General features: G+C 37.6%; 1 protein-coding gene and 1 long non-coding RNA gene across 3 annotated transcripts in view; both read left to right on the forward strand.

Moving 5' to 3' along the window:
* Nucleotides 1-4,326: 4,326 nt before the first annotated feature.
* On the forward strand, nucleotides 4,327-38,045 carry RIPK2 (receptor interacting serine/threonine kinase 2). Of its 2 annotated transcripts, XM_019032820.4 has the most exons (11): nucleotides 4,327-5,242; nucleotides 9,839-9,992; nucleotides 12,341-12,496; nucleotides 16,798-16,955; nucleotides 18,767-18,816; nucleotides 19,694-19,855; nucleotides 27,069-27,154; nucleotides 31,049-31,138; nucleotides 33,641-33,734; nucleotides 36,376-36,537; nucleotides 37,138-38,045. In XM_019032820.4, the coding sequence occupies exons 1-11, from the start codon at nucleotides 5,070-5,072 to the stop codon at nucleotides 37,473-37,475; spliced, it is 1,623 nt and encodes a 540-aa protein (XP_018888365.1). In that variant the 5' UTR covers nucleotides 4,327-5,069; the 3' UTR covers nucleotides 37,476-38,045. The 2 variants fall into 2 exon arrangements, with proteins under 2 accessions (XP_018888365.1, XP_055204657.1); XM_055348682.2 differs by lacking the exon at nucleotides 9,839-9,992 and having other exon boundaries at nucleotides 5,121-5,242.
* Nucleotides 38,046-57,064: 19,019 nt separating this feature from the next.
* Nucleotides 57,065-72,089, forward strand: part of LOC129524143 (uncharacterized) — a 16,482-nt gene continuing 1,457 nt past the window's right edge. The window contains exons 1-2 of the long non-coding RNA XR_008667835.2: nucleotides 57,065-57,142; nucleotides 62,494-62,642. This is a non-coding gene — a long non-coding RNA (uncharacterized lncRNA). The remainder of the gene's footprint in view (nucleotides 57,143-62,493; nucleotides 62,643-72,089) is intronic.

The following is a 72,089-nucleotide window of genomic DNA, read 5'->3' on the forward strand; positions in this document are numbered from 1 at the left end:
TACAGGTATAAATAACCCTTATCACATGGAAAAACAAATCTTGATGTAATTTTATAGAATTTTGAACAGATGAAATCAACATATAGATGTGATTCTTGTTTTTTAAGCCTACTTTGCATAAATATTCTAATATTTTCTTCCTTGTTTAGTTGATGTATTTCAGCATCGATATCCCTTAAACTTTCTATCGTTAGCCAATTAATTGTGGGAATTGAACTATATGTATATGAAGAAATATATAATTTAATTAATTCCCATATATGACTAATAATATATGTTTTTAAAACTGTATACTGGTAAAACCTATCATGAAAGCTAAAGGTTTAAGGTTGTGATTAAAAAATATTTAGAAAGCTTGGATAAAAAGAATCTTAGCATTTACGTGAATTTAGAAGCACTGAACACTTCAGGAATCAGCAGACCAACAACGTACTATCCATCTTTAAAAGGAAGGAAAGTAAGTGTGTGGAGAAATAGCTATTTTCATCATCTACAGGAAAAGAAAATTAGTATAACTTCAATGAAGAACAATTCAATGACATCAACCAAAGTTACAAACCAATATACTCTGATCCTGCAATTTGGCTTCTGGAATACGTAGATATATATGTATGAAATAACATAAGCAAAAATTAACTATTGCAGCATTATCTGTAATAGCATATGTGTGAAAATAAAGTAAATGCCCATCAATGGGGGATAAATTATGGTATATCCATCAGCGTTTAGAAAATAAAAAAGATAAGGGAGCTTTTTATGCATTCATATGGAAAGATATCCAAGATATATTAAGTGAAAAGTAAGCAAAGTAGACGAGTATATAGTGTCATAATAATTACATAAAAGTGACAGATATTTTATATATATATTTTATATATAATTAAATGTAAACATGCACACATAATATATATTTATATATATTTAAATATATATAAATATATAAATATAAAGATAAAATAAATAATATATATAAATCTATATATATGCATATACAATATATGCCTATATATGTGCATGTTTATTTTATATTTAAACCAATTAACTTTTTATTGAAGTACTATATTCAGAAAAGTGAATGTGAGTGTAATCTCCAAGAATGTTCATAAACTGAACACACCCATGCAACTGGCACCTACATCCTAGGTCCCGAATCAAAAAATAGAACATTACCATCATCCTAAATACCTCATGATTCCCTTCTAATCAATGCCTCTCCCCTGCTAGAGAGAAGATTTCTATAAGCGTAAGTTAGTTTTATTTATTTTTGTACTTTATACAAATGGACTCATGCAATATGTACTCTTCTGTATCTGGCTTTTTTCATCCAACATTATATTTGTACACTGTTTAATTTCATTCCCATTTAGTATTATACTGTATAAATGTGCCAAAATGTATTTATCTATTCTACTATTTATGGATATCTGGGTAATTTCCAGTTTGAGGCTATTATAAACACCACTGCTATGAACATTGTAGTAGATGCATACACATGTCCACATACCGAAGCAAGGAATTACTGGGTCATAGGGTCTGCATATCTACAATTTTAATAGATACTGACACACAATTTACAAAATTGATTGTACCAATCAACACTCCCACGAGCAGTGTACAAGAGCTCCTGTTGCTCCAAATCCTCACTCACACTTGGTATATTCTGTCTTTTTAATTTTATTCATTCTACTGTTTGGATAGTAGTGTTGCAATGTGAATAAAATTTGTGATTCCCTGATAATTAATGATGTTGAGAACCTTTTCACCTCTTTTTCAAGGTATCTAAGTCCTCTTCTCAATTTTTCTATTGCATTATGAGTCCTTATTGTTTTAAATTTTAAACCATGCGATATGGTTTTAAAAAGTAAGTTTAAAAGTAATGTAATTAACAATACAAATAAATTCCATGAAGTTCTATGCTTCATGCTCTCTCCTTCTTAGAGATGCATATTAGGATTTCAAAAGCTCCGAAAAGTTCTACATTTTTCACCACCACAAAACAGTTTAGAGAAATGTTGTCTCCCTTCTGATATAATTTTCATGGAATTAACAATTGTCTCCTTTTTTTACTTGTATTTTTTTTACAATTCATTCTGCAATTTTATCCCATAGTTCATTAGATCTGTCAAACATCTATCAATATAATTTCTCAAATACTCAAAATTAGATAATCTATCATTTCAATTACTGTAACTACTGTTTTCTCTTGAAGTCTGCCATCTCCCTGTTCAGTGAAAATGGGTTGCTCTCTAATTCTGCCATATTTCTCTCATCCTGGAGTTTCCCTTCTTAATTTCCTGGTCGGGTTTTCTGGATCTCATGTCTTTCTTTTTCTTGGCCTACTCCCATGTTTTGCTGAACACATTCTCTAGGAGCTTTCTTTAAAAAAAAAAAAAATGACATGGAAAGAAAGTATTTCATCCTTCTATATGTGAAAATGTTTTTTATTCTGCCCTTATATTTGATGGAAAGTTTGACTATAGAATTCTAAGTTGGAAGTTACTGTCCTTCAGAATATTGGAAAAATTTCACTTCATTATATTTCAGGATAACAATGACTTAGTAACATTGTTAAGAAATTCAATGCCATTCTAATTCCCATCCCTTTAATTTTTGTTTCTGCCCTCTGAAAACGTTTAGAATCTTCCCTTTAGTGTTAGTGTTCTCACCTTTTTAATGATGTGCCTTAATGTAGGTCTTTTTACTTGGTGGGCCCTTTAAATATGAAGACTCCTGCCCTAGCAAAATTTTTAAAATTATTATTTTGATCATTTCTTCCCTGTTTATTTTTTGTTCTCTTTTTCTAGGACTCAGGTTTTTAATTAATTGACTGGATAAACATGTCAGGCCTCTGAGCCCAAGCTAAGCCATCATATACCCTGTGACCTGCACATATACATCCAGATGGCCTGAAGCCACTGAAGAACCACAAAAGTGAAAATAGCCAGTTCCTGCCTTAACTGATGACATTCCACGATTGTGATTTGTTCCTGCCCTTCCCTAACTGATCAATGGACCTTGTGACACTCCTTCTCCTGGACAATGAGTCTCAGGAGCTCCCCACTGAGCACCTTGTGACCCCCACCCCTGCCCGCAAGAGAAAAACCCCCTTTAACTGTAATTTTCCACTACCTACCCAAATCCTATAAAGACTGCCTCACCCCATCTCCCTTTGCTGACTCCTTTTTCGAACTAAGTCGGCCTGCACCCACGTGATTAAAAGCTTTATTGCTCACCCAAAGCCTGTTTGGTGGTCGCTTCACACTGACGCGCGTTAACAGAATGAATGGATAGAAAAGTCTTCTGAGTACTTTTTAAGAAAAAAGCTTATTGGCCGGGCGCGGTGGCTCACGCCTGTAATCCCAGCACTTTGGGAGGACAAGGTGGGCGGATCATGAGGTCAGAAGTTCGAGACCAGCTTGGCCAACACGGTGAAACCCCGTCTCTACTAAAAATACAAAAATTAGCTAGGTGTGGTGGCGGGCGCCTGTAATCCAAGCTACTTGGGAGGCTGAGGCAGGAGAATTGCTTGAACCAGGGAGGCAGAGGTTGCAATGAGCAGAGCAGAGATCGCACCACTACACTCCAGCCTGGGTGACAGAGCACGACTCCCTCTCGAAAAGAAAAAAAAAAAGCTTATTAAGCAATAAAGCACAGAGTATCAGACCATATGTTTAGTGCTGAACATTTTATTATAAATGATCAAAAATGTTTAACACACTATTGTTTACAACCTCCCACTACTGTAAAATCTTAACATTGCTACTTTCATTTCAGGTAATGCAAAAATACAAGAAGCATTAGCTGTCTGTAGGCAGAAATCTGTTCGAGTCATTCCTTATTACTGAATCCCTAGAATTAATTAAACATCTAGTATGGACTTGGTATTGTATATAACATTTGCACTCATGTCTCACAAAATAGTCATCTAAGTAGAAAGGTATTCAAGGCAGAAGGATGGAAAAACGTTTGCAGTCTTTTTTGGTTGGCATGAAACACTGACTGCATTCCTCCCAGATTTATAAGAAAGAAATATTTGCAGTCTTACCTGGAGTTAGATGGATGGACTCTCTCAAGGTTATTTTTCAATCTCTGCACATACATACTTATGGAAGTAAGAAAGAAGAGGGAGAAAAGGCAGATCCCCCATAACAGCGGTTAAACACCTGAACTTGCTCCACTATGACAGGGTTTATCATCCACCTCTCAGTCCTCAAGTGGCTGGAAATACGGAAATTGGAGTCCAGGTAGACAGGTGAGTGTACAACCTCTTAAGTGTGGAGCCCTCGGAATTCACAATACTCCCCCAAATCGCTTCCTGCGCAGGCGCGGAGTCGGAAGGGAGTCGGAAAACAGACCCCGGTGCCCCCTAATAAAGCCCCCAGCCGGACGCTGCCACTACCGGGGTTTGGCAACTTCCGGAAGACCTGTGGCCCAAAGGAGAATCCTGTTGAGGGCGGCGGGGGCCGGTGGCCGCTAACCAATCCGACACCCGCCAGCAGGCTGAAGAGAGGGGCTTTCCCAAAAGGAAAACTTTCCCAAACCTGGGGGATGGGAAGAGAAGACAAAAGGAGCGCCTCTGGCTCCCTTTCCCACTTCCCAGCCGCCCGCCCCAGCCCTCGGCCTCGGCTGCGCGACCCAGGCGGAGGATCCCGGCCGCAGGCCGAGGCGAGAGCCAGGCAGGAGGGCCGCGAGCGGGCTGCCCCTCTCCCCGCCTTGCTGTCCGCCGCTGACGTAACCTGCGAAGTTTGGGGAGGGAGGAGCTCGGGCGGCCCGAGCTGGTCGCTGCGCGCGCCGGGGAGGGCCGGGGCTGCGAGAGAGGAAGCTCTTTCGCGGCGCTACGGCGTTGGCACCAGTCTCTAGAAAAGAAGTCAGCTCTGGTTCGGAGAAGCAACGGCTGGCGTGGGCCATCCGGGGAATGGGCGCCCTCGTGACCTAGTGTTGCGGGGCAAAAAGGGTCTTGCCGGCCTCGCTCGTGCAGGGGCGTATCTGGGCGCCTGAGCGCGGCAGGGGAGCCTTGGGAGCCGCCGCAGCAGGGGGCACACCCGGAACCGGCCTGAGCGCCCGGGACCATGAACGGGGAGGCCATCTGCAGCGCCCTGCCCACCATTCCCTACCACAAACTCGCCGACCTGCGCTACCTGAGCCGCGGCGCCTCTGGCACTGTGTCGTCCGCCCGCCACGCAGACTGGCGCGTCCAGGTGGCCGTGAAGCACCTGCACATCCACACTCCGCTGCTCGACAGGTAGGCAGCCACTGGGGTTCCCTGGAAGAGCCCTCAACTCCTGCATCCCCTCAAGCTCCCTGACAAGCGGGCTCTAGAGCCCAAATGGCAGTGACCGCTTGGGGCCGGCCTCACCTCGTCACCTCTAGGCAGCCCTTCAAGCTTGGGAGGTAGGGAGCACCGACCCTTCAAGCTCTGGCACCGTAGGGAGCACAGGCTTCTCTGGAGATGCAGCAGTTGCATTCCTCCACACATCTCTCCATTACCCTTTCTCTCCTTCCCTCTTACTCCTAGGCGTTCTGGCTCCGTACTCCAAAAATCAGCAATCACTGCCTAACTCTAAACGCTGGGTTTATTGAAATTGATGTGTGTTTATATATAGTGGGTGTGGGTTTTGTTTGCTTTGTTTTTTCCTTATTTTTGAAATTGGGCTGTAGGGCTGCACTGTCCAGTAGGTAGCTCTTAGCCACAGGTGGCTATTGAGCACTTGAAATGTGCCCGTCCGAATTGAAGTGTGACCTAAGTGTAAAATACCAGAGTTCGAATGCTTAGTATTTATTAAAAAAAGAACTTATATTTTATTATTTGTTTATTGATTATATGCTGAAATAACATTTTTGATATCTTGGGTTAAATATAAGATTAAAATTCATTTTATGTGTTTCTTTTTACTTTATGTGGCCACGAGAAAATTTTAAATTGTATGTGGTGGTGTTCACATTATATGTTTATTGGACCGCACTGCTTTAGAATCAAGGATGTTTTGCTTCTTATTGTTTTTATTTTGGTTTTGGTTTATTATGTGTTGTCAGGAACGTTTTATATCAAACTCAATACTAGCAGTTCAGTTTCTCCCAGTCTCAGTTTCTCTCACAGGGAAGATTAAGTAGAGGAAATGTGTGCTATTTTTGCCACAATAAATTGAACCAAAAGACTGTTAAATGGCCAGAAATTGTAAATGGCTTTCACTTATTGGTTTGTACAGGTTTTAAGGGAAGGTTAGCATTAGTTTCTGTTTTCAGAAGAACATTACAACCGCGTGCCATAGACCTGTGACTGTGTATTAGTCAATGGGTCTGGTCACCAGTCTTGTGTATTTTACTTCCTACAGGGATTTAACTAGGCCCAGCATTCAGTTCTTAGTGAGTTAACATCCATGATTACAACATTCTCTTCTCCTCCTCCTATATCTAATGTGAAAATACGTCATCCCCGATGCCTGATTGGCCAGAAGCTGTGAGTATCCAGCATCAGATAAATTCCTCAGCTTCCGCCCTGCCAAAGTTACTGGATTTTCACCTGCCTGTGCCTTTTCTTCATTGTCTCTCACTGTCAGGCTTCGATGGCCTAAATGGCACAGGAGATTTGGGACACCTCTAGAGCTTGTTTCCATTTCTTGTCTATCATAATCCAGATTCAGTGATATACAAGGTGTGGTGTCTGTTTACTCCAGGCCTTATATTCTGTGGAGCAAGTGCTGGACAAGTGTGTATATGTGTCTGTAGTCAACTTTTAAGGGTGGTGGTTGGTTAGAGAGGGTGGATATATGTTAGAACCAGTTATGCAAACACTATATGGAAATGTAGCACTGATGGACCCATTAGGTATTGAAAAGCCAATTGATCCTCCCATTTTGGGTGCTGCTTCTCAGGATTTTGATTTATCTAAGCTTTGTGCAGTTTGGGGACCAAGAAGTGAAGAGGGAGTTTCCTTCCCATACTCGTGAACAATTTTCATAGTCTAAAATTCTTCACTGAATTGGGTAGGAAATTAATTCTGTCTTCGAGGAAGCCATAAGACCAGCGAAACACTCTGGCATTACTGCATCACATTCTTTTCTCCAATTTGTTACTTAAGATCTTATCATTGCAGTATTTATGTAGTCTGAGCATTAGATGAGGCTATGCAGTTGACTCACTGGTGTCTCTTTCCTCACTTATAAAATACGAATAATAAATACATGTGTTTCTCGGACTATGGAGAACAATGTTTGCATTGTTCTTTGGGATGACCTGAAAGAAAAATAAGTTTATGCAATGTTACATGCTCTTATTTTAATGATTGGTGAATCAGTCTCCATAACCTGACTTCTATCCGATGAGTGGACCTTCCCCAACAATCTTCCCACCCCTTATGAGTAATGAGTCCAATTGGTTGTTCAAATACCCTATAGATGACATAACTTTTCTGATTAAATTTTTGAGTTAATTTTGGTGATGTGACTATAGAAGCTGTACTTTACACCTTTATTTTCAAAATGTAAAAATCAATTTTTAAAATCTTTTGGCTTTAAAAAAAATTTCCCACTCACTCAATCTTGCCAAAAATCTACCTTCAAGAACTTTCCTACTATATTCTTTGATCAAGCAATAGGGTAGAAAGAATGCAGAAAGAATGTCCCATGATTGCAATTCAAATCTGACGCCAACCCTGCCACTTATTAGTGTGACCATTAGAAAAGTATTAATTTTTCTGAGCCTCAGTGCCCTCATTTATAAAGTGGAGATAATGAAACTATGTTTAGAGGGTGATCTTAGGATGCTAGTGCATATAAAGTGACTGACGTGTAATAGGGTCACAGTGGAAAGAAGAATGCCTCTTAATGGGAGGAGGAAAGAGTGTGTGAAGTGTCACTGAGACTTCTGCAGCATGCACTCTCTATTGTTCTTAGTATCCAGGAATCTTCAGGGTCATCCTCTGTTGTTGGCCTAAATCTCTTGGGGCAGATACGGAACTATTTCCATCTAGGGAATAAACGTTTAATTAAAATGGGTCTCACAAACTGATACTGGTTTCCTAGCAGTTGGAGTATTAAGTGATTGAAGGACAGAGAATGAGAGAAGCTTTTCACTTTATGCCTTCTTGTTACTCTTGAATTTTAAGACATATAAATATATGACCAATTCAAAAAATAAATGACGAAGATTCTTTTGCTTTGTTTTTTTGTTTGTTTTTAAAAGTAGTCCTCTTAGTCTGGTCTAGAATGTCTGTTGCTATTCATATTTCAACAGCCATTCATTCAGAGCTTGGGAGGTGTAAGAACTAACTTATCATCATTACTTACCTAATAGGCTTCTCCTGGAAACATTTCTATTTCTGTCATTGCTGCAGCCAACATCCAGTCACTCAGGGTAAAAAAATAATGACATCTCCAATTCCTTTTCATTGTTTTTTAACCCCCTACAGTCGGTCACTACAACGCGGGCATTCTATTCACTTAGTGTTTTTCTTTCCATTTCCACTGCTACCTTTGTAGTTTTAGGTTCATGTATTAACTGGTATTAAAATCTCCTAACACCTGACTTTCAAACTCTACCACTTTCTACTAATCCTACATCTTGTTGCCAAATTAATCATCTTAAAATTGTATTCTACTGTCATTCCCCAACTCAAAAACTTTCAGTCACACCAGGTACATTGGCACACCCCTGTAGTCCCAGCTACTCAAGAGGCAGAGTAGGGAGGGCCAGTCTGGGCGACATAGCAAGATCTGGTCTGTTAAAAAAAAAAAAAAAGTTTCCAGTGTGTATTCTGTATGTTAAAAAAAGCAAACAAATCGTCAATCACTTAGTGACTGCTAAGTGAAGTTTCACCACCCTAACCAGGCTTTAAGACTGAGATATGTCCCTAACCTGTCTTATTCACCTTCACTCCTTTTATATTACATAAAAGGAGTGCATTAAACAATTCACAATTTCCCAAATTTAGCATTCCCTTTAATTTCCTTGAAATCATTTGATACCTACCTATTGGACATCTGATACAATTGAGCCCAGGAGTTTGAGGCCACCCTGAATAACATAGTGAGACCTTGTCTCTACAAAAAAAAAATAGGCACGGTTGCATGCCTGTGGAGCTAGCTGGCTGCTGGGGAGGCTAAGGTGGGAGGATGGCTTGAATCCAGGAGTTTGAGGCTATAGTGAGCTGTGATCACACCACTGCACTCTAGCCAGGGTGACAAAGAAAAATAGAAAAAAAAATAGTTAAATATGTATTTGTTTTACATATGAATAAACAAATGAACCTGGGAGCCAGTTACCCCAGCAATCTATTAATATTATTGAGCATTTACCTGTTCTCAGTGTTCTTTTCCTGAGTTCTGGTATATAATTTATAAATATTACTGACTTTTATGCAGCTATTGAATCTATAACATTTAAAGGTTTTAACATTCAGGATATTTGGAAAATGTTTATATGGTATGCAACCATAAAATTTAATATAATATTCTAATAAAACATGCTCATTCGAATACAATGTAAACTTAATCATGTAATTAGTTCAAGCACCAATTGTTCTAACATAGATAGACTTTATAAATTTAATACTATATTCTTTCCCATTCCTAGGATAAGTACAATAATAATAAACCTGTGTTTAGCACTTTTACCTGTCAGTGGCTTATAGAAGTTATTTTGGTCTCTAAACAGACCTGTGGAATATATAGGGTAGGTATTATTTCTATTTTAAATATGATGAAACTAAGGTGCAGAGAAGTTGCATAATTTACATGAGGTCACATAGCTAATTAATGAAAAAAAATCCAGGCTTAGTCTTATAGGCATGATAATTGTATATTTTTTATTACTTGAAGTAATTATGCATTTTTTTTCTTAGTGAAAGAAAGGATGTCTTAAGAGAAGCTGAAATTTTACACAAAGCTAGATTTAGTTACATTCTTCCAATTTTGGGAATTTGCAATGAGCCTGAATTTTTGGGAATAGTTACTGAATACATGCCAAATGGATCATTAAATGAACTCCTACATAGGGTAAGTATTACACATTTTTAGTGGCCATAATTGCCATTTTTACTATTCAAACTATATTTTACTTTGATTTTATATTTGATCAGATTATTTAGGGGTATATAGATGAATCAAAGAATAATGAAAAACTATCACAGGGATAAAATTTTACCTTTTGTGACATTTTTGTGTTGATTAAAACACTGTGGATTCAGGCCCTGTACTCTAGATTATTTTGCCTGGGTTACCATTCCTAACATTTATACCAAATTATAGTATTTACATGCATATTACATGGGTAGAAATGGAAGAGATAAACTCTGCACACTGTAAAATCCACTGTTAAGTGATATTTTATTTTATATTAATAGCAATTTCAAATTCAAATTTAATGTTATTAATACCAGTTCATAAAGTTCTGAATTAGCAGGCCAAATATTAACAAATTATCTCTGAATACCAGATACATTAGCTTTTCTAATAATAGACAGTGGTATGAGCCATTTACCCTTTTTCCCAAGGTACCAGTCACTCTCTCTTTGATTATGAATCCCTTGAGTAAACAAATTCAGGGGTCCTCATTCTCAAAATACATGTATTCATTATTAATATTATCATGAGTCTGTAGTTTCAATAGATCTTTTTAAACTACTTGGTCCATTTTTTGAGGGTTGGCTTAATTAAAACTGTATTAATCTACAAAATCCAATCAATAGATACTCATAAATGATAGTGTAACACAATGTCCTGTAAGTGGCCAAGGGAAAGTGGGTGCCACTGTCAGTCAGTCATAGAGTAACTTCCTCTCAGTTTCAGAATGCATCACATTCTATTCATGACTTGTGACCATTTGAAACAAGGATGGAATAAGTAACTGGTGTCAGTCTGTAAGATTTGTATAACTACCACAGAGCCAAGATACAAATATTAATAAATCACAATTTCTCTTTTATTTTTGTTGAGAAATGAGTATAAGTAGAAATCTAACATTTTCTTCCCACACCCCAGCAGATACTCTGGCACCCAAATTTGCAGCTCGCTGGAAATTCTACAGCCTCCTCAAGGGGGATTGCTAACTCCTGGAAAAAAATCATAAAATATAGAGTGAGCACTTCTCTCCCTTGTCTCCATGATCACAAGCCCCCATATTATATTATGCTGCAGAGAGGCCTGGTAACTGCTTTAAACTGCATAATTTTCAGAAAAAGTTACCTTTTTTACAGATTAAAAGATTAAGTTTCTCTAGGGGACAGGCCTCTGTGTATGCCAGAGAAAGTAATGTTCCACGTCAGCCTTTTGTGTTTCTTTTGGTTTCCTGTATTGCATTATTTAGGGTGGGATTTATCTTGAAGTGCCCTCCCCCAACCTCACAAAATTCATTGAGAAAACTCAAGATGTATCATAAACAGTCTAAAATATTTTGAACCACTCCCCCTGCCAGATTGATCACTGAGAACACATTTGCAGAAAAACTTCTCAAGAACAGTTTTGTACTTTCAGTAGAAGCAGTCTTTTTCATAGCATTTAGAAAAATGTGGTATGGTGCCTGGCGATTCATCATGGATCTTCCCAAATTGCCTGATCTTCCAAAGTATGTTCATTCTCCTGGGAAGCCACATTAACTTTTATGTTCAGAAAACATTTATTTTAAGAAAACTCAGATGGATATTATTTGAGTACTATGAAAAATAAAATGTTATGTTTTAAATGTGTCTGTTCTATATAGTTTTAGAAACAATAATGACTGTCCCTTCCACAAAAACAAAACAAAAGGCTAATTTTATAAGCTGGAATGCAGATAAATTAATTATATGATTAAATGTATGATAAATTAATGCTTAGTCAATAAATACAATATGATCATAATTTGTAACTGATGCAGTGATTATAATGTATGATTTTATATTAATAGAAAAATTAAAATACAAATTTTGAATGAATGCCTTGGTATTTACTAGAAACAAACTGTCTGTAATTTTGTGTGTATTTGTGTGTACTCAAATTACCTGATTAAGACATAGAATGAGGAGGTGGATGTGGGTGTAAGTATATGACTCTGGCTATATACAGATACAAAATAATTGAGATTTGTGTCAGTTGAAGAAAGACCCAAAACCATGTAGTTGTATGACCAATATAAACTAAAAGGAAGTATTGGTGCCATAAAGTTATCATAATTTTCTCTATAAAGTGAGGAAAGTAAGACACAAAAATGTTAAACCCTATCAAATTGGTGCTATTTTATAAAAATGAGCATATGTTTTAACCTTAGTTTATACTGTATTTCCTCATGGAATATTTAACTTTCTAAGTGTGAAACATAGTGAAATTTGGACTAATTTCATTTTCTTTCTTTTCACATATATATGAAGAAAACTGAATATCCTGATGTTGCTTGGCCATTGAGATTTCGCATCCTGCATGAAATTGCCCTTGGTGTAAATTACCTGCACAATATGACTCCTCCTTTACTTCATCATGACTTGAAGACTCAGAATATCTTATTGGACAATGAATTTCATGTTAAGGTAATTACTTTTTTAAAAAGTTTATGTTTCCTTGTCCTTATAGTTTTAAAAATACTTTTTAGTTATTTCTTCAACCTAGCCAATTTCATGTCTCTCCTTAGAGATAGGGACTAATGAATAGTAATTTCCATAGCCCCTAATTTCTATCTTCTATTCTCCTTCTTCCTACTGCAGTTAGGAAGTTATTCCTAGACAGAGATAGAATTATGGTACAAAATACAAAGCCATTATGTTTCTTAATTGAATTGTCAAGATCACCTTTTTTTTTACTTTTTATTTTAAAATTATTATATGTTTATAGGAAGTTGCAAAGGTAATAAAGAGGTTTCATGTATCCTTCACCTGGTTTCCCACATTGTTATATCACACATAATTATAGTATAATTTCAAGACCAGGAATTTGACATTAGTACAATGTGTGTTCCTAGTACTGTTACTTTATCACATGTATAGATTTGTGTAACCACAACAATCAAGGTACAGCACTACTCATAACATCACCACAAAGATACCACTCATCCTACCTCACCCACTTCCTCCCTACCACAATCTGTACCCCTAACAACCACTAATCTGCTTTCCATCTCTTTAATTTTGTCATTTTGAAAATGCTATATAAGTGGAATCATATAGTATGTGATATTTTGAGATTGGCTTTGTTCACGTCACATAATGCTCTTGTGATCCGTCTAAGTTGTGCTTGTAACAATAGTTGTTTTTTATTGATAAATAGTATTCCACAGTATAAATGTACCAAAGTTAACCATTCAGGAACATTTTGGTTCTTTCCATTTTGGGGTAATTATTTACAAAGCTGCTGTGAACAAAGCTGTACAGGTTTATGAGTGAACATAAGTCTTCATTACTCTGTGATAAATGCCCAAGAATGCAAATGCTGGGTCATATGGTAAGGGTGTGTTTAGTTTTTAAAGAAAGTATCTAACTATTTTCCAGAGTGGCTGTACCATTTTACATTCCACCAGCAATGTGTGAGAGATCCAGCTATTCCACATCATTTTCTAAAGGGATTCCTTGGTTTTCTTACTGTTGAGTTTTGAGAATTCTGTATATGTTAATAGTAGTAGTTCTTCATCGGATATGTAGTTTGCAAATATTTCCTCCCAGTTATAGTTTATCTTTTCATCCTTTTAACAGGGACTTTCACAAAGCAAAATGATAATACCAAATGCCCACCAGCATTTGGTATTATCACTGTTTTCTGTTTAGCTGTTCTAATAGATGCGTAGTGATATCTCATCTTGGTATTAATTTGCATTTTCCTAACTACTAATGATATCGAACACCTTTTTATATGCTAATTTGCCACCCATACGTGGTTTTCAGTGAAATGTCTCTCATGTCTTAAGCTCATTTTCTAAAGGGATTCTTTGGTTTTCTTACTGTTGAGTTTTGAGAGTTCTGTATTTGTTACAGTAGTAGTTCTTCATCAGATATGTAGTTTGCAAATATTTCCTCCCAGTTATAGTTTTTCTTTTCATCCTTTTAACAGGGACTTTCACAAAGCAAAAATTTTAATTTTGATGAAGTCCACATTTTTTCTTCTATGGATCATGCTTTTGCTGTCATCTCTAAGCACTTTTCACCAAGTTCTACTTACTGAAGATTTCCTTTTTTGTTATCTTCTGTAAGTTTTATAGTTTTATGTTACATATGTAATCTGTGATCCACCTTGAATTCATTTTTTAATAAGATGCAGGACTTAAGTGCTGAAGACACTGGCTATTGTGATTTCACAGCTATTCTATATCTAACTGAGTGTAAATAAAAAGTAGTTTTTGAGTAATTAATACTAAATGTAACTCACCATATTTTTATGTATCATTTTGCTATACTTTTAATAACATGTAATCGGAAAATTATTATAAATATAAAAAATGTTCAAAGAAATCAGTAATAGAGAAGTTGAAACAACAGGGAAATTAAAACAAGAAATGTGAGAAAAAATAAGTGGGAAAAATTTTTATTGAAGACACTCCTCTCCTTAGAATAAAGTGGTAGGGGAAAGGAGAGAGAAGCAAGCTGCTGCCTCAGTATTGCTAAGAAAAAAAGAGACTAATCTATTCCATCAATTATAGAACCATCAAGTAGAAGTACCTTAATGGTCACCTAGTTCTCTGATACTTCACTGCAACAATCCCTGTCTCCCAAAGCAGTTATCCTGTAACAGGGAGTCTTAACATCCTTAATTGAATAATTGTGACATTTTCTTAAATGATCAACCAAAATTCCTTCCTGGTTCCTTCCACCCATTGATCCTACTTCAACTTTTTGTGATAAACAGAATAAATCCAATTTAGTTACTTCAGCAAGACAGCCCTTTCAATATTTGAAGATAGCTATGAGCTGTCTCCCAAACCCTCACGTACAAGTGCATTTTATCCATCTCCCTGATAAATACCCTTTAGTTCCTTCAACTCGTTTTCTTATTACATGGATTTTAATCCTTGGTGCTATGTAGATGCATCATTTTGTTTAAATCTCACTTAAATGTTGATCATCAGAACTGAACACAATACTATTTTTGGTGTGGTTTGATGAATGCAGACTTTAGTGAAAGTGTCATTTCCTTGGCCCTAAATACTTAATAGTTCCTTAATAATTCATCAGCTTTCCAGGGGTAGTCATATCACATAGTTCAAATTGGGCTTAGTGTCAACAAAAAACCCTTGGAGGTTCTTTTTGCCACATATCGTTGCTTAAGCCACCTCTTCTTAAGCAACAAAGTACACAAAATAATGTACTTTGCAGAATACTTTCTAGATGTGATCAAATTTTATCTTGTTAGATTGGAGCAATTGCTTCAGTCTCTTAAGACCTTTTTGAATGTTATTTCTATAATCCAAAGGTTTTAAGTTTCTCTCCAAGTTTTGTGTGATGCTCAAATTTAATTAGCTAATTTTTTGTATCTTTAAGTCATGATTAAATATGAACCAGTACAGAGCTTGAATCAGAGCTGTATCACGTGGCCATAAGAACTTTCATATGGGTCAATATCAGTCCTTTTGTTAATCCGCGCTTTTGGAGAATACTCATTCAGTTTGTCTGGAATACTCCTAAAAGTGCTATTATACAGCCCATATTTCTTCATTCTGTCCTTAAAAATTTTATGAAAGTCTTTGCTTAACTGCTTTTCTCAGCTGTTCTCATGACTTAGTCATCTTGGTCCTTTTCTGTGAATTCAATTTTAAAATTCTTGATTATTTTTATTTTTTTTCTTAAATTGACTCTTTTATTGTAGCAAATGAATGAAAAATTCATTTATTCTACCCCTCCTTTTGGGGAATGGAGGCCATAATTTTTTTATCTCAAATTCATCTAAATGCTAATAAAAATTAGGTATTTTGTTAAAATTGGTAAAAAATATAGGAGGTAAACAATGGAAACAAATGATGTGCTGCATGGAGCTCATTTCACTCTGCTGAATTCTAAAGTATGCAGTAAAATATTTTAAGTAATTTCAGTGTCTTTTAGGATTTCCCATACTCCCTTGTCAATTAAATATTATTTCTGTTCTTACATTTTGTCTTACATTTTTAAAAAATAAAGTAAAAAATAAGGAAGCTTTTAAATATTTAGTTATAAGATACTGTATAATATGTGCATAAGATTTACAACTGAAGCAAAGCTGTACAGGACATATCAAAGGCACAGAATATTGTCACTGATAATTCTTTAGGCACCCATTGTATTGGACATAAATATGTTTTCTCTGCAATTATACTTTTCCATGAAATACTTCTTTTAGTGTTCAGCATAAAATTGTATAATAATTATCTTTACAATTTTGAGATTTAGTGTATTTCTTAATTTAAGGATGCTACCTTTAGGGCATTATTAATACAACTGTATAGACCAGAATTGTAAACAATGACCAGTGACAATTGCATGAGATGTGGGTAGACTTGGCAGCTCTGTGAGATGTAGGAAGCACATGGTATCAAGCTATATGTCATGAAAAGTAAGGTGTGCAAGGTACACACTCATTGAGAATATCAGACAAAAAATGCCTCTGCTTAATTTTCAAAAATTAGTCTCTCTTTTGAAATTTGTAATGTTATATTAAACTTTAACTCAGTATGTATTGCTCCTAGAGTTATTTGGCTCAGCAGTGTGGAATTTAATTTTGTAAGAAGTTGGGGGAATATATAGAAATAAAATATTAAAATATATTACATTTTCTCTGGTTTGATATCTAAATACAGTGAATATACACAAAGATAGTTGACTTTTGGACTTTTTAAAGAGGAAATTTCTTAATTATTTGCTCTTGTCCCTTACAGATTGCAGATTTTGGTTTATCAAAATGGCGCATGATGTCCCTCTCACAGTCACGAAGTAGCAAATCTGCACCAGAAGGAGGGACAATTATCTATATGCCACCTGAAAACTATGAACCTGGACAAAAATCAAGGGCCAGTATCAAGCACGATATATATAGGTAGAGTAAAGTTGCTTCTGCTCAGAGTTAACCTTGTCTCAGACACAAAATTAGTCAACCAGAATTTTGAAGCTACATTTTAAACTGTGATTTTTATTCTTCTCTCATAATTGTGGTGAAAATAAACTTGAGGCCCCACGGTGATTAATATTTTTCAAATTAAGGAAATTTAATGATTTGCTTTAAGAAACTTTTACATCCTTTAAGAAATTTTAAAGCATCTCTTCTTATCCTATCAATTTATAATATAATAGTTAAGGATTTTTATCATATGTGACTTGGAAATGCAGAGGGAAACAGTGGTTCCTAACATTTTAGCTTTAAGTTTCTCAACCTGTTCAACCTTTTAGCTTTTGATATCTATATATCTTTTTAGATAAATAGACAAACTCTTAATCACACTGGGGATATTTCTATTTAAAGAATCCCTAATATTTGTATATGTGTGAATTTTTTACACAACAAATCAATGGGTTTGATAAGATCATATTTTCATATTTCAGATGCATATTACTTATAATCTCATAATGCAGTAATAAGCATAACACATTGTTATTGACACTGGTTATTTAACCAGAATAAAAGGAAGATGATTATTTACACAGGTTTAGGAGATGGGGACATTCACCTCATGTATAAGTTACTCTTATCTCTTTTAATATACTAATGAATGCAAAAGCAGACTCTCTAAATTTGCTCTGAACACATTTTATAGTCCTTTAAATGGCTTTTTGCCATCTTTAATAAATAACCTGTTAATGAATCAATTTAGGAATGAATGCTATATCTCTACCAGAAAACTGTATATTTAATTAAATTGCATATTCCTTTTCTTCAAAAGCATTTTAATTTTTGTTATTTCTCATTAAAACCAAAGCCAGCCAATCCGTTTTAGTGGCTGCACTAAAACAATTCATACAGTGTCTTTTACATTCACATTGTATGAATATAAGAAACTGTCCTTTTATATTTTGTTTTCTGATATTTTTAATTCATTCTGAATGATGTACTGAGGGGAGGAGAAATGTATTTATAGCTTCCTGAGGTAGAGATCATGTTCTACCCAACAATTCTTAAAGCTGGTTTGATTCTTTAAAAATGGGCCAATAAATCTGCCAGTCATACATTTTGTGAATTTTCCCTTTATGTTCAATTTCAATATTCTCTGTCAGGGAAAAATGAGGAAATATTATTCCTTTATTTGGGTAGGAATTCCCTCTGTACTCCTCGCTCTCCCTGTAACACAAGGTGTTGGTAGTAATAAATTCTATGTGTCCATTTTGAATGCATGGTTAATGTTGGGGTGTGGCAAAATTCTTCTATCCTATTTAACCATTTATTCTAATTATAAACTCTATGCAGCTTAACCCTGTAATTGACATCTGAAGTTAAACTGTAGGCAAGATATTTCCACTACCAAAGAAGATAGTGCTGAGAGCAGAAAAAAGGCAGTAGAATAGAGCTCCATGAGACAATTTTTTTCTTGTTCTTTGTTCTTTGTGAAAAATAATATCATTTAATTAAAGGGCATAGCTTATCTGGGTGTCCAAGAATTAAATCATCCACAAAAAGTTAGTCTTACATGTAACGTTAAGCTTGTATTACAGTAATTTCCTAATTTTTTAACTTAAAGTTGATTTTGTTTCCAAACTACATGAGCATTTATCATCTTCATTCTATAGAGTAATTCTTTGCTGCCTTATCACTTTGAAAAATGGTATCTTCAGTCAGCTTTTAAAAATAGTGCTATTTTAGTTTATTATGCAGAATTCATTTAAAATATGTAACATGTATGTTCTTATGTTAAACAGCTATGCAGTTATCACATGGGAAGTGTTATCCAGAAAACAGCCTTTTGAAGGTAAGTATGTTTTGACTTTTTTATGCTCAATAACATCATGTTAGTAGGTCACTCTCAGAACTATCTAAAAATCATGTTATTTTAAATCTGCTTATTCATTTTGTGGAAAACACACTAAAACAACAATTTATCAGTTGTGAATGCATCACATACTGCAAAATATACTGGGTTAAGGATCCAGTTGTGAGTCTACTATATACTGGAAAATGTACTGGATTAAGGATCAGAAAAACCCAGATTTTAATTCTTGTTCTGACAGTAATTAGCTCTGTGATCAAGTCACAAAATCTCTTGTGTCCTCATTTTTGTCGCCTGCATAATAAGAATTTTAAATTACTATTTCCAAGTTCTAGTCTAGCTGTAAAATTATTTATATGATAATTTAATTACTACCCCCTCTATAAAGACTAGCAAATATTGAAGACTAATCTGTCCTTTTTATTCCCTGAAAATATTGTTTATTTCTTTATTTTGAGGTTTGTGTAGGTCAGCTTGTTGTGTAACAAAAAACAACCTCGGAATCTCCGTAGCTTATGAAATAAACATTTATTTCTCATTCACATTAAATATTAGTTGCTGTAGCCCTTCTTAGTTCTGCTAGGTTTCGCTCAGCTCTGCTTTACAAATACTCTGTTGACCAAATCCAATCACATGGTCAAGCCCAAAATTAATGAGGTGAGGATATAAACTCCTTCCATAGGAATCAGACAAGTCTGGCAATGGTTTGGGGTATATATATTCCTTTTACAGAAAGGGGGGTAAGGCATCATTCCTAAAATTTCAATATTCACTTATTTTCTTTTAGTTAGTTTTAGATGTAAGTAATATGCTTAATCAGAATATATTACTAATGAATGCAATCTATTTGTTTTGACAGATGTCACTAATCCTTTGCAGATAATGTATAGTGTGTCACAAGGACATCGACCTGTTATTAATGAAGAAAGTTTGCCATATGATATACCTCACCGAGCACGTATGATCTCTCTAATAGAAAGTGGATGGGCACAAAATCCAGATGAAAGACCATCTTTCTTAAGTGAGTATATAGTTTTAACCTAGACTCTTTGAATTACAGAATTAGTTAATATACTGTGAATAAAATATTCCTTGAAAAATTGTGCAAATTAGATGACTAGCTAGAAGTTGTTTAAATTATTTTCTGTCTTATCATAGCATTTATATATGAGTAACTCCTTCTAGAGCAGAATTGAGAATTCCTAACAAAAAAGAGAAATCGTGTGATAGTAACAATTTGTTTCATATATTTAACAAATATGTCTTAAACCCCTACCATGTGCTATGTATATACTGGAGTGAGCCCTGGGAACAGAGTAGTAAACAAGACAAACTTTCTGTAGCTAGTTCACATTCTAGTTGAGAAGGCAGAGTGAAAACAAATAAATAAGTAAGATACACAAATTGTGACAATCTTATAAGGAAATAAGCAAGGTAATAGACTAATTAAGGGAGGGAAACAAAGGCCTTTTTTTAGGGGCAAACATTTGAGCTGAGATTTGAAGCTTGAAAGAGAGCCAGTCATTCAAATGCTGAAAAAAGAGTATTCAGCCAAACAAAACAGCAAGCATAAAGGCTCTGAGCCTAGAAGAGGAAAAAGTTTTATATTCTCAAGAAACAGTGAGAAGGCCTGTGTGGCTGGAATATAGTGAGCAAGGAAAGGAATTAGATGATATTGGAGAGTTAAGAGAGAGGCTATTGGCCATCATAAAAAGGTTAGATTTTTATTCCAAGTGCAATGGAAAGCCATTAAAGTATCTTTTGCAGGGAAGTGACATGATCTGATAGAAGTTTAGGTGAAATTCTTACTGCTGTGTGGAAAGTTGATTGGAGAAAGACAAAAGTGGAAGCAAAGAGTCTAGAAAAGACACTTTCAGGAATATTCTAATTAAGATGGAAATTCTGAAGACAGAAGAGTTACAGAATTAAGATAGTATTTCAGAGGTAGAATGGATCAGACATCCAAATGTAAATGTAGGAGAAAATCTTCATGACCTAGGGTTAGGCAGCATCTTTAAATATGACATCAAAAATAAATAGGATTCATTAAAAAATTTATAATCAGACTTTGCAAACATTGGAAACTTTTCCACTTCGAAAGGTACTATTGAGAAAAGAGAAAGCCAGGCATTTAGTGTCCACGACTTTAGTCCCAGGTACTTAGGAGGCTGAGGCAGGAGGATCACTTGAGCCCAGGAGTTTGAGGATGTGTAATAGTGCACTGTGATCGTGCCTATGAATAGCTACTGCACTCCAACCTGGGCAACATAGCAAAACCTCATTTCCAAGAAGGAAAAAAAAAAGCAGAGCCACAGACTGGGAGAACATATTTGCATAACATGTATCTGCTAAAGGGCTTGATTCTGGAATATATAAAAAACCATGACAAGTCAATAATAGGACATATAGCCCTATTTTTAAATGAGTAAAAGATTTGAATTTCACCAAGGGAGATATACAAATAGCTAAAAAGCATATAAAATGATGCTTAATATTATTAGTCATTTGGAAATGCAAATTAAAACTGCAATGAGTTACCACTTCATACCCACAAAATAGCTATAATTAAAGACAGAAAATAACAAGTGTTGACAGTGATGTGGCAGAACCAAAATCCGTATACATTGTTGGTGGGAATATAAAATGATGCTGCCGCTTTGGAAAACAGTTTGGCAGTTTCTTAAAAATGAAAGATAAATTTACCATACAACCAAGCAATCCACTAACAGGTAACCCAAGAGAAATGAAAACATATGTTCACACAGTTGTATGTGATTAGTGATAGCAGCATTGTTTATAATAGCCAGCAAGTAGAAACAGTCATAATTACTGCTGCTACTACTACAACAATACATGAATCTGTTGTTCCAGGAAGAGTCCAGGATCCTAATATAAAATTGAACATCACTAACATATTGATAGTCTGACTGGTTCATCTAAGAAGGGAATATACATAGCAAAGAGAGGACCCATAGTAGAGCTCTGAGGCATTCCAGCACTTAGAAATTGAGAAGAGGAAGAAGAAAAAGGATTAAGGAAGAGAAGACAGTAGAGAGTGTAGTCCTTGTGTCTTGGAAGTCAAGGTGGGGTATAGTCGGACATGTCTAATCTGCCAGGAGGCCAAATGAGATAAGCAGGATTTTCCAACATTGTCATCACCGGTAATCCAAACAAATGGAGTTTTAATAGAGAGATGTAAACAGAAGACTGATGTACATTTAAAAAAATAGAAAGAAGTGAAGGCAAATATGGAAAATTCCAGCAAGATGCTTGGCTCTGAACAGAAGCAGAAAAAAATGAGGTGATAGCTAAAGGATGATATGGGGTCAAAATTTTTTCCTATGGCCAGGCACAGTGGCCCATGCCTGTAATCCCAGCACTTTGGGAGACCAAGGCAGATGGATTACTTGAGTTCTGGAGTTTCAGACCAGCCTAGGCAACACAGCAACACCTTGTCTCAAAAAAAAAAAAAAAAAAAATTAAAAAATTAGCCAGACATCGTTCGTTGCCTGTAATCCCAGCTACTTGGGAGGCTGAGGCAGGAGGATTACTTGAGCCCAAAATGTTGAGGCTGCAGTGAGCCTTGATTGTGCCACTGCACTTGCACTCCAGCCTAGCTGACAAAGCAAAATGCTGTTTCTTAAATTAAAAAAAAAAAAATCCTGGAGAAAGACAAGATTACTAGTCAAATGATCCAGTAGAGAGTGAGAGATTGTCAGTGCAAGAACTGAGAGAGAGTATCAGAAACAGAATGCTGGAGAGGTGGAGGAAATGGTATTCGGAATGCAAGTGATACTGTCTACATTTGTATGAGTATATGGACACTTTTTTCTACTGTAAGAGAAATGAGGTTGGAGAGATGGATACAAGTACAAGAAGTTTGTAGATCTGGTTGTAGAACCCTGAAGGAATTCCCTCTCATGGCTTCTATTTTCTCAGTGTAGTATGAGAGCAGATGATCAGCTAGCTCAAAGGAAACATGGAGGATGGGATGTAAGAGGCTAAAAAAGGGAAGATAAAGTACAATGCCTATTACCCTTGCCTTCCCTTTCTAAGTTCAGAATATATTAAGAAAAAGCCGAGGAAGAAAGATAGATGTTGATCAGAATATCAGTTTCATTACTGATAAAGCTAATTGGAGAATGCACCTTTAGATCTGCAGCCAAATGGGCTTAGTAGCATTTTACCCCTACAGTTGATAGCTTTACCAGCCCACCACAGGCCTCACCCTGCTTCTACATAGGGAAGCAGAAAATGTATGCATTCTTTAGGCAAGCTGACTTTTAAAAGAAGGAGAAAACTGCAAAGGGACCAAATAAGCATGCTTAGTTTTTCTCCAAGTTTAATAAATGAGGTAAGTCTGAGGGGCAGAAAGGAGCTGGAAGAATTCCTCCTATACTTCTCCTTCCTGGGGATTGAACTGGAAATGTCATCTTCCTGTTGGAAACATGAAGAAAAGGACTTAAGTGTCTCCTCCAACAGTACAAGATAATTATGTAAGACAGCAATTCTCAAACTTTTAGATCTCAAGACTCTTCAAAATTATTGAGGACTTCAAAGAGCTTTTGTATGTGTGGGTAATATCTATTAGCATTTACTGTATTAGAAATTCAAACCAAGGAATTTTAAAATGTAGGAATACACAAGAACACATTCCATTATCTGTTGAAGCAGTGATCTTATCACACCTTATTTATGGGCCTCTGGATAAATCCACTATATACTTGTTTGGGGATGACAGTGAACAGGGAAAATAATGTCTTAGTACTTGTTATTTTGAATATAGTTTTGACTTCATGAACCCTCAGGAACCACCCCCGCCAGGGGTCCCTGGACCACACTTTAAGAACCACTTATCTATGAGAACAGAATAGTAGATGTATTTAGGAAGCAAAATAGGATTGCTGAGAAGTGGTATTTAGTGTCTAGTTTGGGCCGTTAATTTAGAGAAACCAGCGACCCCACTTCTGGTCAAGATGGAGTAACTGGGGCCAATTTACCCTCCTGCCTGAAACAACCAAAAAACCTAGACAAAATATGTGAAACTGGTTTTTAAGACACTAAATATCAGGAAACAAAGAGCAGCAATCTCTGATGGATGGGAAACAAATGAAGTGAGCCTTCCGATTGCCCAGCTTCCTGCCTTGAGAGTTTCTAGATGCAGCATGGGGAGAGGAAACAGGTGGAACCCAGTGGACACTCAGGGTCAAGGAGACAGGGATGACAGTGTGGGTAGACCAAGGCAGATAGACTTCATAGGACATTGCACCAGAAGGGAAAAGGTACACAGAGTGAGAACCCCAGAGATTTGCAGAGGGTTCCTCTCAAGTATTCAGTGGAACACTGAACAGTACAGGGTGAAGTCAGTAAGCCAAAAGCCAAAATCTTGAGCATAGGAGAAAGGAGAAGTTTGTAGAGAAGTATTGCCTAATGGCATGAACTTTAGAGGATCTAGAATTTTCACAGAAAGAAGAAATTACGATTTGGAAATGGCAAAGAGAGGACAACAGAGATATATACCCTTCCTCATGGCTCTGGAAAGAAAGAAACAAAATGTGAACCCATTACCTTAGCAACTTTTGATTTGTAAATATAATGCTGATGAACAATGGATATAAGTATTGAATGAAAAATACAATGCATTGTTTTTCTAGTAATAAGAACTCAGAGTTTATTTTTAAACTGTCTTAACTGAAATGGCCTATAAGCATATCCAGCTTTGTATCTAATAGTACAGAGTGTGTGTGTGTGTGTGTGTGTGTGTGTGTGTGTGTGTAATTTATCGCATTTCTTACAAAGTACTGTTGTCTGCCTTAGACATTTTTCATTTATAGCCATTGGGATGCTACTGGTTTTGTTGTTATTGTTAGGTTTTGAACTTTGTTTTTAAATGGAAGTACAACTTTTTTTTCCTAGGATGACTGTTTCCTATTTTCAGTGGGAAGGTACCATCATTGATTTATAAACACACTACTGCCTATACAGCCTGTCAGTTTTATTTTAAGGCTCTGGTGTATATTGGAATGTTGAAAAGCAGATTCTGGGAACCCGAAAGGGAAAGGAAGAAAAAAAAATCAATAATAAGGAAAGTTTAAGTGTATTCAATAAAGAAATTCTGTCAATAGGACCAAATGGAAGAACATGAAATTACAAAGGGATCTCTAGATACCAGAGTAAGCACAAGATGCCTACTTTTGGACAAACCTACTGAAAAGAAATGAAAAGTTCACAATGAAAGAAATTTTAATAAAAAAATAAAGGAAGCTTGAAAAACTAAAAGCAAGCAATATTTTTCCTTTTTTAAAAAAAAATATAGGTTAACTGAATTAAGGAAAAGAGGAAGATCAGTAAACCTTTGTTGAAAAAGTAACTAGAGAGTATATATTCTGAAAATGGATTTAACTGTTCAATTAATATACATATTAAATGGCAAAGTAACACAGTAGCAGAGAGGAATCATATAATAAAGATTATTTTTTTCAAAAGCCTATCAAAGTATAATTTACTTACCATAAAATTTATCTATACATTCATTGACTTTTTAGTATTAATAATTTTACAGTTTGCAACCATTACTATAATCCAATTTTCAAGTATTTCCATCACCCCCTACAAAATCCCTCCTAACTATTTGCAGTCACTGCCTGTTCTCACCACTAACCCTAGGTAACCAGTAATCTATTCTCTGTCTTTCTGGATTTGCCTTTTCTGGATATTTCATATAAATGGAATGATAACAATGTGTGGTCCTTTTGCATCTGGCTCTTTTCACACTTAGCATAATGTTTTTCAGGTTCATCCAGGTTTCGGCATGAATCATAGTTCAGTAATTTATTGTTGAATAATACTTCATCATATGGATGTATCCCATTTTGTTGATCCATTGGCCAGTTGATGAACATTTTGATTGTTTCTACTTGTTGCCTCTGTGAATAATGCTGCTATGACTGTTCACATACAAGTCTGTGAACATATGTTTTCATTTCTCTTGGTTAATTTTCTGTGAGTAGAATTGCTGGGTTATATGATAAATTTATCTTTAATTTTTAAGAAACTGCAAGCTGTTTTCCAAAGTAGCTGCATTATCTTATTCCCACCAGCAATGTATGAGGGTTTCATTTTCTCCACGTCACTGTCAACACTTCTTATTTTCCTTTTAATTATATTTTAGTGAGTATGGAGTGATATCTCATTGCAGTTTTAAAGTGCCTTTTCTTATGATGTTAAGCATCTTTTCATGTGCTTCTTGAAGACATTTGTATATCTCCTTTAGTGAAATTCAAATCTTTTACTTGTTTTTTAATTTTGCTATTTTTCCTATTATTGTCATGGGTCTGTATATATTGTAGATACAAACCCTTTAGCAGATACATGATGTGGAAATATAGTGTGCAAGGCTGCAGCTTATCGTTTTATTTTTTCTTAATACTGTCTTGAAGTGCAAAAGTGTTCAAATTTTTTGAAGTCCAATTTTTAGGGTTTTTTTTTTTTTTTTGAGATGGAGTCTTGCTCTGTTGCCCAGGCTGGAGTGCAGTGGCACAATCTCGGCTCACTGCAAGCTTCACCTCCTGGGTTCACACCATTCTGCCTCAGCCTCCCGAGTAGCTGGGACTGCAGGTGCCCGCCACCATGCCCAGCTAATTTTCTTTTTTTGTATTTTTAGTAGAGACGGGGTTTCACTGTGTTAGCCAGGATGGTCTCAATCTCCTGACCTGGTGATCTGTCCGCCTCGGCCTCCCAAAGTGCTGGGATTACAGGTGTGAGCCACCATGCCCGGCCCAATTTTCAAGTTTTTTAATGGATTTCATTTTTGATGTCATATCTAAGAACTCTGCCTAACCCAAGATCATGAGGATTTTCTCCTATGTTTACATTTAGGTGTGTGGTTCGTTTCAAGTTAGTTTTTATGTGTAGTGTGATATAAGTATCTAAATTTATCTGTTTCCAGGTGTATATCCAACTGTTTTAGCATCATTTATTGAAAAGGCTATCCTATCCTTTCCCTATTGAATTGGCTTAGCACATTTGTCCAAAAACAGGTGTTTATAGATTCTCAACCCTATTCCATTGTTGCTTATGTCTATCTTTATGTCAGTAATAAAAGCTCGTAAAACAGCTGAATGTCATCACTTTGGGGAAAAACTGACTTGAGGCCTTGTACATTAAATGTTAGCATTTCACTTTAATACTTAGAAGCAATCTGAACTCAACCTGTATTTTTTTCTCTTACGTAGAATGTTTAATAGAACTTGAACCAGTTTTGAGAACATTTGAAGAGATAACTTTTCTTGAAGCTGTTATTCAGCTAAAGAAAACAAAGGTAAGTTGCTAAACGAAATGCTGGAAATTAGAAATTTAAAGAACTGTATAATATTCATGGAGATTTTTAGTTAAGTGTAGTTTTTAATATATATACTTTACACAGATATAAGCTACAGTTTTGGAGTGAGAAAATTTACCAGAGACTATGAATACTACTTTTCCTTTGTCACCAAAAGCTTTTCTATTTCATTCAAATGGCCACCTTCAGATTTTAAAGACATTTCCAGGACCAGGCGTGGTGACTCACACCTGTAATCCCAGCACTTTGAAGGCCAAGGCGAGTGAATCACTTGAGCCCAGGAGTTCGAGACCAGCTGGGCCACATAGCAAGACCCCACCTTTATTTAAAATGTAAAAAAAAAAAAAAGACATTTCCAGAACCCTTATATATCAGACGTAAATTTAAAAATGTATAATCACAGCCAGTTGTGTACAATGAATGCACTGAGCCATTAGAGGTGTTTGTTTGTTTTTTAATGTACATTTATTTTCCCAAAGTTGTAATGCCTAGAGAATAATAGATGTCTGGGTTCTCGCACTTCTCTTTTTATTTAATGTACATTTTTTTCTGAGATTCCTTGCCAAGTTTAGCTGTAGAATTTTTATTAAATTTGAGACCAAAGTGTGTTTGTGGTTTGTTTTTTCATTTTTCCTCTCAAACACTTCGTGTTTTATAGACCAAGGTAGCAGTAACAGTTGATATGAATTACCTAGGAGAGTTGTATTAAATACTCAGTCTGATTCTTGTGGGTCGGAACAATTTAAGGGACCTATTACTGCAGGGTTTTTTTTTTTTTAATATTACTCAAAATTGTTTAAAAAGCAACCACAGTTCATTAGGGCAAGTGCTAAACTATGCTTACTTTGCCCTAATGAACTGTGGTTTGTTAGGGGATATAAGTTTCATTAAATTGTACTTAATATATGATATAAAAACCAGCAGTTAGCCAAACTCTTGGGGTGTGAACAAGCAACATCTACGATTTTTATCACGAAATGGCATTGCTTGCCTGCCCCTTGTGGGTTGCTAGATCTAGTGACATAACCCTTGGTTTCAAAGGGAAATGCATAAAGGAAGGAACTAAAGAGGAACTGTGTTTTCATTCTTTTAATAACTTTTCACTGGCTCCACCACTTCTGAGTAGGTAGTGTTTTCCAGAAAATACCAATTTCTCTCTTCCTTAATAGATTCAATTTTTTTTTTTTTTTTTTTTTTTTTTTAGTTTTTAAAGACAGGGTCTCCCTCTGTCCCCCAGGCTGGAGTGCCATGACAGGATCATAGCTCACTGCAACCTCGAAGTGCTGGGCTCAAGCAGTCCTCCCACCTCAGCATCTCCAATTGCTTGAAACTACAGGCGTGGGCTACCACACTCAGCTACTTTTTAAGTTGCCATATTTTTTCCACTCAGGATTGTTCTTTTTTTAAAAAAAATCTTGTATCAATTCTGTGATACTTATAGGGCAAGAATATCATCTGATTTTTGTAGATAAGATAACTAAGGTACAGTAGTCTTCCCTTATCCGTGGGAGATACATTCCAAGACCCTGGTCAATGCCTGAAACCATGGGTAGCACTGAACCCTATGTATACTGTACATACATACCTATCATACATACATACTTACTTTTCCCATGCGTATATACCTATGATAAGGTTTAATTTATAAGATAGGCACAGTAATATATTAATAATAACCGATAATAAAGTAGAACAATTCTAACAATATTCTGGCATCACTATTCTTGCACTTTGGGCCATTAGTAGTAAGAGTTGACTTAATTAGTAATAAGAGTTATTTGAACACCCTAGGCAATGTGGCAAAAAAACATAACAAAACAAAACAAAAAATATAGCTGGGTGTGGTGGCACATGCCTGTAGTCGTAGCTACTGAGGGCTGAGATAGGAGGATCACTTGAACCCAGGAGGCAGAGGCTATAGTGAGCTGGCACTCCAGCCAGGGTGACAGAGTGAGACCCTGTCTCAAAAAAAAAAGTTACTTGAGTACAAGCACTGTGATCCTGACAGTTGTTCTGGTACTAACAGGGTGGTAGCTTATACAGCATGGATATGCTGGACAAAGGGATGATTCACATCCTGGGTGGAATGGAGCTGTAGGTTCATCATACTACTTAGAACTGCATGTGACTTAAAACTTATGAATTGTTTATTTCTAGAATTTTACATTTAATATTTTCAAACCACAGTTGAGCAAGGGTAATGGAAACTGCGGAAAGTGAAACCAAGATAAGAGGGGGACTACCGTATAGGGAAGTTAGTCACTTATGTACATCTCACACAGTAAGCTAATGTCAGGGACAACAGTAGAACACGAATTAAATAAGATTCTTCATAAAGAAATTTCTGAGCTAGGTGTGATGGTACATGCCTATAGTCCCAGTTACTCTGAAAGCTGAAGCAGGAGGATCTCTTGAGCCCAGGAGTTCCAGTCCAACCTGGGCAACATACCAAGACCCTGTCTCTTAAGAAAAAAAAAAAAAAAATTCTGAAAGCCAAAATTAGTAGGGAAATTTGTTTTGAGTTTCCTACATTTTTTCAACTCTTGGAATCAGCTCCCGTAATTTATGTTTTCCTAGGTAATTGGCTTCTAAATCTTGAATAATAAACACTGAACAAACATAGTTTTTCTTCAGTTGTTCATTTCTTCTTAGGGACAGATTCACTAATTCACAAGTAATTTGAATTATCATAACTGATCAGTTATGAAAAACTGTTACTAATTCAAGGATATTGCATTATCAGAAATGTTTTGGCAAATTTTATAAGCAGAGGAAAACCTCACATAACAGAGATAAAACCAAAAACTCATTTTAAAGGGTCATATAACAATATGTTTATAGATGTTTATTGAACTGCTGTGTATAACGCCCTGTGCTAGGTACATTATATACACAGATGAATAGGAGTAATTTCCTTCTGAAGTTCCTTAGCCATGTAAATGGAGCATGCAGTCATAAATGTGCATAGTGGATGGCTGGGTGTGAATTCACCAGTTTCCAAATTCTGAAGAGTAGTTGACATTATGATGGTCTGGGGAAGAAAATGATTGATAGGTTTGTTTTTAAATCACTGAGTAGTGATGAAAACTAATCCAAGCCTAGCTTATATAGACAGGAATAAACCACTTATTTTTAACACAAAAGAATAGTATTTAAGTAAATCATCTACTCAGCAGCTACCATTTATTGAATGCTTACAAGTAATGTTTGGGCCTTTTTGCATATATTACTTTTCATTTTCCTCACAGTAATCCTTCAAAATAGGAATTTTTATCTCCAGTGTACAGATAAGTAAACTGAGATTAAATCTAATGTTTCACGCCAAACAGATGTGGGTCTCTAAATCACATCTGATTGGCTCCATGGCCCTGCCATTCCATTATTGACACTCTACCTCCTTTACTTAGTCCAAGCCTCAATCTCTTAACTATAAAATGAAAATAATAATAGTACTTACAGGCACAGTGCCTAAAATGTGGTAAATACTTAACTATAGATAGACATACAATCACACTCCCAAAAATTCCCAAAAATTTATTAAGTACCTAGTTTATACCAGATATTTCATATTTATAAGCTCAATCTCTAGAACCATCCTGCGTGTAGGTATTGTTAGATTTCGAGGATGAAGCTCTGAGACACTGAGAGAAGGTAACCAATTAATATGAGCCAGGATTCAAAGTCTGTGTTTCTAAAGTTATTTCCCGTTCTACACTGTCTTTTCCTTCAGTTATATGTTATGTTCTCAACTCTTTATATTTTCTTTCCATGTATTTTGTACAAACATATAAAATGTGTTAGATTGTATTTTACTTCTATAATTTCCTAATCATCTCCAGTTAAAGTGTATATATATTTATGTATTCATTACAGTTACAGAGTGTTTCAAGTGCCATTCACCTATGTGACAAGAAGAAAATGGAATTATCTCTGAACATACCTGTAAATCATGGTCCACAAGAGGTAAAAAAAAAAAAAAAAAAGGTTATATTAAACTCAAAATGTGAGAAGAATTTGAAAAAATCATTTGGTCTAAGCCCTTCTTTTATAGAAGGAAAACTAAAGCCCAGGGAGCTTTTAGGATTTGTTTGGTAGCTCATGTCAATCTCCAGCTTGAAACCCAGCTGTACTGATTCTCAGTTCATTGTTCATCCCATCAAATCACAATTATTGCTTCTTTGTTTGACATTGAGTTCTGTCCCTGTCATTGTTTTATACAATAAATGATATCCCAGGGTATTATGTAGGCAAATCATTGATTACAGTTTTAACACTGTATTTATGCTACCTTGTTCTTACCTCTTTTTTTTTTGTTTTTTTTTATTATACTTTAAGTTTTAGGGTTGTTCTTACCTCTTATAATAATTAATGAGAGGAAAACATTGCTGCCTAGGAAGAAAGATCTCTTTAGTAGCATTCAATCAGACTTATATTAGTCTGAATTAGTAATTTCTTTTAAGAATGTATATGTATGTTCATTTTACAGAATTAGAAAAGTAACATAGATTGAGCATCCCTAATCCAAAAATCCAAAGCGCTCCACAGTCCAAAACTTTGAACACCAACATGATGCCACAAGTGGAAAATTCCACACCTGTGTTAGTCTGTTTAGTGTTGCTATAATGAAATACCTAAGAGTAGGTAATTTATAAAGAAAAGAGGTTTATTTGGCTCACAATTCTGGTAGCCAGAAAGTCCAGGATTGGGCAGCTGCATCTGATGAGGACCTTAGGCCGCTTGCACTCATGTTGGAAAGTAGAAGGGGAGCGAGCTATGCAGAGAAATCACATGGTGAGACAGGATGCAGGAGAGTGAAAATGAGGAAGTCAGGTTCTTTAACAGCTTGCTCTCTCAGGAATCCACTCACCACTTCTAGAATGGCACCAAGCTATTCATGAGGGATCTTTCCCCATGACCCAAACACCTCCCATTAAGCCCCACCTCTCAACACCACCACATTGGGGATCAAATTTCAACGTGAGATTTAGTGGGGACAAACAAACCATATCAAACCATAGCAACATCTGACCTCATATGATGGGTCGCAGTCAAAACATTGTTTCATGGGTGGACACGATGGCTCAAGTCTGTGATCCCAGAACTTTGGGAGGCCAAGGTGGGTGGATCACTTGAGGTCAGGAGTTCGAGACCAGCCTGGCCAACATGACAAAACCCCATCTCTATTAAACATATAAAAATTAGCTGGGCATGGTGGCGCATGCCTGTAATCCCAGCTGCTCGGGGGGTTGAGGCAGGAGAACTGCTTGAACAAGCCAAGATCGCACCACTGCAGTCCACCCTGGGCGACTCCACCTCAAAAAAAAAACTTTGTTTCAGGCATAAAATTATTTTAAAATATTGAATTAAGTTACCTTCAGGCTGTGTGTATAAGGTGTATATGAAATATAAATGAATTTTATATTTAGACTTGGGTCCCAACCCCAAGATATCTCATTATATATATACAAATATTCCAAAATCTGAAAAAAATCCAAAATTCCAAACACATCTGGTTCCAAGCATTTCAGATAAGGGATACTAAACCTGTAGTATCTTTAAAACGAACCTTAAAGCATAGTATATCACATTTTTAATCACTTGATGTACAGTATTTCATTTGATTTTTGAGGCCATTCATGCATATTTTTAGATAGACAGTGCGGATAATAGAGCCAAAAACCTGAGAGCCAGAGAGGTTAAATACCTTATTGAAAGTTAGCTAGTGATTCCATGACAGAGCTAGGAGTAAAATTCTCCATTACTTTTTCCATGTTTTCCTGTGCCTCCATGTGGAAGGAACCTGAGGTGCTGAGAACAGGCATTTCTAAATCTGTAGGAGACCAGACTTGCAGATACCAAATTTCTCATTCACTATTCTAGCTACTGGCTGCAGCATCTGAGATCATGTAGAAAATACTGAAAAAATAATTATTTCTAATGTTTCATTATTCCCCTATTTCGCCCATTTGTGTTAATTAAGAAAATAAGTTTATCTTTGTTGGTTATTTTATAGATGTATGTGTTTCTTTAATTTTGTAAAGTATAATTCTTAGTAGTTTGGTAGGTTGGGCACAATGGCTCACACCTGTAATTCCAGCACTTTGTGTGGCCAAGGCTGGTGGATCACTTGATCGCAGGAGTTTGAGACCAGCCTGGGCAATGTAGCGAAACCCCATTTCTACGAAAGATACAAAATTTAGCATGGTATGGTGGTGTGCACCTATAATCCCAGCTATTAAGGAGGCTGAGATGGGAGGTTCACCTGAGTTCAGGAGGGCAGGGCTGCAGTGAGCCTAGGTTGTGCCACTGCACTCCAGACTGGGCAACAGAGTGAGACCCTGTCTGAAAAAAAAAAAATTAGTAGTTTTTATCTTCATTTGTGATAAGCCACAAACAAGAACTATTTAGAAATTAAAGCACGATGATTTTTATTAACCTAAACCCTTTATTTTTTATTTACTTTAGGAATCATGTGGATCCTCTCAGCTCCATGAAAATAGTGGTTCTCCTGAAACTTCAAGGTCCCTGCCAGCTCCTCAAGACAATGATTTTTTATCTAGTATGTAGATTTTCCAATCATTATTTACTTGCAAGTTTTCCATTTTCATTCAAGATCATATTTCTTGCAAGCAGTCATGATTTCTATGGAACTTTAATTTGCATATATAACTCATTTTGTAAAGTGACAGAGTCTAAAGATAGGAAAATAGTAGTGTGATATTCAACAAATACATTTAAGTTTTAAGGCATTATGTTTGGCCAGGCGCAGTGGTTCACACCTATAATCCCAGCATGTTGGGTGGCCAAGGTGGGCAGATCACCTGAGGTCAGGAGTTCGAGACCAGTCTGGCCAACATGGTGAAACCCCATCTCTACTAAAAATACAAAAATTAGCCGGGCATGGTGGTGGGCACCTGTAGTCTCAGCTACTTCGGAGGCTGAAGCGGAAAGGTCGCTTGAACCTGGGAGGGAGGTTGCAGTGAGCCGAGATTGCACCACCACACTCCATCCTGGGCGACAGAGTGAGACTCTGTGTCAAAAAATAAATTTTAAAAAACAGGCATTATGTTAGACACTGCCAGAAAATGTCCGCAAGAAAATCTCTTACAAGAAAAAGGAGAAATGTTTCTAAATAACTATTATATGAGATAGTGATATAAGAGAGACGTGGATCTAGAGCTATGGTAGTACAGTGGAAGAGTAACACTGTACAAAGGACTTTCACAACAACCTTGTGAGAGAAATGTCCTCATTTTACAGATTTAAGGACTCTGGATCACATAGCTAGTAGCTGGCACATCTAAGACTTTTGATAAATATTATCATGTCACTCTACTCTACCATGTTGTCATCATGAAATTATTTCTGGCTGAAGGCTGGATCCGTAATTACAAAGGATAGGCATTCCAGGCAAAAGGAACAACATACAGGTACAGAAGCAAGAAAATACAGAGAACAGTGAGTAATTTGGTTTAGCTAGTAAAGAAGGTGAATGAAAGAAGATAAGAGCTAAGTAGATTGGAGTCATATCATCAAGAATTCTAACTTTCAGCTGAACTATTTGGACTTTTTTACTTGAGTAGGAAGCAACTATTGCAATTTTTTGAGCAAGGGAGTGACATAAAATTTTTTACTTTGGGAAGATTCATTCTGGCTGGAATGTGTAGGATATTTTGAAAGGAAAAGGAAACTTGAGATGGGGAGATCAGTTAGGAGACTATTACTGTAGTACCCATGAGAGATTATTAAGAACCGATACAGAGTGAAAGAAAGGAGGGGTGGTATGTGAGATGTTATAGACAACTAGATGATAGGACTTTGTAACTTTTCACTTAGAGGAACGATGAGAGAAAAAAGAGGTAAAGCCAAATAAATTGTTAAGCCTGGGGACTGGGAGAACATTGGTGCCATTAAAAGAAATAGAAGTTAAAACAGGCTGCATGCGGTGGCTCACACCTGTAATCCCAGCATTTTGCAAGGCCAAGGTGGGCAAATAACTTGAGGCCAGGAGTTCAAGACCAGCCTGGCCAACATGCCAAAACCCCATCTCTACTAAAAATACAAAAAAATTAGCGGGTATGGTCGTGCACACCTGTAATCCCAGCTCCTCAGGAGGCTGAGGCACAAGAATCGCTTGAACCTGGGAGGCAGGGGTTGCAGTGAGCTGAGATTGCGCCACTGCACTCCATCCTGAGTGACAGAGCAAGATTCTATCTCAATTAAAAAAAAAAAACAGTTAAAACAAGTTTTAGAGTTAAGACGGATAATTATACTTTTAATGTTTTTGTTTTTGTTTTTGTTTTTAATTTGAGGTACTAGGAGCACACAAAGGGTTGATGGCCAGAGGGCTTTTGAAAATATAACACTAAGGTTCATGGCTGAGTGTAGTGGCTCACACCTGTAATCCTAGAACTTTGGGAGGCTGAGACAGGTGGGTCACCTGAGGTCACGAGTTCAAGACCAGCCTGGCCAACATGGTGAAATTCCATTTCTACTAAAAACACAGAAATTAGCCAGTTTTGGTAGCATGCAACTGTAATCCCAGCTACTTAAGAGGCTGAGGCAGGAGAATCGCTTGAACCTGAGAGGTGGAGGTTGCAGTGAGCTGAGATCGCAACCATTGCACTCCAGCCTGGGTGGCAAAAGCAAAACTCCATCTAAGAAAGAGAGAGAGACAGAGAGAGAGAGAGGGAGGGAGGGAGGCAGGGAGGGAGGAAGGAAGGAAGGAAAGAAGGAAGGAAGGAAATATAAGACGAAAGTTCAATGAAGACAGAAAATGTAATTGCATGGATTTGGGAATAGAGGGGATGATTAAGTCCCTGAGGCTGAGTGGGATTGCCAGAAGAGAAACTAGAAAGACAGACATCATATATAGATTTAGAGAACATACTTAAACTTCAGAAGGAGTAAGAAGACACACAGGAAAAATATGGGACTATGTAAAGAAGTAAAATTCTATGATTTATAATTTACACAGAACAGACAATTGCTGACAGAAATTGTAGTGAAAGCATTCCATATAAACCCTTTTTTGTTTTAAGAAATATCTACTTGCAGAATTAGGTTTCTGAACCAGCCTTAATATTAGTGGAAACTAAAGACATTGGAGCCTACCTTCCGTCTGCTCAGATGTTGACATGTTAGCCAATAGGAATTTCTAAGGAGTATTCTACCTCTAATGAAGATGTTGTATTTTGTAGGAAAAGCTCAAGACTGTTATTTTATGAAGCTGCATCACTGTCCTGGAAATCACAGTTGGGATAGCACCATTTCTGGATCTCAAAGGGCTGCATTCTGTGATCACAAGACCACTCCATGCTCTTCAGCAATAATAAATCCACTCTTAACTGCAGGAAACTCAGGTAAATATTTACTGTGAAACACCTTGTAAGTGATGCCATTTACCTTACATATCTGTGTTCAGTGGATTTACCATACAATGAGGTTTATTTGTCTTTATTTCCTCAATATGATAAATACATACCTTCTTAAGTAGGAAAACAAATCCCAGGAGATGGGAATGATGACATGGCCCAAATGGTATTCTATGAACATCTAAATAGGGAGGCAGTGCTAAGAGGAGGTATTAACATATTACTAATGGTAAAGTTATTTTTGTTTATTTAACAAATTTGCAGGTATCTTTTATATTTGAAATAAAATGGACATCAAACAAAACTGAACAAATCCCAGAAGATGGGAATGATGACATAAAGTGGTTTTTGCCCCGTGATTTATACCATAGGAAAAGGCAGTGCCTTTTCTGGGGAGTGAGGGGGAGATAACCCAAATCTCTGAATGTTTCCTGAAAAATGACAGCATTCCCCAAAGTGTTGGTGTTCCATATTGGCACAATCATAGGAAAATTAGGTTTTATGCTTTATTTATTTTTCATGGAATTTTACTTATTGCTATGTATCTGTCCTCACCTTTTAAATTATTCATTCCTTGTTCTTTTTCAGAACGTCTGCAGCCTGGTATAGCCCAGCAGTGGATCCAGAGCAAAAGGGAAGACATTGTGAACCAAATGACAGAAGCCTGCCTTAACCAGTCCCTAGATGCCCTTCTGTCCAGGGACTTGATCATGAAAGAGGACTATGAACTTGTTAGTACCAAGCCTACAAGGACCTCAAAAGTCAGACAATTACTAGACACTACTGACATCCAAGGAGAAGAATTTGCCAAAGTTATAGTACAAAAATTGAAAGATAACAAACAAATGGGTCTTCAGCCTTACCCGGAAATGCTTGTGGTTTCTAGATCACCATCTTTAAATTTACTTCAAAATAAAAGCATGTAAGTGACTGTTTTTCAAGAAGAAATGTGTTTCATAAAAGGATATTTATATCTCTGTTGCTTTGACTTTTTTTATATAAAATCTGTGAGTATTAAAGCTTTATTGAAGGTTCTTTGGGTAAATATTAGTCTCCCTCCATGACACTGCAGTATTTTTTTTAATTAATACAAGTAAAAAGTTTGAATTTTGCTACATAGTTCAATTTTTATGTCTCTTTTGTTAACAGAAACCACCTTTAAAGGATAGTAATTATTCTTCTTGTTTATAACAGTGCCTTAAGGTATGATGTATTTCTGATGGAAGCCATTTTCACATTCATGTTCTTCATGGATTATTTGTTACTTGTCTAAGATGCAATTTGATTTTATGAAGTATATACCCTTTACCCACCAGAGACAGTACAGAATCCCTGCCCTAAAATCCCAGGCTTAATTGCCCTACAAAGGGTTATTAATTTAAAACTCCATTATTAGGATTACATTTTAAAGTTTTATTTATGAATTCCCTTTAAAAATGATATTTCAAAGGTAAAACAATACAATATAAACAAAAAAATAAATATATTAATACCGGCTTCCTGTCCCCATTTTTAACCTCAGCCTTCCCTACTGTCACCAACAACCAAGCTAAATAAAGTCAACAGCCTGATGTGTATCTTTCTGTCCCTTTCTTCCTACTTATATTTAGAACATATGCTCATTTGGGAAAGGATCTTTCTGCATATTATTATTATAATAATACATCATACTGCAACCTGCTTTTTGCATTTAATAGTACAGCCTTCCAGATCAGATATGGCTCTAACTTACTCTTTTTACTTGCTGCCTAATACCCACAGTTTTTATTTTCTTAACTTGTCCATATCAAATTTAGCCCAAACAATAAAAGTACGGTGTGAGCACTTTTTTGGTTGATAGGTTATATTACTATAGGAGAACTTACAAGGAATAATAGCCCTTTTCTGAAACTGTGTAGCGAAGTCAGCAGAAAGTGAGATACAGAATAAATTTGAAAAGATGAACTTTCAAGAAGCAACAGACCCACAACCTGAAAAGTTTGAATAAAAGAAATTAGATGCCATTGAGGTAATTAAATATTAATTAGAAATATAAGCATTTTAATCTCCATTTTAGAGCTTGACATTAACTTGTACCTCTTACTGTGCCTTTCAGAAATATGGAAATTAATAGGGAAAAATGAAGACTAAACACATGAGTTATCTATTAAATTTTAAAAAGCATTAAGATGCAAATTTTATTTGTGAAGTAATAAATAGAGAAAATTATTTTGGAAGCTTTCCCTTTTCTCTATACATACTCTAAAAAGAAATTATTTTGACTATTGATGGCCTCAAATTGACTTTTATACTGATTTCATGAGGTATATCTGGATTGATAAAATGAACTTTGCCCTGTTTTTTATTCTCTGCAAAGATCTAAAAACTCATAGTTTGTGTGCTTTATGGCTATGTGCTTACAGTCACTTTCTCCCACAATTTTCTGTATGGAAGACACGTGTAGTCATCCATCATCACAGCTCTGCAAACTTTTTCTGCATAAATAATAACATGTTGATAAGTAAGAAGACGTTGTCAGGGATTAAGATGAATCTGCAATGAGCTCTCATCATCTCTTCATGGGATTGTTACAATCTCAGCAGTTGGTTTTTATTATAACCCCTATTTAGTAACTGCTACTTAGAGGAAGATGAGACAGATTATGCTGAGTATGACTAGTTAGTGTAGAACAGGGTCTGGCATAGAGTAGGCACTTTTTGAATAACTCTTTAATGAATAGTGCAATGGAATGAAAAAATAGAGAAGGGGAGATGTTTCCTTTAAATCTTATTTCCCAAAATGTAGTGCAAGCACAGCTAGTAGTAAGTGGGATTATTTTAGGTCGTATGTAGGCTCACCACTAAATGGCATTTGAGTCACTTAGTAAAGGACATTCTTTTCCGTTCTTTTTTGAGCCTTAAATAAAGGAGAATATCTCAATTTTTTTGCTAACATCTTTTTATCCCCCTCGTTAACAAAATGAGAATAGGCTTTAGGCTCAGAACTTCAGAGACTATTTACCAAGAATTTTATGGGTTTTTTTGTTGCATTCTATTTGAAATTTATACTTCTACATATGACAAGTAATAGTTTTCTGTTTATACTGAAGTTTTATTACATAATATTTAAATAAAGACAATTTAAGTACTATTAAGTAAATTATAATATAGATAGGACATGAATGTGCCAGCAATCATAGAAGTAGTAAGAAAATGACAGATTAAAATTCAGTCACTCCAGGAAGGGACCTAGTAATTTATTTTTTAACTAGCTAGTACTAGATAATGCTAGAGATGTCATTCCTTGCAGTGCATTTTAAGACAGTGCTACCCAGAAGTACAGTGCACAGACTGGCTATATTTAGCATCACCTATAGCATGTTAGAAATGAAACTTCATGGCTCCTATCTCAGACCGACTGATTCAGTCTCTGGGGGTGAGGTCTAGGAATCTGTTTTAACAAACTCTCCAAGCGATTTTTACTCATGGTAAAGTTCAATACCCTTTATTTTAAAAAACACTATAGATTTGTGCATAAAATAATTTCTCTCTAGGTTCACAGATGTGTTTTCATGAACTCTGATTGCCACGTGCCTTCAGAATGTTCACTCTCTGAACTGACGTTTGATTACAAAATTTTGTTTTGCATCCAATTTGAATTCTCAAAACAATTTTAATCATGCTTTGAATTTTGGAAAGATAGCTTCACTTAAACATGAAAATCAGATCACTATAGTAGAATCTACAACTCAGTTCTTTAGGGAAGAACTTCAGAAGGGGCAAACACTTGAGTTATGACAGCAGTAGAGCTGAGCTGATATGAGGATCAATACAAGAAGCAAGACTAAATTGTGCTGAAAGTTATACTAAAGAAATTTGCATAACTGTGAAAGATTTGGGTGTTGGCAGCAGTTGTGTCAAGCAGTGGGGGCTGTTTTTTATTTCTCTCTACCATTAATCTGCCTACCCTCAGCCCCTTCAAATACTTAATTTATGAAGAAAAAAACATGGCCAACGGGGAGAGAAGGAAAATCAATAAACATTCATGTTTAGCCATTCTCACAAACATAAGTTTCAGCCTGGTGCGGCAGCTCACGCCTGTAATCCGAGCACTTTAGGAGGCCAAGGCGGGTGGATCACCTGAGGTCAGGAGTTTGAGACCAGCCTAGCCAACATGGCGAAACCCCTTCTCTACTAAAAATACAGAAATTAGCTGGGCATGGTGGCAGTTGCCTGTAATCTCAGCTACTTGGGAGGCTGAGGCAGGACAATCACTTGAACCTGGGAGGCAGAGGTTGCAGTGAGCCGTGATCGCACCACTGCATTCTAGCCTGCGAGACAAGAGCGAAATTCCATCTCAACAACGACAACAAAAGAAAGTTAGTAATGTGTTTCTTCAAAATTGTACCTCCTATCTCCCACACAGCCTAGTTCCCAAACTACCTGTTGCTTTTTCTCTCTCTCCACTGGATCATTTCTTTTCAAACACCTTTAAAAACAAAATTTCTTTACTTAACCTATCTATCCTTTTTCATCCTTTTCAAGGAGTTTATTCTACACGACCTCTATTTTGTTACCTATTTCTTTGTTTAAAATTTGATGTCATGTAATTAATGAATGGGTTGAAAGGAACAAGTGTGCATCTGATGCTTCAAAATCCTCTACTGGAAAGATGTTAATAGACGTTTATCTCATGAGTAAACACTTCCACAGATAAAGGGGGAGCTTATTACCTTGTCAGGCAATTTATTTCATCTCCAGACGGTACTATCCATACTTTCATACACTGATTTAAAAATTGATTTCCGGCCACGCGCGGTGGCTCAAGCCTGTAATCCCAGCACTTTGGGAGGCTGAGGCAGGCAGATCATGAGGTCAGGAGATCGAGACCATCCTGGCCAACATGGTGAAACCCCGTCTCTACTAAAAATACAAAAATTAGCCAGGTATGGTGGCGTGCGTCTGTAGTCCCAGCTACTCAGGAGGCTGAGGCAGGAGAATCGCTTGAACCCGGGAGGCAGAGGTTGCAGTGAGCCGAGATCGCACCACTGCAATCCAGCCTGGGCGACAGAGCAAGACTCCGTCTAAAAAAAAAAATAAAACAATAAAAAATAAAAATAAAAATTGATTTCCTTGTAGTATATATCAACTCATCCTGATTACAAACCTTGGAATATTTTATAGGGTAAATATAATCCCTCTTCTATGACAGCATCTTATATATTTCCAAGGAGCTCTTTTATTTCTGGTGATTTTTTTTTTTTTCTGCCTCAGAATAATTCCTACTTTCTTCAGTGGTTATTTAAGTGGCATGGTCTATATTCCTCTCAAAGTATGGTAGCCACAACTAAACATGGTGCTCCTACTCAGGTCTTGCCATCACAGTTGGGATATCTGCTCCCTTATCCTTAAATAAAATGCTAAAGCACCATTTTATAGTAGTCACATGTCATTGTCAAATTAATATTTAACTACCAGCTAACAAATTCTTTATCTGTACACCTGTGTTGTTTTGCCTTATTTCTCCACTTTTCAAATAGGTAAATTGGATTGTTAGGCCCATATATAACAATTTGCCTTTATCTCTTTTTTTTTTTTTTTTTGAGACGGAGTCTCGCTGTCGCCAGGCTGGAGTGCAGTGGCACGATCTCGGCTCACTGCAACTTCGGCCTCCTGGGTTCAAGCGATTCTCCTGCGTCAGCCTCCCGAGTAGCTGGGATTACAGACACGTGCCAACACACCCAGCTAATTTTTGTATTTTTAGTAGAGATGGGGTTTCACCATGTTGGCCAGGATGGTCTCAATCTCTTGACCTCATGATCCTCCCTCCTCAGCCTCCCAAAGTGCAAAGTGCTGGGATTAGAGGCATAAGCCACTGCACTGGCCTATCTCTATTTTTTTTTTAATTCATCCCTAGTTCCAGTTATTCAATACATTTTTTATCCCTAAATCTGGAATCTTCCAGCTTGTCATCCACAAATTTGACAAACCTACTTTTTGTAGTTTCATCCAAGTTACTAATTAAAATGTCGATTGTGCTGAGCCATTCAAGCATGAAGTCTGCAAATTACCACAAGCCTTCTTTCCTTCAATTTGACAAAGCTCATCACTATTTAACTACAATCATTCATCTAATCACTAATGAATATAATTGGAATATTTTAAAGAGTTTCCTTTTTTAACATAAAAAATATGGAATCTACAAATTTAGCCTACATGGTCTCTATATCTGGGCAGTTTTTTAAAGAATTGGCTTGTGTTTTCATCGAAAATGTGTGTTTCAATATAAATCCACTTTTTTTGCTACAAGTACATTCAGTTATTAAAATGGGGCATGCCTCTTCTCTTAAAATATTAAATGGATATTGCTCAGGCTCTGCTTATAAAATCTGGTGCAAGACACTCTCTGTCCACCAAAATCCCATGATTTAAGGATGCCAACCACATAAAGAAACTCCAAATTCCACATCTGAAAAAAAAATACTAAGAAAATTAAAGACTAGACAGAAGATAATTTTAAAATACTTACATAATACCCTTAGAGAGACTTGTTATCTTCAAAACTAGGAGAAATTGTTTAAAAATAGAAACAACTAATGATCTAGAAACATTTAAACTATGATTCTCATAATAATAACCCAGAACCCATCCATTCTTGAAAACTGTCCTTTTTCTCACTAGGAGTTTGTTAGGGTAGATAACCAGTCCAAGCCTCTAGCTTCCATATCTTTGGTTGATTCCTTTTTGGATGTATTTAGCAACCCTGAGCAAACAGGGAAGCTACCAACAAAATAACTGCAAGTACTTTTCATTGCTAGTTTGAAGTCTCCTGCCCTCACTAAACACATGTTGCTGAGCTTTTGCCTTCTCACTATGACTGATGCACTCCTCATCATACTAAGAGATGCTTAGGACTGGCAGGATGCCCATCACATTTGTTTCCACCAGTGCCCCTTAGTGGAATGGTACAAAGTCTAAAGGGGCAAGAAAAAAATTTTTTGAAAAATTAACTCTTTAGTGTTTTGGACACAGCCTGATCACAAACACATGAGATATATTTCGCATAGGCCTCCCGACAAAGTTAAAAGGACTCAAAATTCCGAATTAATTTCGACCCCAGAAGAGAGTTAATAGTTTTAGAATTTTAAGCTCATTAATCTAACTGAATTCATTCTAAGGAATATGGAAGCTAGTACTGGGAGCCTGGTCCCAAGAAAATGTTTTAATTTTAATTGTTTTTAAATTAGAAGAAAAAAATGAATATATAACAATGAACAGTTTAGATTACATATATCTTTATAATAATGCAATTGTAAAAAATAATTTTAATATCTTTTATAGAGGACAGAGCCACAAAAGCATAAGTGCCTATGTCAGAGGTGTTTGAACCAGAGAAACTCCATTTTGAATAGGGGCTGAGTAAAATAAGGCTGAAAACTACTGGGCTACATTCCCAGGAGGTTAGGCATTCTTAGTCAGGATGAGACAGAAGGTTGGCACAAGATACAGGTCATAAAAACCCTACTGATAAAACAGGATGTGGTAAAGAAGTCAGCCAAAACCAAGATGGTGACAAAAGTGACCTCTGTTCATCTTCACTGCTCATTATATGCTAATTATAATATAATTATAATGCATTAGATTGCTAAGAGATACTCCCACCAGGGCCATGACAGTTTACAAATGCCATGGCAACCTAGGGAAGTTAGCTTATATGGTCTAAAAGGGAGAGGAATCCTCAGTTCTGGGAATTGCCCACCCCTTTAATGGAAAACTCATGAATAATCCACTTCTTATTTAGCATATAACCAATAAATAACTATAAGTATACTCAGTTGAGCAGCCCATGCCACTGCTCTGTCTATACAGTAGCCATTTTTTTATTCCTTTACCTTCTTAATAAACTTGCTTTCACTTTATGGACTCACCCTGAATTTTTTTCTTGCACAAAGTTCAAGAACCTCTCTTGGGGTCTGAATAAGGACACCTTTCCAGTAACACCTAGGGCCCACGAATGTCCTATTGCAGCTCTGATTGTGAAATGACTTACCTGATGGTAGTCTGAAAAGTTTGCTTGAGACTGTAGCCACAGCAAAAGTTGACCTTACAAACTGGGTCATTCTTGTCACACCCAACTAAAACAGCACAGTCAGACCACATACCATTGCTCCAAGAATGTAATTCTCTGCAAGCTTGGCTGCTGAGACTGCCTGCTATAACCTGAAACCAGTTTTATCTAAAGGCTACTGAAACAATCTACTGCACCTCTAAGACTAGTTTTACCCACCACCATCACTCACCAAAAAGCTTGCTAGCTCCCCAAAACCTTACTTGAGCCAATGAACTTTCTAGAGTAGTGGTATGTAATGTTTCTCCTTTTTATAAAAGCTCTAATCTTCTCTTTGTTCTTTAGATATACCAAAGACAACCCGGTCTGTGTGTATGCCCCTAATTGCAATTCTTTCTTGCCAAATAAAATATTTTAATTTCAGAGATTCATCTTTATATTTTATTTGACTTTGACAGCACTAATCAGACACAGTACTCCAGAGGTGCTAGGATAGGGGGCAAAGGGCAAGGAAACTGAATAGTGGCAGATTGGGCTTGTCCATGTCAGGAAGGACCAGTGGCCCACAACACTAGCATGTAGAGGAAAAAGCAAGTAGAAACACAATGAATACTGCAGGTTAAAGGCGTGGCCCTCAGAGCTTGAGCATTCTCACCTTTCCACTTGCCAAGACCCTGAAAAAAGGTGGAGATTCAGACTTCCCACCAACCCTTTCAGGTTAGAGCCTGGGCCACATTCAATTTAACTTAGAAACATAAATAAATCTGTCTTGTTCCTCAGTGTTATAGGCAAAATCATGCCTGATATATTGACTGGTATGGTCTTTTTTATTACTATTATTGCTTTAGGTTGTGTATTGACTGGTTGCCCCCAAAATGATCTGCTGAAGTCCTAATCCCCAGAGCCTGTGAGTGTGACTTATTTGGAAAGTGGGTTTTTACAAATGTCATTAAATTAAAGATCTCAAGATAAGACCATCCTGGATTAACTGGGTGTGCCGTAAATCCAGTGACAAGTGTCCTTATAAGAAGAGGGCTGGGCATGGTGGCTCACGCCTGTAATCCCAGCACTTTGGGAGGCCAGTGCAGGCAGGTCACTTGAGGCCAGGAGTTTGAGACCAGCCTGGCCAACACGGAGAAATCCCATCTCTACTAAAAATACAAAAATTAGCCAGGCGTGGCAGCGGGCACCTGTAGTCTCAGCTACCCAGGAGGCTGAGGCAGGAGAATTGCTTGAACCCAAGAGGCAGAGGCTGCAGTGAGTTGAGATCACACCACTGCACTCCAGTCTGGGCAACAGAGTGAGACACTGTCTCAAAAAAAAGAAAAACAAAAAAAGGAGAGAAGACACAGACAAAAGAAAAGGCCATGGAAGGCAGAGGCAGAGATAGGAATGGCACAGCCACATGCCAAAGAATGCCTGGAATCACCAAAAGCTGGAAAAGGAAAAGGCAAAGGACTTTTACCCCTCTAGCCTTCAGAGGGCGTGTGGCCCTGCCAACACCTTGATTTTGGACTACGGACCTCCTGAACTGTGAGAGAATAAATTTCTATTATTTTAGGCCACCAAGTTTATGGTAATATGTTAATGATAGTCCTAGGACACTAAGATACTTCATTTTTAAAAATATACTTAATTTTTTAGAATAGTTCATGATTTCTTGAAAGATTGAAAAGCTAGTATAGAAAGTTCCCATATACTCTGCACCCAGTTCCCCCTACTATTGACATCTTCCATGAGTGTAGTGTATTTGTTAAAATTAATGAACTACTATTGATAATATAAAATAAAAAATCTCAGAACCCTCTAAATTTATCATGCCAAGGGGGAAATTAAGCTCTGGAGACTGAGTCATGAAGCATGTTTGCAATTAGATTATAGATTAACTCTCTTGCTCATTGTTCTTGTTCTGTAAATGACTAGAAGAGACTAGAGACCAGACCTTTCTCCACTTGCAATTACTGATCTTTGTTATAGATTAACTGCCTCCTTTATTGTTCAATACCTAACTCAGACCAGATGGTGCAAAAGACCCCATAACTATTAGATTCTCAGTGTGAAATGTTAAATATACCTCTGAAAATAGGTAATTGGAAATCCAAGCTGTTGGAACTCTAAATTACTTTGAATCTTAAAGAAATGTGAGGTTATGGGGCCTGAGTCATGTGACAGGCAGCTGTAACCTTTCTTGCTCTGATTATAGATTAGCCTTCCTCACCTACATTGTTTTCTAAAATGTTATATATTACTAAAGGGCACCAGGGAAGACCCCTTCCCTCTTCCCTGTTGATCTTTATTATAGATTAACTTCCTCTTATCCTTCTCACAAAAAGGCTTTATGGTTATCACATTCTCTTCAGATGGAATATTAAAAATACTCTTTTAAATTGGAAAGGACATGAAAACAAGCTGTATGGAAAACAAAATGAACTATAACTAATTAAATGTTTATAACTTAAAAACAAGCCTTGTATAGAAAATGTTATATATAATCCTACTCTATTTTCTGTCTATATAAGAACCTTTAACTTCAGAGCCCTGACCCCATTTCTCTGGAGTCTATGTCTTTTAAATAGCCATTCCCAGCTTTTCACTTTAATAAACTCTTTACAACTGGATTCTGATCCGTTTGACTGTTTCAGCTTGACATGCCTTTCCTGAAAGAAAAATACCACCTCAACAAATCAGATCATTGTAACTATACATTAAGCCTAACATAGAAAGGTGTTGATATTCTGCTAAACTTCCCTAAACTTTGTGAATATAAGTAAAAACTTCTATACTTTGGAACACTGACTTCCATTCTTTAGAATCTGTGCTTCCCAAGAAGCCCGGCTTCAAACTTTGCACTTGAATCAACTCTGTTTAAACTAGATTCTGAGTCAGGCATGGTGGCTCACGCCTGTAGTCCCAACATTTTGGGAGGCTGTGGCAGGCTAATCACTTGAGACCAGGAGTTTGAGACCAGGCTGGCCAACATGGTAAACCTCATCTCTACTAAAAATACAAAAAAAAAAAAAAAGTTAATCAGGCAATCCCAGCTACTTGGGTGGCTGAGGCAAGAGAATTGTTTGAACTCAGGAGGCAGAGATTGTAGTGAGCCGAGATCACACCATTGTACTCCAGCCTGGGCAACAGAGCGAGACTCGCCTAATGTCTTTTTTCTGCTCCAAGATCCCATCCAGGATGCTGTTGAGGTGTGGAAAATGATTCTCCAGCCTATGGGGCTTGGGCATGTTGAGTGCTTTTGAAAATTGAAAGGCCTCAGAAACAAGGTCCTGTCTAACCTTGTGTTGTTTCCCCAGCCCACTTCACCTCCCAGTACAGGAAGGGACTCTCTCTAGAGTTTCCTCATCTGTTCAAAAAAGTCTCTTACAAAAAAAAAAAAAAATTGCCTTCTATCTGCTTCCTAAAATGGCATTATCTATTGCAGAAAAAAGACAAGAATGACACCACACCTGGACAGACTTGTTTTTAAGAAGATAATTCCTGCCACTGGAGCTCAGAGAAAATTCCAGAGAAAATCCTTTACAAGTTAATTACTGTTCCCTGGTCCGTCCATTCTCCCTAATAGTCATTTACTGCCCCTCAAAGAATTGTCTATATCCCCCAGCGCTTCCCTCCCCTATGAAAAAGGGTATATAAGCTGTACCCATTGGAAGATTGGGGGAATCCCTTTGTGATTCCACCACATTAATACATTTGTATGCCTTTTCTGCCTTTCATCAATTGATTTTCAGCAAACCTTCAGAGGGCAAAGGGGAAGTTTTCCCCTGGCCTCTATAATACCACATTACATTTGGTTGCCCTGTCTCCTCAAACCTTTGCACTTTTTGACCCATCAATGAAAACACCTTTGCAAATATTATGACAGTGAGAGAACGCTAGCATGACTCATGCCCTCTTGCTTCTAGTCTCACAGGGCTGGCTGTCTTCACTCATTCCTGGGCATAGACCAAGCTAATCATGGGAAAATCTTAGTATATAGTTTAATTTTGAAACAAGGATCATAATAGTCCTTCCCTAAAACTGATCCCTGCCTTGCTCAGAGACCAAAGCTGCCTTTGTAAAACTAATGAAAGTTTATGACATTAGGATTGTGGGAGGGATCTGAATTCTGCTAAAATGTAGGCATAGTTTCTATGTTCCCTTACTGCTCAGGAGTGGAGTCACGTGGCTAGAGGTCACAAGATTTGTGACTTCCCCACTTGCTCCTAAAGATAGTGTCACTGCTGTAGAACCTGAGGTTGGTCTTTTGAGATGTTTTTCAGATTTTTGCATTCTGGCAACTGACCGATCCCACCCAAACCCATGACTCATGACTCAACCGGTTCTACCGCTCTCACTCAGAGGCAGATACAGCACACAAGCACCATTTTCCACACCCCTATGATTTCATTCTCACCCAATCAGCAGCACCCATTCCCTATCCCCCTGCCCACCAAATTATCCATAAAAACCCTAGCCTCTGAGTTCTTCGTGAGACTGATATGAGTAATAACTCCAGCCCTTCCATTTGGCTAGCTCCACGTTAATTAAACTCTTTCTCTACTGCAATACTGCAGTCTCAGTGAAATGGTTTTGTCTGTGCAACTGGCAGGAAGAACCCATCAGGGGATTACATGAATTCAATATCCAAGAATTTATTCTAAGGAAATAATCATAGGTGTGTGTAAAGATTAAGCCATGATGATGGTCATTGAGGCATTGCTTAAAAACTATTGAGAAACCAAAAGAGATTTTGCTTTTGGGAGTTATATCAATCCTTATTTGCCACTAGAAATTAAAACTGAGAAGTCAAGAATATATTAATTCATTTAAAACATCCAAAGTGAAAAACAGTTGATGAGAAGAACCATGTTATTTTACATTTTTGCATATCTCTTTGAATGCTTAAAAAAGTAAGTAAATAGAAGAGAACTGGGTTTTCATATCTGCATTCAATCTGTTGCAAAATCACATGTCATGTAGCCTCTGGAAAACTCCACTGTTCACCTGTGAGAGTATGGGAGTAATAAATGCAATAACATCTCAGAATTATTATGGAAACAGGTTTGACCTAGCAGACTCCCTGAAAGGTCACAGCGTCTCTCTGGGTGATACTTTGAGAAATGCTGGCTTAATACAACAAAAAGTTTAAAACAACATAAAAATTTCAAATAATCTAAGATATTATAAATGACCCTCAATACTATTAAATAAAGAATAAACACAATTCTTATTAACTAAATCATATTTGTATTTTTGTCTTTTTATTCTCATATTATGCTGGCAGAATTACCCCTTCTCCTACTAAGAATAATCCTTTGTTTCTGCATTTCTCCTCTAGCTTGTTAGATGACTCTCCCTCTCACTTCACTCCAACCATTCCCTTAGAAAGGTTCCTTCTAGAAACACTTAAGCCTGCCGAGAGTTTCTCATAAAAAAAAATAAATAAATAAAATAAAATCAGCCCTTTCTGTCTACTTCTGTCTTTCTTTCCTCTTTTCATAACAGAGAGGATTTTTTCTCCTTTTTACCTCACTGCTTTCTAAATTCAAGGTCTAGTGATTAGGTTTCCAGATTTTGTTTTTCTGTAAACTAATTACACATTCTGTTTTGGAATTTGCTTCTTACATATTTATATGTCATTACATGTAAATTATATTATTTTTTAAACTATTATGTGGTGCTTCATTATACTGATGTACCAATATTTAATCTATTTCCTCTTGATGAATGTTTTAATTTTCCTGACTTTCTGCTATTAGAAAAAATATGAATAGGTATGGTGTATATGTTATTCATTTATATGTAAATGAATTTACATAAAATATAAATTTAAATTAATTTATATAATTTTTTTAAAAATTTTACTTTAAGTTCTGGGATACACGTGCAGAATGTGCAGGTTTGTTACATAGGTATACATATGCCATGGTGGTTTTCTGCACCTATCAAACCATCATCTAGATTTTAAGCCCCACAGGCATTAGGTATTTGTTCTAATGCTTTCCCTCCCCTTGCCTTCCACCCCCGGACAGACCCTGGTGTGTGATGTTCCCCTCCCTGTGTCTGACTTCAAACTATACTACAAGGCTACAGTAACCAAAACAGCATGGTACTGGTGCCAAAACAGATATGTAGACAAATGGAACAGAACAGAGCCCTTCTACAACCACCCGATCTTTGACAAACCTGACAAAAACAAGAAATGAGGAAAGGATTCCCTATTTAATAAATGGTGCTGGAAAAACTGGCTAGCCATATGCAGAAAACAGAAACTGGACCCCTTCCTTACACCTTATACAAAGATTAACTCGAGATGGATTAAAGACTTAAATGTAACACCCCAAACCATAAAAACCCTAGAAAAAAACCTAGGCAATATCATCCAGAACATAGTGTAAATTTGACATATATGTGCATAGTTATTATTATTATTATTATTATTATTATTATTATTATTATTTTTGAGACAGGGTTTTGCTCTTGTTGCCCAGGCTGTCATGCAGTGGCACAATCTTGGCTCACTGCAACCTTCACCTCCCAGGTTCAAGCAATTCTCCTGTTTCAGCCTCCTGAGTAGCTGGGATTACAGGCACGTGCCACGACACCCAGCTAATTTTTTGTATTTTTCATAGAGACGGGGTTTCACTGTGTTGGCCAAGCTGGTCTCAAACTCCTGATCTCAGATGATCCACCCACCTCGGCCTTCCAAAGTACTGGGATTACAGGCATGAGCCACCATGCCCAGCCCATACTTTTTAAGTATTATGGCACAGGTCTAGAAATTGAACTACTGGGATCAAAGATTATGAACATTTTAAATGTTAGTGAATATTGGCAAATTCTCTCCTAAGAGTTGGTATCAATTTACATTCCCACCAATAACTTAATTATGGCCAGACTTCTTGAGAGAGCTGTCTATAGCAATTCTCACCTTTACACTTCCTCAGTCACTTGATTCACTCCTCAGTCCATTTAATCTGGCTTCTGTCTGAACCACTCCATTGAAATTGCTCTTCCCAAAAGTGATTAACACACCCTTCTAGTTTCTAAATCCAGGGGAAGCTTTTCAGTCCTCTTCCTATGTGATGTGGCTGAGTGCCCTCTCCTTTTCTAATGGTTCTCTTCCCTTTTGTGACACCAGACATTCCTGCTTTTCCTCCTATGTCTTGGTCTTCTCATTAGGGGCTTTAGGTGTTTATTCATCTTACTCAGGTTCAGTCTGGGCCTCACATTCTTACTCCAAACCCTTTCCCGGATCCACCTCATTCCCCTGCGTGGTCTTATTGTCATCTAGACATCAGTACTCCTAAAGTCAGCCCTTACCTGAGATTTACTTCATACCAGACCTGCCAACTGGCATGCTCCACAGCAATCTCCACATTCCAAAGCTGACCTTTTCATTCCTCACTGCAACATACATCCCAAACTTGATTTCCTTCTTATGTTTCCTTTCTCAGCAAATAATAACACCATCTGTCCAGACGAACTTCAATCTTTTGTCCCTCACTTCCTTCTCTCTCTATGCTCAAATCCCCCACTATCCATATCCAGTTAATCACAAGTCCTATTGATTCTACCTCCAAAATATTTTTGTTTTCAGTGTAGCAATGTCAGGGGCATGTGAACCAGAGCAACCGTATCTTGAATAGGAGCTGGGTAAAATGAGGCTGAGACCTACTGGGCCGCATTCCCAGATGGTTAAGGCATTCTAAGTCACAAGATGAGATAGGAGGTTGGCACAAAATACGGGTCATAAAGACCTTGCTGATAAAACAATTTGCAGTAAAGAAGCCGGCTAAAAACCACAAACCAAGATGATGATGAGAGTGACCTCTGGTTGCCCTCAAAGCCACACTCCCACCAGCGCCATGACAGTTTACAGATGCCACAGCAACGTCAGGAAGTTGCCCTATATGGTCTAAAAGGGGAGGCATAAATAATCCACCCCTTGTTTAGCATATAATCAAAAACGGACAACCAGCAGCCCTCAGGGTGGCTCTGTCTAGGAGTATCCATTCTCTTATTTCTTTACTTTCTTAATAAACTTGCTTTCACTTTACTCTGTGGATTCTCCCTGAATTCTTTTTTGCATGAAATACAAGAACCCTCTCTTGGGGTCTGGATCCGGACGCCTTTCCTGTAACAACTTTTTCCATCCCCACTGCACTACCTTACTTCTGATCAACAGCATCTCTTTATCAGATAACTGCATCCACTTAAACATTCATCTAGTATTAATAGCAAATCCATCCAAGTCACCCTCTGGCTTACTATACTTCCGTGACTTCTCATTATACTTAAAAGAAAAGCCTGTAGGAATCTGCTGATCTCTCTAATCTCATGTCACTTCACCGTCCTCTCTGGCTCCTCTGGGGCTCACTGGCATCCTTGCTCTGCCTTTCATAAATGGGATTTCTTGACAGGGATCTTCTCCTGACTTCTTCAAATCCCAGTTCAAACCTCATTTTTTCAGATGACCTTCCCTAGGACCATATCTAAAGTAGGTGCCCAGTCACCTTCTCTAACATCACCAAAGTAGTCCTTTTTTTTTTTAACCATATCTCGAAGTGTAAATATTTGGTTTAAACATTTGTTGTCTGTTTGCTTTATCTCCTTATAGAAAAAGTTCTATAAGCGTAAGTGGGAACCATGTCTGACTTATTCTAAATACTTTTAGGACCTAGCATTTTCTAGTAGTTTGAAAAAATATTTATTGAATTTGAATGAATGAATGACCACTTTTTTTTTTCCAACACATTTTCAACTCTAGAACCAAGGATATCTCTCTACAGCACAAGCTGGGTCTGTCCATCCAGCTTTTAAAACTCTTTGATAATTTTCTATTGCCCCCAGGACACAAAGCCCTTCAAATTCTGACTTCTGCTTTCCCCTTTTTTTTTTTTTTTTTTTTTGAGACAGAGTTTCACTCTGTCACCCACGCTGGAGTGCAGTGGCATGATCTCAGCTCACTGCAACCTCCGCCCCCCACAACTCCCCTGCCAAGTTCAAGCGATTCTCCTGCCCCAGCCTCCAGAGTAGCTGGGATTACAGGTGCCCGCTACCATGCCCAGCAAATTTTTGTGTTTTTAGTGGAGACGGGGTTTCACCATGTTGGCCGGGCTGGTGTCGAACTCCTGATCTCAAGTAATCCACTCACCTTGGCCTCCCAAAGTGTTGGGATTACAGGCGTGAGCCACCGCACCCAGCCTCTGCTTTCCTTTTCTTTCTCTCCTTTCCCTAAATCCTTCTTATCGAATTTGACTCACTCAACCTATCAGCAGTTCCCATAAACTCCAGCTGTCCTCTGGACCTCAGCTTTTTCTGGCTCCTACAACTTTAATAAGACTTTTCTTCCCTTTCCCTTTCCAACTAATCAAGACTTTTTCTGAAAGGTCACCTCTGACGTCTACCATTGCACCCAGCCTTCCTGACCCTGGGTTGTGGGTTTCTTTCCGTGGGCCCCCACTAGCTCTCTACCCCCCACTAAGTAATAGCTGTCAAGGGTATCGAAATCCTAAACCCTGAAACCTGTGAATTTTACTTTATATGACAAAAGGGATTTTGCTTTTTGGCAAAATCTTGAAATAGGGAGATGATCCTGGCTTTTTCAAGTGCACCCTAATTGTAATGACAAGTGTTCTTAAAGAGTGAGGGAGAGGGACATTTCATTACAGTTGAAAGAAAGCATACAATCAAGGAAACAAAGAAAAATTTAAAGATGCTATGCTGCTATCTTTAAGATGGAGAAAGGGTCCAGAAGCCAAAAATAATGCCAGGAATGCAGCTCTAGACCCTGAAAAGTCAAGGAAACTGATTATCACCTCAGAACCTCCCAAAGGACCAACCAGCCCTGCCGACCTTGACTTTTGCCCAGTGAAACTGATTTTGGACTTTTGGTCTCCAGAACTGGAAGAGAAGAAATTTGTATTGTTTTAAGACACTAAGTTTGTGGTAATTTGTTGTAGCAGCAACAGAAAACTAAAACACCCACTCCCTATCACAGTTTTAACTCCCTATCTTGCAACTGCCTGCTATTTGTCCCTATCCCCCACGAGATTGTAAGCTCTTTTTAGAGACAGGTTCTCACTATGCCGCCCAGACTGGAATGAAGTGGTGCAATCATAGCTTATTGCAGCCTCAACCTCCTGGACTCAAGTGATGTCTTTTCACTCCCAAACCCGGCCTCAGCCCCCTAAAGTGCTAAGATTAAAATGTGAGCCACCATACCCAAACTTTCTATAAGCCTAGCAGAATACCTATCACAAATGTGCTCAATTGATATGTCTTGAATATTGTTAAATAAATTATGGCCTACTTACTGATATGATTTGACTGTCCCCACCGAAATCTCATCTTGAATTGTAGTTCCCATAATCCCCATGTGTCATGGGAGGGAACCGGCGGGAAATAATCGAATCATGGGGCAGTTACTCCCGTGCTATTCTTGTGATAGTGAGTAAGCTCTCACCTGATCTGATGGTTTTATAAGAGGCTTCCACGGCACTCGGCACCGATTCTCTCTCCTGCCACCCTGTGAAGAGGTGTCTTATGCCATGATTGTAAGTTTCCTGAGGCCTCCCCAGCCATTCTTAATTGTCAATTAAACCTTTTTCTTTTGTAAATGACCCAGTCTCTGGTATGTCTTTATTAGCAGCATGAAAACAGACTAATACGGTAAATTTGTACCAGGAGCAGGGCACTGCTATAAAGATACCTGCAAATGTGGAAACAACTTTGGAACTGGGTAACAGGCAGAGGCTGAAACAGTTTTGAGGGCTCAGAAGAAGACAGGAGAATGTGAGAAACTTTAGAACTTCCCAGAGACTTGGAGGGCTCAGAAGACAAGATTTGGAAAAGTTTGGAACTTCCTAGAGATTTGTTGAACAGCTTTGACCAAAATGCTGATAGTGATATGGACAATAAAGTCCAGGCTGAGGTGGTCTCAGATGGAGATGAGGAACTTTTTAGGAACTGGAGCAAAGGTGACTCTTTTTATGCTTTAGCAAAAAGACTGACAGCATTTTGCCCGTGCCCTAGAGATTTGTAGAACTTTAAACTTGAGAGAGATGATTTAGAGTATATGGTAGAAGAAATTCCTAAGCAGCAAACCATTCAAGAGGTGACAGAGCATAAAAGTTTGGAAAATTTGCAGCCTGACGATGCAGTAGAAAAGAAAACCCATTTTCTGGGTAGAAATTCAAGCTGGCTGCAGAAATTTGCATAAGTAATAAGAAGCCAAATGTTAATCAACAGGACAACATGGAAAATATCTCCAGGGCATGTAAGAGACCTTCATGGCAGCCCCTCCCATCACAGGCCCAGATGCCTAGGCAGGAAAAATGATTTCCTGAGCTGGGTTCAGGGCCCCCGTGCTGTGTGCGGCCTTGGGACTTGATGCTCTGAGTTCCAGCTTCTCTAGCCATGTCTAAGAGGGGCCAAGGCACAGCTCAAGCTGTGGCTTCAGAGGGTGCAAGCCCCAAGTCTTGGCAGGCTTCATGTGGTGTTGGGCCTGCAGGTGTGCAGAAGTCAGTAATTGAGGTTTGGGAACATCTGCCTAGATTTCATAGGATGTATGGAAAGGCCTGGATGTCCAGGCAGAAGTTTGCTGCAGTTGGGGAGCTCTCATGGAGAAGCTCTGCCAGGGCAGTGAGGAAGGGAAATGTGGGGTCGGCACCCCCACACAGAGTCCCCACTGGGGCACTGCCTAGAGAAAATGTGAGAAGAGGGCCACTGTCCTCCAGACCCTAGAATGGTAGACCCACTGACAGCTTGCACCGTGCACCTGGAAAAGCCACAGACACTCAATGCCAGCCCACAAAAGCAACCAGGAGTGGGCTGTACCTTGCAAAGCCACAGGCGCAGAGCCACCCAAGGCCATGGGAGCCCATCTCTTACATCAGCATGACCTGGATGTGAGACATAGAGTCAAAGGAGATTATTTTGGAACTTTAAGATTTAATTACTGCCTCTTTGGATTTCAGACTTGCATGGGACCTGTAACTCCTTTGTTTTGGCCAATTTCTCCCATTTGGAATGGGTGCATTTACCCAATACCTGTACCTCCATATTGCGTCTAGGAAGTAACTAACTGGTTTGTGATTTTACAGGCTCATAGGCGGAAGGGACTTGCCTTGTCTCAGATGAGACTTTGAACTTGGACTTTTGAGTTAATGCTAGAAAAATTTAAGACTTTGAGGGACTGTCGGAAGGGCACAGTTGTGCTTTGGAACATGAGGACATGAGATCTGGGAGGGGCCAGGAGCAAAATGATATGGTTTGGTTGTGTCTCCACCGAAATCTCATATCTAATTGTAGTTCCCATATGCCCCATGTGTCGTGGGAGGGACCTGGTGGGAGATAATTCAATCATGGGGGCAGTTACCCCCATGCTATTGTCGTGATAGTAAGTTCTCACGAGATCTAAGGGTTTTATAAGGGCCTTCCCCCTTCACTCGATACTCTTTCTTCTCCTTCTTGCCACCATGTGAAGGACTTGTTTGCTTCTCCTTCCATCATGATTGTAAGTTTGCTGAAGCCTCCCCAGCCATGCTGAATGGTGAGTCAATTAAACCTCTTTCCTTTATAAATTAACCAGTCTCAGATATGTCTTTATTAGCAGCATGAGAATGGACTAATACACCTACATAATAACTATCTATACATCCTTAACATGGAATTATAGAAAAATATCTAATGTCATTAAAAAGTGAGCAGAATATATTTAGTGAAAAGTGGGAGTTTCCAAAAAACACATTCACTATGATTCAAAATTTATAAATTATATATGTACTATGTGTAGCATATACAAAAAATCTAGTAACAGTCTCTAGATGTTGAGACCATGATCATTTCATTTTAACCTTTTAAACTATCTGTACTTAAATTTGTTTCTGCAATGAATAGATATTTGTTTTGTAATAGAAAAATATGATGCTTTGAAAAGAATGCTCTCCAACAATATTTAAGCTGGCTATGCGTCAATAACATAATACTGCTCTTAAAATGGTAAACTCTTGCACAGGGATGAAATTAGTAGCTTCTTCATGGAGAGATATAATCAAACCTATTATTTCTAACGTTTTCAGATGAATTATTTAATAATTAATATTCCTTTACCAGAAGGCAAAAAACAAAAGGCTTCAACTGAAGTGATTTAAAGAGCCTCCCTTTCTTTGCTGATATCTCTTGTGCATGTGTAAAATAATCATTAGGGAATAGCACTAATGCACTTCAGAGTCCTCAAGTAACAGTCCTATTTGGCAGCCATTAAAGGAGTTAGGCTTCTAGAAGTCCACCAGTAGGACTAAGACTGAGCTGAAGCTCCAGAAAACAAGAAGGCCAGTGCATCATCCGCCAGGTAAGAGAAGAAGCCTTCAGATTCCAAAGGAAAGAATTTCACAGTTGCTGTTCTTCACACTGGTAAAACCCTTCACTAACCGTAACTATTTCCCATATGGAAAAATCAGATCCCCTTTTCTTTCTTTTTTCTTCCTGTCCCAAACCACAACCCCTCTCTCTCACTCCTTCTCCCTAAGAATAGATGCAAGATTCCATGTACCCTGTTTTATTAAAAAAAAATGAGCAATTAGATACAATGTTCTGGGCTTTCCAATCATATCATGGGCAGAACCTGTGCTTTTCTCAGGTCAGCCCTCCAAAGAAAACTCCACTTCACTAATCAAAGAACTCTCTTGTGGACACAAGACTGCAATCTGACTCAGCTAATGCCCAACTCAAGCTAGATGGGGCAGAGGCAGCATGACTGGATTTTCCCCCAGAAGAAGGAAATTTGACTATTTCTATCAATTACCAATCATAGTAGCATAACTTTTTGATTGCTTGAACAGAGAGAAAAGTACAAATGGTACATTTCTTTGGGGAATTTCTAATAGCTGTTCTTAAAAAACCAAGTGGCATATGTAATGTATTTACTCTGTGAAGCTTTCAGTTATCTTTCAAAAAATGCATAGTTCTTACTGATTTATGATGTGATTAGAGAGTAAACATGTGGCTTAAATGATCAGGTGTTCTGATTGTACAGAAAGAATATAAATAGATTGATGTATCATGGATTCATTTTCCTGCACTTTACTAATCAGAAATAACGTTCCATCCTGTTGATGTTGTATTTTTGCATGACTGATTGGTTGATTGATTGATTTTGAGACAGAGTGTCACTCTGCCACCCAGGCTGGAGTGCAGTGGCACAATCTGGGCTCACTGCAACCTCTGCCTCGTGGGTTCAACTGATTCTCATGCCTCAGTACCCCAAGTAACTGGGACCACAGGTACATGCCACCACACCTGGCTAATTCTTGTATCTTTAGTAGAGACAGGGTTTTGCCATGTTGGCCAGGCTGGTCTCGAACGTTCCATCCTGTTGACGTTGTATTTTGCATGACTGATTGATCGACTGATTGATTTTGAGACAGAGTGTCGCTCTGCCACCCAGGCTGGAGTGCGAACTTCAAAGGTCCCAAATATTCATAGGATAGAGGCCAATATTCTTATTGCAAAACTCCTTAAAGTTAGCAGTTATATATAAATAAATATATAATATATTTATAATATATAATATATAAATAAATATATAATATATTTATAATATATAATATATAAATAAATATATATTATATATAATATATATTATATAATGATTAATATATTATATATTCATTTATATATTATATATTATATAATGATTAATATGTTATATATTTATTTATATATAACTGCTAACTTTAAGGAGTTTTGCAATAAGAATATTGGCCTCTATCCTATGAATATTTGGGACCTTTGAAGTTTAAACTGATGTGACATGAGAAGCTTTATCCTAGAAAGATGGAGGAAGCCTAGCATTGAATAGCTGGGCATTTATTAATAAGTAATTTAAGAAACTTCCCAAATCTTATTAGTTCTGCTTTTGAAATCTGCCCATTCCTTCCCCTGATGGAGGAGGCATCATTTACGGAATAGTCTCTTAAATGGCTCTCCCTGCTCTTGTCCCTCACTGTTCATCCTCTACACAGCAACCTTAGTAATCTTCAAACACATAAATCAGACAACACTATATCGTTTCTCTTGACCAATGGCTTCCATTACACATAACATGAAATCCAGACTCTTCACCAAAGGCCCTACTCTATTTTGGCCTCTGCACACTATTCTGCTTCAGTTCATAGCTCCCTTGCCCTCATTCACTACCTTCCAATCACACTGGCCTCCTTTTGGTCCCTTAAACATGGGAAGCTAATCCCCCATTAGAACATTGGCTGTTGTTTTACCTTAAGAGCTCCTCCTCCAAATCTTTACTTGGCATGCTCCTTCTCTTCATCAGGAGAATCTCTCAGGGCTTGCTTTTAAATAAAGTATTCTAATAATTTTTTTAACCTGAAGTAGGTCCTTCTTCCCCTAATCCATCTGAAACTTATTACTCTAAGTTGGTTTCTTCATAACATGAATCACTATCTAACAGAATCTCTTACTCACTTAGATACATTCTCATACATTCCAACCTTTCTGACAAAAGACAATGTTTGTGTATGGTCGGTCTCTCCCCCTAGAATATAAACACCTTGAAGATAGGAATTTTATGTTTTCATTGCATTTCTACTCTCTAGAGCAGTGCCTGACATATGCTCAATGTTCACTATCAATTCTGGAATGAGTAAATAGTAAATATCATCATTACATTTCTTGTTGGGGAGGGGGTACATCAGCAAGAAGTCACGAAACTTAACAATGTTGATAATGCTGTGTAAGGCAATTGTGTGTGAGTGTGTGTATGTGTGTCTTTCTTAGCAGAGTGTGCCGAGGATTTCAGCTAAGCCACTACTTTTACATCCTAATTTCTCTGCTACCCCATTGGGAATTTCCGCAATGTTTTCAAGTGAAAAACTTACAGTCTCAAAGGATAGGTTGGCTTTTCTTGAAGGAAAATTTGCCTGTAAGAGGTACTAAATTCACTACAGTTCACTCACTGGTATTGTATTTTTCTATATTAACATACCAAATACTTTATTATTTTTAAATTCAAAAATATTTAAGGATGCATTTTTGTATATTGTCATTGAATTGAAATATAATTATGCCAAAATTTGAGTTTACCTGGATGCAAACATACAAAAGGTTTTCTCCGAGTCCCTAAGGACAGTCTGTATGAAGGCTCAAAAATGCTTTCATCCAGACTAGACATGACATATGAATCACTGCAAACTCATTGAATGAAAAGTTAATGGGGAGGAAATTGCAGCCATAAAAAGAACTTTCAAAACATTTATAGCTATGATATAGAAATGGTATAGAAAGTGGTATGGTTCTTACTCTATTTCAGTAAGACAAAAATTAAGGTTTGACAGCCTATGCAAAGAATAAGTTCTCTCTTTGAAAATCCAGAAGATACGGTTACTCAGATTTATCTTAATAAATCTGGCCAGGCGTGGTGGCTCATGCCTGTAATCCCAGCACTTTGGGAGGCCAAGGCGGATCACCTGAGGTCAGGAGTTCGAGACCAGCCTGGCCAACATGGCAAAACCCTGTCTCTACTAAAGATACAAGAATTAGCCAGGTGTGGTGGCATGTACCTGTGGTCCCAGTTACTTGGGGTACTGAGGCATGAGAATCAGTTGAACCCAGGAGGCAGAGGGAGGTTGCAGTGAGCCCAGATTGTGCCACTGCACTCCAGCCTGGGTGGCAGAGTGACACACTGTCTCAAAATCAATCAATCAACCAATCAGTCATGCAAAAATACAACATCAACAGGATGGAACGTTATTTCTGATATATATATATATATATCAGAACATTATATCAGATATATATACATATCAGATATATATACATATATACATATGTATATATATATACATATATTATATATATATAATATAATATATATATATATATATAATATATATTATATATTATTTATATATATATATATTATATAATATATATTATATATTATATAGACACACATTAATAATATATATTATAAAGGCCAGGCATGGTGGCTTACACATGTGATCCCAGCCCTTTGGGAGGCCGAGGCAAGCAGATCACTTGAGGTCAGGAGTTTGAGACCAATCTGGCTAACACGATGAAACCCCGTCTCTACTAAAAATGCAAAAATTAGCCAGGCATGTTAGTGCACGCCTGTAATCCCACCTACACAGGAGACTGAGGCACAAGAATCACTTGAACCTGGGAGGCAGAGGTAGCAGTGAGTCACAATCGCACCACTGAACTCCAGCCTGGGCAACAGAGCAAGACTCCATCTCAAAATAATAATAACATAAATTATATTAATATATAATATGTATATACACATTAATTAATAAATATATATACACACACATTTTCAGTTTCCACTCCTAATACCACCCTCTCTGTGTCCTGAACTTCAGCTGCACCAGATTACTAGGTCTTTCTTATGTCATTGTCTTGCACATGCTGTAAACTTTACCTGCACTTTTTCCTCCTCTTTCATGTACCTGAGGAACTCTGAGTCATCATTCCAAACCCAAAAGACACTCCCACAATCCCAGAGACAAGTTAGTTGCTGCTTCCTCCAGGAGCTCATTGCAGCCCAACTAATCTTTTACATTGCATTCTAATTTTTCTCAATAGGCTAAGATCCCTGGGGCAAGGATTATGTTTTATTTGCATTCCTAGAACCTATGTCTCTTGAGTCCTTTAACTGCTTGTTGAAATGGATAAATGAATGAGTAAATCATGCTAAAAACAGTCAGTCATTGTATTCATTTGGTGACAGCATATTAGAACCTTCTAGAGAATTATTTAACTACTCTTCACATTGACTGCTGGTTTGAGAGTTGCCAAGAAATGTTTTCGCCACTTCTTGTGTGGTCTTATTAATAGCATTTCCTTTCTTCTCACAACCCACAGGTGTGATTTCAACACAAGACGGCTGGTCCTTTTTCTATAATGCCGTGGTGAATGTGCCAAATCCAGTGATGGAGAACCACCAGAAGGCAAGCAAGACGAGGACCAAGAAGAAAAAGTCCAAATGAAGCAGAACACCACTTTACTGAATGGTATCTGTCTCACATGGGGCATACAGTTGGCTCAGGTGTATTTGTGTCTGCCAAGGGAGTTCTGATGCATAGCGCTTCTTATGGGCTTTGGGCTTTCCCTGATTATTTGGGCCATTGCTGGATTTTTTTTTCACGGTTTGGGGATTTATATTATGCAGAGCCAGGAACCTCAGTCCAAAGTCAGGAGCAAGCTGTACATACATCATGCATGGAAGCTTTCAGTGAATTAATTCTCTTCATCCAGTCTTGGTCATCTTTACTCCTCACTGAGCCAACAGGACATGCCATAAATGCAATCAATCAAATTTATAAAATATGTCATCGCACCACTTTGACCAGACTGTGAGTCCCCATACGAGACGGTGAATTGGATCTTGGCCACCTGCCTATGTGAATGTAGTACTTTTCCCTTCAAACTCTAATCAAGGAGATTTCATAGGCTTTTTTTTTTTTTTTTAGACAGAGTCTCGCTCTGTCACCCAGGCTGGAGTGCAGTGGTACAATCTCAGCTCACTACAATCTCTGCCTCCTGATTTCAAGCAATTCTCATGCCCCAGCTTCCCAAGTACCCAACCGAGTAGCTGGGACTACAGGCATGCATCACCACACCAGGCTATTTTTTTGTAGGGACAGGGTTTTGCCATGTTGGTCAGGCTGGTCTTGAACTCCTGACCTCAAGCGATCTACCTGTCTTGGCCTCCCAAAATGCTAGGACTAAAAGCATAAGCCACTGCACCCAGACCATAGGCTATTTTTAAGGCCCTATCAACCTTATATTTTAAATTGAGCTGTGAGCCAATCTAATTGTGGGAAGTAGCTGTTTCTACTTCTAGTAATATTCAATTTTTAAACTTAGGGCCTTTTATCACCCTGAAAGTTGTATTCATTTATTGCAGATTATTTTAATTACAAATTTTATTTGTAATTTTATTTTTATTTTAATTAAATTTTATAAAAAATAGTTGGTCACTTCAGGTTCATTCGTAACTAATGGTTTATAGTTAGTGGGTGATGAACCTAGAATGAGAATCTAAATCTTGATAGTTTATTTCTGTTCCATTGCATTTCATTATGAATCATCTATATGTTAAAAACTGTGGGAACATAAAAATAAAGTCTTGTTCAATGAGCTAAGACACATAGCTTAAGCAAAAATAATATTCCATCAGAAATGTATGAACAAGTACTGTAATATTTCAAAGGTGAGAGAGAGAATATATGAATTACTTTTAAGAAACAGTTTCTTAGAGAAGGTAACTTAAAGATTGGATTTTGACGAACAAGAAATATGAGGATATATACAAGAGAGCATTTCATGAGCAGAATGAGCAATCTAACGGTGGGAAGTGGTCAGGAGGGAAGGCATGGCAACAAGGAAACAAGAGCTGTCTTCTATGTGAATGGCGTGCCTGGAGCTGTATAAAATACAAGGAAGCCTTAGTTTTCTCCACGTAAGTAGAAGAGAAGCCTGCTGGGGTTCAGCTCAGGCCTTTGGACCTAACTCTGAGATCTCCTTAATGAAAATTTTCAGAGCTCATGAAGCCACTCTAATCATAGGGTAGGGAAGGGTAGGAAAGATAAACTAAGTAGGTAAGTTTAAGAACTAGGCCGGGCGCGGTGGCTCACGCCTGTAATCCCAGCTCTCAGGGAGGCTAAGAGGTGGGAGGATAGCTTGAGCCCAGGAGTTCGAGACCTGCCTGGGCAATATAGTGAGACCCCGTTCTCCAGAAAAACGAAAAAAAAAAAAAAAAAAAAAGACAAGTTTAAGAACTACTGTGCAAAATCTATTTCTTTAGCATATAGAATGTAGTTTCATTTTCTTAAATGTAGATTTAAGAGTTTTATTTTTTAAACAATAGACTTTTGTCCTATTGAAAGTTTTCCATGAACACTGATTCTTGGAATAGTGTGTTCCTGTGATGTAAGTAGCATAATGTTACATTTCACTTACTATATTCATTTTCTCTATTTATTAACTGCCTAAGTTTAAAGTGGGAGACCAAAGTGCAATATATTTTCATGCATGCCAAGGTCTCTACCCTCATCTTAACTATATCTGTGGGTGGCTATTTCAATATTAAAGGTAAGACCAAAAGCTAAGTATATGTAAGTAAATAAGCAAAAATTACCCATGGAGTAGTTAAATAAATATTAATTATATAAATATTAATTATATATCAGTGAATATTAACTACTATATTACATGAATATTAACCTATGATATACTTTTTAGAGACTAGACTGATTAGTAAACTCTGAGTTAGCTAATATTACAGTTTAAAGAAATGTAAACACATATGCAAATTTGTGAAGCATTTCATATTTTTGAGGATCAAAAAACTACCTATCAAGTTCTATGCTAATTACCTTAGTGATGAAATAATCCGTACACCAAACTCCTGTGACGTGCAATTTACCTAACAAACATAGATCTTCCATGTTGCTCTATTTGTTGCTTGTCTCTATTTTTAAAAACATTTTTTAAAAAAAGTATCAGAGCTTACCTTAAAAAAAAAAAAGAAAATGTTATGACATCTCAGATGTAGCCACTATTAAATGTTCTAACTATGAAAAAAGTAAATCTATTTAGCTTTTCAATTTTCAGTGGCTTTTTGGCACAATTATCTCTTTCAATCATCAAAACCCATCTGTAGAATAAGCAAAGCAAGTATTATTCCCACTTTATAGACCAGGAAAGCGAGATTTAAGATGAAGTTTTTCCCAAAGTTACCCAGGAAAGCCACTCACTAAACCTTTTGCTTGAAAAATGGTAGCTCTGGGCCTGGCACAATGCTAAATACTGGCTATACAAAGACAAACAAGACATACTCCTGTCCTTCAGGAACCACATCACCATCTTGAACATGTCTTCAAAATCTTAGATATTATAAAACAAACTGCTTTAGTAACAGACTCCAGAAAAGCACTGTAACACCGAGTCAGGAAACAGATTCTAATTCAACTCTAGTGGTTTAGATCAGTTTAAAAAAATTACTGAAACCATGCTAACTTTGTTTTCTCAGCAATTAAATAAAAGTGACCCTGAGGTGAAATTCTTAGGACCTTCCAGTGTCAAAAATTTAATGAACTGGAGAACATTAAGAATTGATACCTGAGGCTGGGCATGGTGGCTCACATGAGCCTGTAATCCCAGCACTTTGGGAGACTGAGGCAGGTGAATCATCTAAGGCCAAGAGTTCAAGACAAGCCTGACGAACATGGTGAAACCCTGTCTCTACTAAAAATACAAAAATGGCTGGGTGTGGTGGCTCGTGCCTGTAATCCCAACACTTTGGGAAGCCAAGGTGGGCCGATCACTTGAGGTCAGGAGTTCGAGACCAGCCTGGCCAACGTGATGAAACCCCATCTCTACTAAAAATACAAAAAGCCAGGTATGGTGGCGTGCCCCTGTAATCCCAGCTACTAGGGAGGCTGAGGCAGGAGAATCGCTTGAAACCGGGAGGCGGAGGTTGCAGTGAGCTGAGATCATGCCATTGCACTCTAGCCTGACAGACCAAGACACTGTCTAAAAAAAAAAAAAAAGAATTGATACTTGGAAGTCCAAAGTCAAATTTATATCACTGTGGCCAGGTGTGGTGGCTCAAGCCTAGGATCCCAGCATGTAAGGAGGCCAAGGTGGGAGGATCACTTGAGCTTAGCAGTTGGAAGGAAGTTACAGGGAGTTATGACTGTGTCACTGCATTCCGGCCTAGGCAACAGAGTGAGACCCTGTCTCTAAAAATTAAAACTAAAAAATAATTTATATCATTGCGTGATGAATATACCATGTCTTATTAGCTTGCTGCTTTGGTAAGGTAGACACTTTTTTAAAACCATTCTGATAATAGCGGTTGTTTTATTTGTTACTAAATGGTTTAGGCCATGAAAATTAGCACCATCCGAAGCTCAGATAACTCAAATTAAATAAAAAGTTTTGAAACACTTTATTTATTTATTTTTTTATTATTTTATTTTATTTTTTTATCATTATACTTTAAGTTCTAGGGTATATGTGCACAATGTGCAAGTTTGTTACATATGTATACATATGCCATGTTGGTGTGCTGCACCCATCAACTCGTCATTTACATTAGGTATCTCTCCTAATGCTATCTCTCCCCCCTCCCCCCACCCCACATCAGGCCCTGGTGTGTGATATTCCTCTTCCTGTGTCCAAGTATTCTCATTGTTCAATTCCCACCTATGAGTGAGAACATGCAGTGTTTGGTTTTCTGTCCTTGTGATAGTTTGCTCAGAATGATGATTTCCAGCTTCATCCATGTCCCTACAAAGGACATGAACTCATCCTTTTTTATGGCTGCATAGTATTCCATGGTGTATATGTGCCACATTTTCTTAATCCAGTCTATCATTGATGGACATTTGGGTTGGTTCCAAGTCTTTGCTAGTGTGAATAGTGCCACAATAAACATACATGTGCCTGTGTCTTTATAGCAGCATGATTTATAATCCTTTGGGTATATACCCAGTAATGGAATGGCTGAGTCAAATGGTATTTCTAGTTCTAGATCCTTGAGGAATAGCCACACTGTCTTCCACAATGGTTGAACTAGTTTACAGTCCCACCAACGTGTAAAAGTGCTCCTATTACTCCACATCCTCTCCAGCACCTGTTGTTTCCTGACATTTTAATGATCGCCATTCTAACTGGTGTGAGATGGTATCTCACTGTGGTTTTGATTTGCATTTCTCTGATGGCCAGTGATGATGAGCATTTTTTCATTTGTTGGCTGCATAAATGTCTTCTTTTGAGAAATGTCTGTTCATATCCCTTGTACACTTGTTGATGGGGTTGATTTTTTCTTGTAAATTCGTTTGAGTTCTTTGTAGATTCTGGATATTAGCCCTTTGTCAGATGAGTAGATTGCATAAATTTTCTCCCATTCTGTAGGTTGCCTGTTCACTCTGATGGTAGTTTCTTTTGCTGTGCAGAAGCTCTTTAGTTTAATTAGATCCCATTTGTCTATTTTGACTTTTGTTGCCATTGCTTTTGGTGTTTTAGACATGAAATCCTTGCCCATGCCTATGTCCTGAATGATATTGCCTAGGTTTTCTTCAAGGGTTTTTATGGTTTTAGGTCTAACATTTAAGTCTTTAATCCATCTTGAATTAATTTTTGTATGAGGTGTAAGGAAGGGATCCAGTTTCAGCTTTCTACATATGGCTAGCCAGTTTTCCCAGCACCATTTATTAAATAGGGAATCCTTTCCCCACTTCTTCTCTTTGTCAGGTTTGTCAAAGATCAGATGGTTGTAGATGTGTGGTATTATTTCTGAGGGTTCTGTTCTGTTCCATTGGTCTATATCTCTGTTTTGGTACCAGTACCATGCTGTTTTGGTTACTGTAGCCTTGTAGGATAGTTTGAAGTCAGGTAGCATGATGCCTCCAGCTTTGTTCTTTTGGCTTAGGATTGACTTGGCAATGTGGGCTCTTTTTTGGTTCCATATGAACTTTAAAGTAGTTTTTTCCAATTCTGTGAAGAAAGTCATTGGTAGCTTGATGGTGATGGCATTGAATCTATAAATTACCTTGGGCAGTATGACTATTTTCATGATATTCATTCTTCCTATCCATGAGCATGGAATTTTCTTCCATTTGTTTGTGTCCTCTTTTATTTCGTTGAGCAGTGGTTTGTAGTTCTCTTTGAAGAGGTCCTTGACATCCCTTGTAAGTTGGATTCCTAGGTATTTTATTCTCTTTGAAGCAATTATGAATAGGCATTCACTCATGATTTGGCTGTTTGTCTGTTATTGGTATATAAGAATGCTTGTGATTTTTGCACATTGATTTTGTATCCTGAGACTTTGCTGAAGTTGCTTATCAGCTTAAGGAGATTTTGGGCTGAGACAATGGGGTTTTCTAAGTATACAATCATGTCATCTGCAAACAGGGACATTTTGACTTCCTCTTTTCCTAATTGAATAACCTTTATTTCTTTCTCCTGCCTGATTGCCCTAGCCAGAGCTTCCAACATTATGTTGAATAGGAGTGGTGAGAGAGGGCATCCCTGTCTTGTGCCAGTTTTCAAAGGGAATGCTTCCAGTTTTTGCCCATTCAGTATGATATTGGCTGTGGGTTTGTCATAAAGATCTCTTATTATTTGGAGATATGTCCCATCAATACCTAATTTATTGAGAGTTTTTAGCATGAAGGGCTGTTGAATTTTGTCAAAGGCCTTTTCTGCATCTATGGAGATAATCATGTGGTTTTTGTCTTTGGTTCTGTTTATATGCTGGCTTACATTTATTGATTTTCATATGTTGAACCAGCCTTGCATTCCAGGGTTGAAGCCCACTTGAACATGGTGGATAAGCTTTTTGACGTGCTGCTGGATTTGGTTTGCCAGTATTTTATTGAGGATTTTTGCATTGATGTTCATCAGGGATACTGGTCTAAAATTCTCTTTTTTTGTTGTGTCTCTGTCAGGCTTTGGTATCAGGATGATGTTGGCCTCATAAAATGAGTTAGGGAGGATTCCCTCTTTTTCTATTGATTGGAATCGTTTCAGAAGGAATGGTACCAGCTCCTCCTTGTACCTCTGGTAGAATTCGACTGTGAATCCGTCTGGTCCTGGACTTTTTTTGGTTGGTAGGCTATTAATGATTGCCTCAATTTCGGAGCCTGTTATTGGTCTATTCAGGGATTCAACTTCTACCTGGTTTAGTCTTGGGAAGGGGGTATGTGTCCAGGAACTTATCCATTTCTTCTAGATTGAAACACTATTTTTTCACCAAACGTGTATTGAACTCTTGGAGGAGAAAAAAATAGAGAAGAAGTATTCTTGCCCTCAAGGAGATCAGATTAGGGATAAAAGAAGAAAACAAAAACAAAAACAACCAAATATAATGTACCTGTCTACTAGGAACAATCAGGCCTTAGGAGCTGGAAAATCTTCACCAAATCCAATATGGAAATTAGAAAGAAAGTGGCATTCTGACCCTCAGTTCTGTAAACTCAAACACAGATTTTGGCATTAGGCTGATAATAAACTTTTTTAATAAAATCAGAATGCAATGCCATTTTTCAGGGCAAGTAATAGAACTGTTGCTGGGCCTCCATAATTTCTTGGGGAATACCTTCTCTTCTAGTAGTCAGATTTGTGCTCAAGCCTAAATTGTAAATAAAGGAACATAGATAGGGGGCGTCTAGTCATCTTCCCAACAGAAATACTGTAAATGGGGCTTTAGACTTGAGTATTTGCCCAAGAAATGCATGAATGGATACTACAAGGATAACTTCTCTGACTTTCTGCCACCAATTTTAATTAGCTCATACTTTAGGTATGTTAATACTTCCTAGAAAACTAGCTGTTTTTCAAATTATAAACTATTTCATATGTACAGAATATAACAAGGATTTCATGTACCACACACATAAGGTGTTAATATTTTACCATATTTGTTTCCAGAGTTTTTTTTTTTTTTTTTTTTGAGAGAGGGTCTCACTTTGGCACCAAGGCTGGAGTGCCACGGCATGATCATAGCACACTGCAGCCTTGAACTTCCAGCCTCAAGCAATCCCCCTGCCTCAGCCTCCCTAAGTGCTGGGATTACAGGTGTGCACCACTATGCCAGCCTCTTTCAGATTTTAAGAAATAAAACACTATAAATAGAAGGAAAGCTTCATCTCCTTATCTTTCTCTCATCATCACCACCTTTTTTCTCCTCAGTTTAAACAACTATCCTAAGGTAAATATGAATCATTTCCAAGTACTTTTTACAAATCTGACTACATATGAATATATCCATACATAATTATGTCATTTCATAAATGGTACTACACTGTTCATATCCATTTGCAACTTGAGGTTTTCTCTCAACTTACTGGATGCGTTGAGGCATATCCATATCTCTATGTCTCGCTGCATTTGCCATAGTGCACACAGCAGAAAAGTGGACGAAGCTGAACTCTACCTCAGGAGGGGAGTAGACTATTTCTTTAAGACAACTGCAAATATCTCCTCTAATCCTTCACGTCATGACTTTTTCCCCACTCTTCCAGTAAGCTTTTATTATCACTTAAGTCATGATTCAGGGTCCCACGATGAGCTCCATGTACCCAAGTCCCCCTTCATCACCCTGGGAGAAGGACTTAGGACCGAGGAAAAGTGGGGCAGAACCCATTCTCATCTTTCCAGGAATTGTGGCTTCTGCCCCGTGGTCACCCCAGGTTGAGACCCAGAATATGAAGCTGGGGGATTTGTACGCATTCCCACTACCATTTGCACCCAGAGACATCACTCTCTTCAGACATCATTACCTTTCCACAGTGGTAGAAATCTGGGTAGTTCTGCCAGCAGTTCCTGATCTGGCTGTGGTTGGGGAAGCAGCTGTCAAAAGCGGCCGTTCTGTAGTTCTTGACATGGGTCTCGATGTATTCTGCTATGTTGCTAACTCCTAAAGATGCCCCTGAGATACCTCTCAGCTCAGTGTGACCCTCAGCAAAGACTATCATGATTTTTTAATTTATTGGGCAGAGAGAAATCTTATTATCAAACTCTTGAAAGAAATAGCATTTTTGTCAATGGTACTATTCACACAAGTAACACTTGCAAAAGGTCAGGGAAAATGAGTAGGGTACATTAATAGCCAGGAAAAGATTAAAATTGAAAAGATGGCCCTACATGTCTTGGGAAAATTTTCTTCAAACTACTGATGTGTGAAACATTTTTAGAATGTTGTTGTGTTTGAAAAAGCTCATTGAAAATACCTGGAGAAATTTTTGAAAGGCAAAGAGTTAGAAAATGAACTAATGTGATATAAAGTTAAAAAGCTTTTGCAGAGCAAAGGACACAGTCAACAAAGTGAAGAGACAACCCACAGAATGGGAGAAAATATTTGCAAACTACCCCTATGATATCCAAGTTGTAAGACAAACTCCTCTTTACTCTTCCCTCTCCTCTCCCCAAGCAAAAGAAAGAACTCTCTTCTGGGGCTGTGAGCTGTGCTGCCTTGGTATGCGGGGAGGGGTGGCACACACACTCCCTTGGCCACCTGGGCTGGTGTCTCACTAGGTCATATGCCTGCCAAATCTACTGACTCTGAGCCCAGCACAGCACCAGGACTTGCCCAGGAATCACAGTTCTTGCGGCTTAGACTACCTTTCAACTTTATTTAGGACCCAGAGCGCTTTAGTCCACAGTGCCGAGGCTTGCCGGAACACAGGTTCTGACTACTGGGATAGGCTACCCGCTCTGGATAGGGCTGGTCTAAATGCTCCCTCCATGGGTGGTAGCTGAGTTCTGTCCCGTGTTGCTTTTCACTGTGACAAGGTAGCACCGAGTTCCAATGCGAAGTCCACAGATGCTGCACTTTCCCACCCCCAAGGGCACAGGCTGTCTTTGTACCATGTGGCCGCTGCTGAGGAATGCTGGAAGAGCATTGTCAGCAATTTAAGGCTGTCTTTCTTATCCTATTCAGTGCCTCT

This window comes from Gorilla gorilla, chromosome 7, assembly GCF_029281585.2.
Source record: "Gorilla gorilla gorilla isolate KB3781 chromosome 7, NHGRI_mGorGor1-v2.1_pri, whole genome shotgun sequence".
In the NCBI taxonomy this organism is placed as follows: domain Eukaryota; kingdom Metazoa; phylum Chordata; class Mammalia; order Primates; family Hominidae; genus Gorilla; species Gorilla gorilla.

Bases quoted from the DNA above. Each gene is read 5' to 3' on its own strand.
- RIPK2 (XM_019032820.4), top strand. From the start codon at position 5,070: ATGAACGGGGAGGCCATCTGCAGCGCCCTGCCCACCATTCCCTACCAC. The intron at 16,956-18,766 runs GTAGAGTAAAGT...TATGTTAAACAG, and splicing joins ATCAAGCACGATATATATAG to CTATGCAGTTATCACATGGG. The intron at 31,139-33,640 runs GTAAAAAAAAAA...TATTTACTTTAG, and splicing joins TAAATCATGGTCCACAAGAG to GAATCATGTGGATCCTCTCA.